Source organism: Canis lupus, chromosome 30 (genome assembly GCF_048164855.1).
Source record: "Canis lupus baileyi chromosome 30, mCanLup2.hap1, whole genome shotgun sequence".
Classification (NCBI taxonomy): domain Eukaryota; kingdom Metazoa; phylum Chordata; class Mammalia; order Carnivora; family Canidae; genus Canis; species Canis lupus.
In genome coordinates this window covers 37,712,211-37,784,299 of record NC_132867.1, presented here as the reverse complement: position 1 = coordinate 37,784,299, position 72,089 = coordinate 37,712,211, and the positions used below count along the sequence as shown (strand labels likewise).

The 72,089-nt window shown below is 45.3% G+C and overlaps 1 protein-coding gene across 9 annotated transcripts; it reads right to left on the bottom strand.

Annotated features, from left to right (window-relative positions):
* Positions 1-15,575: 15,575 nt before the first annotated feature.
* On the bottom strand, positions 15,576-54,593 carry B3GALT5 (beta-1,3-galactosyltransferase 5). Of its 9 annotated transcripts, none has more exons than XM_072807007.1 (6): positions 54,487-54,593; positions 38,043-38,156; positions 35,996-36,082; positions 21,410-21,569; positions 21,051-21,213; positions 15,576-20,317 (listed from the first exon to the last, which is right to left on the bottom strand). In XM_072807007.1, the coding sequence occupies exons 5-6, from the start codon at positions 21,084-21,086 to the stop codon at positions 19,382-19,384; spliced, it is 972 nt and encodes a 323-aa protein (XP_072663108.1). In that variant the 5' UTR covers positions 21,087-21,213; positions 21,410-21,569; positions 35,996-36,082; positions 38,043-38,156; positions 54,487-54,593; the 3' UTR covers positions 15,576-19,381. The 9 variants fall into 9 exon arrangements, with proteins under 9 accessions (XP_072663108.1, XP_072663113.1, XP_072663111.1 ...); XM_072807012.1 differs by having other exon boundaries at positions 21,480-21,569; XM_072807010.1 differs by lacking the exon at positions 54,487-54,593 and adding an exon at positions 50,259-50,387.
* Positions 54,594-72,089: the final 17,496 nt, after the last annotated feature.

Here is a 72,089-nt window from a genome sequence, read left to right as displayed (position 1 = left end):
GTGCTCTCCAGATCCTGCAGTATAATGCTGGAAAAAAAAAAAAAAAACAGTAAAAGCAAGCCTCCTTGTCCTATTTCTTACTTAATTTTTTTTTATTTCTTACTTTAAAGCAGGGTTTCTCAATCTCAAAACTATTGACAGTATATAGGAGGGTTAGCAGAATCCTTGGCCTCTACTCTCTAAAAGCTAGATGCCATCGCATAGCACCTGCCCCTGCAGGTTGTGACAATGAAAACTACCCCCAGGCATTGCCAAATGTCCCTGGAAAAGCGATATTCCCTCTGGTTCAGAAACATGCCCTAAAAGGTAGTACTGCTAACATTTCATCATTAAGTTTGATTTTTGCTGTAAGCTTTCTATAGGTATCAATTGGGGTTTATGGTTACAAATAACAGAAATTGACTCAAGCTAAACTTATCACAGAAGCAACAACAACAAAGAGATATCAGGTTCCTAATATAATCAATGAGAAGTCTCAACAACCAGACATGGAGAATGGATGCAAACCAAGGGAAATTATGTGGAATCCCAGGGCTCAGGGAATGTTCCAAGAACAGCCTAGTGAGGGGACTGGCCAGATGCTTCTGCACCTGCCACCATAGAGAGTCCCACACCAGTCCCGCTTCTTTGTGAAACCCATTTGCAATCAGGGTCACTGGCAGTGCATCCAATCAGCTGGGCTTAAGACTGAATGGCAGGGCTGGGGTGAGGGTGGGAAATATCAGCAGAATCTGGCCTTTGGAGCTTCTAGAGTAGGATATGGTACTAGATTCTCACTGAGGCTCACAGAAAGGAGATTCCCTAAATGTAGAAAGGGGATGCAGATGCTAGATAGCCTAAAAGTGTGTACAAATACTGAGTAAAAGATACCAATATGCACACAATTACCTTTATCAGGTTGAGGAAATACTGTTCAAATCCTGATTTGCTTTTTTTTTTGGTCTGTTTCACATGAGGGTTATAAGGGTTGATATGTCAGCCTAACTAGGCCAGAGTTCTCAATTATCCAATCAAACACTAACTGGGGGCACCTAAGCATCTCAGTTGGTTAAGTGTCTGCCTTCAGCTCAGGTTGCGATCCTGGGGAACCAGGATTGAGCCCCACATTGGGCTCCCTGCTCAGCAGTCAGTCTGCCTCTCCCTCTCCCTCTCCCTCTGCCCCTGCCCCAGCTCATTCTCTCTGTCTCTCCAAAATAAATAAATAAAATATTTGTTAAGGGCACTGAGATATTACTGTGGAGGTATTTTTCAGATGTAGTTAACACGTACAATCAGTTGACTTTAAGTAGGTTACTCTCAATGATTGTGGGTTGGCCTCACCCAATCAGTTGAAGACCTTAAGAGCAAACACCAAGGTGTCCGGTGAAGAAGAAATTCTCCCTCATGACTGCAACATCAGCTCCTGCCTGAGTTTCCATCCTGGCAACCTGCCCTGCAGATTTCAGACTTGCCAGCCTGCACAATCATGTAAACCAATTGCTTGAAATAAGCCTGTGTATGTGTGTGCATGTGTGTATTCTATCAATATACAGATTTGAGTAGAAATATACCCTGGAGAGAATGCTGTTCCTTTAGAGAATGGTGACTGATACAAAGGTATTTAATTTTATTGAATACTTTATCTGCATTTAATGAGAGAATCTTTCTTTTTTCCTTTGAGGCAGAGGAAGCTAGTTTTTCCCTACTATCTGTTCTTTTTCTTCGATAGCAATAAAATCACAGGAGACACATTGCCACTCATGACTTTCTCAAAATCCCTTGCAGCGAGATGTGGCCATGTGACTACATTCTGGCTAATGAGCTGTGATTTGAAGAAGTGTGTGTGATTTTCATGTCTTGCCCTTCAAGGGATGGGGACGGAGGATGGGAGCATGCTCTTTGCTTGACTGCTCTTCCCTTCCTGCTAGCTGGAATATATCTTGAAGGGAGCAGCTGGAGCAGCCATCTGGATGACAAGATGGAAGCCATGTGTTGAAGGGGGTAAGGCAACAAGTGAGCTTGTGTGACTATTAATCATGAGCCACCATACCAGCTTTGGACCATCTGCCTAGAGTTCCATGTGAGACATAAAATTCTATCTTGTTAAAGTTGCTATTATTTTAGATCTTCCTGTTCCAAGAGTCAAAGTTACATCCCGTCAACGCAAATTACACCAACATACTTTTTTTTTTACCAACATACTTTATAACATTAAATACTCTCATATTTTTAACATACTTCAAATTCATTTCAGTAATGTTTTTTTTTATTATTTTTACACCTATTTTTATAGGTGAAATTGGTCTATAATGTTCCTTTCTTTTACTGGGCCTGTCAAGCTTTAGTATCATGGTTGTACTAGCTTCTTAATGCTCATTGGAAAATGGGGTCCCCCTTTTTCTATTTTCTGGAATAATTTATACCATAAAAGTTGTTCAGTCTTGGAAGATAAACTATTTCCCATAAGTGCTTGATGAGGTTGCCCTATGATTTTTATAATTTTTATAATTGAGTCAGATGTTTACATATGGACATAATTCCATTTCTCCCCAGGTCAATTTTTGTAATTATTTTCCTAGAAAATTGGCTCATTTCTTAAATGTTTTCAAACATTTTGGCTCACCCTTTCTCTTTCAATATTACATTTTCTACTTAATCTATAGTTGGATTTCCTCTTTAAGATTTCATTTATTTTTTTAAAGATTTTATTTATTTATTCATGACAGACACACAGAGAGAGAGGCAGAGACACAGGCAGAGGGAGAAGCAGGCTACCTGTGGGGACCCTGATGTAGGACTCATTCCTGGGTCTCCAGGATCACACCCCAGGCCAAAGGCAGCGCTAAACCACTGGGCCACCAGGGCTGCCCCTTTTTAAGGTTTCTAATATGTCTGCTGCTTTGTTCTCTTTTTATTAATCATTATACCAAAAAGATATACCTCTTTATAAAAGCACTTTCAAAATGTCAAAATGTCTGAGTGTTTTGTACTTACCTGTATCATTTTAATTTTGTTGCTTTCTGCTCTAATACTTATTTTATTATTACTACTTTTCTGTAATTATTCTATTGTTATTTTTGTACCAAATGTTTAGATCATTTTCAGTCCCTCTTTTTAAATATATGCTTCTGGGGTTACAATTTTCCTTCTTAGTCCTGTTTCAACCTCATCCAGGCCTCTACTAGCCCCTTTGTGAGAACTTTCAAAAGTTGCTTTCTTTGGGTGGACTCAACTTTCTGGATGCAGAGCCTGGCTACTGGTGCTTTGGTTTGGAAGAGGAAGAGTTGTCCTTCATCTGGGCAGATGCCATTCAGCACTGTGGGGCACACTTGATGATAAAGCTTTAGTGTCCCAAGCTCCTGCCCAGGTCCCCTTGTACATAGCTGCAAACTGTTAGCCCTAGTCACATCCAGAAGTTTTAATAGATTAAATAAATTTGTATTCAGTCTCATTATTCAATGTGATATCCATTTTGGCCTCTTCGACACACAAATTCTTTAGGGGCATGTTTTTCAATTTCCAAATACATGATAGGAAGGAAGAGTGGTTTTTTGAGGCAGTAGGGTTTTTTTTACATTCATTTCTTTTTATATTGCACTATGATCAGAAAATGTAGTCCATATAATGATCATTCTTTTGGTGTTTGTTAACATTTATTCCATGGCCTAAACTAGGTCAGTATTTATTAATGTTCCTTCTCCGTGAAAGAGAAAGAGAGCAAGAGACTTATTCCTCCCTTTGTCCACATGGGGCTTCATGAACATCCATTACCATGAGTTATTAATTGTATTTACTTTTCTCGGTTTATTTTTTTTCTGCTGATGAAGCAGCAGACTTATTACAAATTTCAAAGAGGAAACTCAACTATAGATTAAGTAATATTGAAAGAGAAAGTATGAGGCAAAATATTTGAAAACCTCTAAGAACTGAGACAGTCTTATTCTTGGTCCTCCCCCTTTGGACTCTGCTTCTGGTGCCAGATAAGTGCCCAGCTCACAATGTTCCTGCTCACATTCAGCATTTCCTGGGTTTTTCTCCCTGGACCCTCCTGCTCCTCCCAAGTGGCTGCATCTTAATAGGCTTCAGGTTAGATTTCACCTTCTGGAAAGCTTTATTGGTACCTCTAGATACACTCAGTGCCCTCTCTGTGTGCACCCGCTGAATCTAGCATGGAATTGATCACAGCCTTACCACACTGTACTGTGAAAGCCTGTCTACCAACTGTTTTCTTTAATAGAAAATAAGTTCCATGAGGGCAGGAACTCTGGCACACAATAAATATTCAACAAAAATTTGATACATGAATGTGTAGTAATCGTCACTCAGTAAAGTATTGGAAAACTCCTTGAAAATGCATACCTTTAACTCTGATTGAATTCTAGGTTTTAGGCAGTGAGGTTGGAGTTAGGACTCCAGGATTAGTTTCTAACTGTATGACTTTGGTGTGGACTGAATGTTTATGTCCATCCTTACCCATCACCCTACCACCTTCCCACTCTGCTCCAAATTATTATGCTGAAGCCCTAATCTCCACTTTGATAGTATCAGGAAGTAGGCCTTTTGAGGGGGTGTAATTAAGTTTATACGAGGTCATGAAAGAGGAGCCCTCATGAGAGGATCAGTGTTCTTATAAGAAGAGACACCAGAGAAGTGAGCGTGCTCTCTCTCTCTCTCTCTCTCTCTCTCTCTCTCTCCCATACAAAAACATAACCAGAAAGCATGCCTCACCAGGAACCAAATCTGCTGGCACTTTGATCTTGGACTTCCAGCCTCCAGCACTGTGAGAAATGAATTTCTATTGTTAAGCCCCCCAGTCTGATATTTTTGTTATGGCAGCCCTAGCCGACCAGTACACCAGGAAACAGGTGATTTGACTTAGAACAAGTGTCAATGGAGACGATGGAAAGAGATCTGAGGTCTTGGCCCTGAAGTGCTCCAAATGCTGGTTGACTAGGTTGAGAAGAGGAGGTTGACCCAGGAAAGGAGACAGGAAAGAGGGACCAGGTTGTGAGCTGAGAGGAAACACTGCAAGCTGTGTGGTCTTGGAAGCCAGAGGAGGGAGCCTGAAGAAGGCTGGGCCCAGCAGTGCAGGTGTAGGCTAGCCAGGAGAGAGGTGGTGCTTCCACCAGAACTCTTGCAGTGCTGCATAGAGTAGAGGGGAAATGGGAGCTGGGGAGGAGTGGTGGTGGGAAGGCTCCACTTTGGAGAGATTTTCCAATTAAGGAAAAATAGACAAAGGCGACAGTACTAGAAAAAGAGGGAGGTCTAGAAGGTTGTCTTTGAGTGGGAAGTGAGAGAATGTTTGTGTGCTGTGGGAATGTTCTAGAAGGGAGGGAGCAACTAAAGTTGCAGACGGGATATGAAGTAGTGAGTGGGGTCTGTAAGGGGAAGCAGAAACAACAAGTGAGGCAGGGCAGACCTGCCCATAGAGGGGACCACAGACACCTCACATTGTCACTGGTAGGAAGGCAGCCTGGCTGAAAGACCGGGAAGAGCAAGTCATGCATCCTTTGAAGACATTCCCTTCTCTGCCCACCACCAGGCACCCCAGGCTCCCGGACAGCCTTGCACCCCTTCCCTGGCCCCTCCAACTTCTGCTTTGTATCTGAGACAGGCTGCAAGAAGCAGGGGTAGATAGTGATTTCAGGTGTGCAGTACCACAAGAATTGTAGCAAATGTATGCTGAAGTCAAAGAAAAACTCATCTATTGTATTTTATTTCCATTAAATGACACTTTGAAAGATCAAGGATCCAATCTATACCTATATCTCAGAGATACGTTACCATGAAGATTCTAAAGCTCTTAATTCGCAAGGCCTGATTTCTTAAACTTGAACGATAGCTTTAAAAAAATATAAATGTACTGGAGAGGAAGAAAATTTAGAAGGATTCCCACCTCCTCATGTCTTGGGCATATGGTTCCCCCAGGATAGCTCACCCCTCACCACCCACCCAGACACTGGCCCCCTAAAAACTCTCCAAGAGTCAGACTCCTGTTTCTTTACTTCCAAAATACAGGAAAACAAGAAATCCACAACTCTTACGAAGAGAAGTATGTCAACATTGTCCAAAGTATTTTTCTAAAATCCAAGTCAAATTTTAAAACTATTTTCCCAAGCACAAAATATAGAAAAAAACAATGCAAAAAAGAGTTTATCACATCAATCTACAACCAACCAAGTATAATATGTCATTTTAATCTTAATTTTTATTAAAGGTAAATATTAATGAATCATAAATAAATACATATGCCCACTCCTGAAAAATGACATGAGTCTAATCCCCCTAAAATACAAAGAGACATTTTCAAATATCATTCAGTAACATATAAATTCACTTTTATTTCTTGTCTTTTAGGAAAAGCAAAATTTGACCACCGAGTCTCCTTGGTTAACATCAATAACTTCCAGTCATGGTGCATCTTCCTTGACGATTCATATGACCAGATGTAAAATAAGTAAATTCTCTCCCGACCTGATATTTTCCATAGCAGAATTTAATGAAGGGCCTCACTGCTTCTTTGCTTTATCTCTTTGGGGCCTAAAAGACAGATCCCTTGAGACAATGGACTTGGCATTGACCACCCAGGAGCAGGTGCGTGACAGGAGCTCTGGGCTAGGCTGTGGACATGCCACACTGACCATCCACATTCTGCATGTGTCAGGCACTCATCATCTCTTAAACCAGAGAATGGAGATAGTAGAATAAATGACAATGCAAAACAATGGGATTCCAAAAACCACATTTGGCTATAAAAGTGACTTGTCTACTTAAATCTTAAGTTGATAAGTCTGACACAGAAGGAATTTTTTTAAATTAAAATCTGATTTTTTGTTTGTCAGTATTGCAATTGGCAGATGCTAGGACATATTCCTGCTTCCTCCTCTCAAGTGCTCACAAGCCCTTCATGGCTCTTGGCCCCACACTGGGGGTGCACAGCTTCACTGCTCAGTTTCAGGGCCAATCTGAGAGCAAGGGGTCCTTTCCTGGTACTACTTGAAAAGCAGGAAAATTGAGAGGAGCTCATGCTTTTGAGTTCCCAGAGGCCACAAGCTACAAATCTTTCCAGCTATATTCAAAACAGAGAATACAATCACATTTCATATCCCAGAAACATAACTGAGAGTTTATTTCAAATGCATCTCAGCCTGTGATAAAGTTCCCTAGTGTTCACATACAGATTTTTGAGTCTTGTAGAACCAACAGAAATAAAAATAAATGACAATAACAATCTATAAAAAAAAAAAAGCTTCAAAAATTGGTGTTGGAAGGGACCTGACAATTCACTTAATTCCTCTACTCCAGTGCACCACTCTACCTGAGGATATCCTTTGGGAAATTGCCTTAAAACCCATTAAGTGGGGATCCCTGGGTGGCTCAGCGGTTTAGCACCATCTTCAGCCTGGGGTGTGATCCTGGAGTCCTGGGATCGAGTCCCCCGTTGGGCTCCCGGCATGGAGCCTGCTTCTCCCTCCTCCTGTGTCTCTGCCTCTCTGTCTCTCTATGTCTATCATAAATAAATAAATCTTTAAAAAAAAACCATTAAGTAATTATTAGTATATCCTCTCTACCTCGCACCATGCCAGGGACTTAGAGCAAAGAGTAAGCCTGGAGAAGTTTACAGTCTCTGGGAAATAGCTAAAAACATAAGTCCTGATATGAAAACTACCAAAAAATAGTTCTTTAAAAAAAAATCATGAGTATGTCTGGGTGGTTCAGTCAGTTAAGCATCTGCCTTCAGCTCAGGTCATGATGTCAGGGTCCTGGGATCGAGTGTCTCATGGGGCTCCCTGCTCAGTGGGGAATCAGTTTCTCCTTCTGCCCCTCCCCACTGCTTATGACACCTCTCTCTCTCTCTCTCTCTCTCTCTCAAATAAATAAATAAATAATGTGCTATTTTTTAAAAAATCATGAGAAAACAAATATTTCCAAATGGAAGACATGGAGAAAAGATAAGCATCTTCTCATCTATTTTTAAAACTAGAAGGCACAGCATCTGTTATAGTAAAATGGGCTTGTTAATTATTTACCCTATCACAGAGCCATAGGATCTTAGTGTGGCCAGCCCACGAACCTCACCAAGGCCAGGCTGTCCCTTTCAGCTTGTGTATCAGGGCAGAGGAGTCTGGATGGCACTGCATGCAGTTCTGGCTTATAAGAAACACATCCATAAGTCACTAGGCTGCTCCATCTCTTTCACTGTTATTTCACTCTTTTTAAACATTTTGCTGAAAGTCGAGTCCAGGACAACCTCTAAACAATGTGACTGTGGATTGTCCCACAGTCTTTGTTTCCAAGACACCAGCACACACATGGCACATAGTATGTAACAGGCATGTGACCGATTGTACAGTGTTGACAAGTGACCTCTCAAGCTCCATGCTGCTGCCCCAAGGCTGAGGACACCAGGGGCACACCTGCTGTTGTACATCCCAACTAAGCAAACATCAGGTTGCTCTTTTATTGACCTTTCCAGACTCTTGGGGAGGGCAGATGGCACATGGAAACCAGCTGCCACAGAGCGTGGTGCCTCTACTTAGAGCCTCAGATCACGGCGTGTGCACACACACACACACACACACACACACACATTGGAGAGGCAGCATGTCTGGAATGTTGATAGATGACTTGTTTCACCAGGACTTCAGGTAGTGAGAGAGGTGGAACTGGGGGCTGGACTGGTCTGCAGGGTTCGTGGTCTAGAACCAGACACTTGTTTGGGGGAAGCCTAAGGGACTAGAACAGAATAGGTCAGAGGACTCAGTGACACAGGAGATTCTTGGGAATGCCACAGATGACAAAGGGCCAAGTTCCAGAAGGTCAAATAGGACCAGGAAGGAGCAGATGGAGATGTGCGTCAACACTCAGAAAAGAAGTGGTCCCCAGGCAGAGGGACAAGATGGCAGACCTTTTGGGTGGGTCCAGCCCTGGGTTCCCGTGGAAAACCTAGGATGCCCCATGGGAGGACTCACCAATCATGCCCTGGAGAAGGGTGACACACTGAAAGCCAAGGGATCAGGTTTCAGCCATGTCTGTCTAACATCCAAGGTGTTAATCTTGGCAACAATGGGGACCCCAAAACGTTGTTGTGAGGGTTCACTAGGACAGAACAGCTTCTGTGGAAATGGGTCACAACATCTGTCCACAAAGAAGGTGCTGAACAAATGCTGCTTCTTTAACTTGCCAAGAGAACTGATGCCCCAATCACCTTCTTGACATGTGTATTTACGCTAATTAGTTAAAGCTGTTTGCAAAACCCACCGCCAAGAACCTCAGCTTGACCTTCCTTCCTGACATCCTGGGGTTGGGGGTCACCAGTCTGACCTCTGCAATGGCCTGCAGCTCACGGACAAGAAAGCAGGTACCCAGAAGCAATCACTCAGCTCCCCTGGGTCTCTGAGTTTCCTAATTATGATCTGCTTCTTGAAAAAATTTCTCTAGATGTGAGGTGGAGGATGGGTTGGAAGGCAGCATGATTGGCTCCAGGAGACCAATGGGGAGGATGCAGCATGAGTCCACTTGAACGAAGAGGGTGGCTGGGAATGAGGTTCCAGGGGTGGACATGGAGAGAAGAGGCCAGGTCCACAGGAAGTGGCAACCATCAGACGTGCAGGGTGAAGTGAGCAAGAGGAAAGTTGCAAGGGTGACCCCTGGCCTGAACAGAATGGACATATGGGTAGTGGCAGCCTTTCCTGAGACCAAGAAGTTCCAATCTTGGAGACCAGGCTTGGGAGTCTGGTTGTAGCTGTGCTGCATTGCGTGCACCTTGGCGGTTCTCCAGAGGAGATGTTACTGGGTCTAGTGACTAACGCTCAGGGAAAGGAGGCCTGACAGGTGTTGCTGGTTTGGATTTTTCTTTCCTCTCTTTTTACACAGAGGGCTATGAGGCTCCAATGGTGTGTCTTAAGAAAAGTAGGAAATAAGTACTTTTACTATAAAAAAAGAGAGAGAGAGAGAGAGAAAAGCAGTATGGCACAGTAGGTATGGTGTCAGGCTGAGCATCAGGAGGTCCCTCCAAGTGCTGAGCTGAAGCACCAACAGCAAATCTTGGTTTTCATGCATAAACAGAGGGGAATGGGACCGAGTTCCAAACCCTCTTTATGTCCATAAGCACAGAGATTCTTCTTGCATTTGAAACGGTGTTCTCACCTTTTATTCCAGGTGTCACTGTCTGGAATAAGCGAGGACCTCGACCCACAGGCCATGTGCGCCCTGACAACAGGAAAGAAAACCTAGAGAATCATAGGGCTTCCAGGGTAAGAACCTGAGACACAAGTGACCTTGTCAGAGGAGACGGTCACCCCTGAGCACGCCAGGAAGTGAGAACAGCCCGAGTCTGCATCCTGTATGAGACGGGATGTGTGGACGATGTTGAAAGTGGGTAAAGGTGTCTAAGAAAGAGTTCAATGCTCAACAGGAAGGAGGGACCAGAGGTTCATGAGAGCGAGGACAAAAGTGCCGTCTTTGCAAAGAGTCCGTGGCATCAGGATTCCCACCCAAATGACTGACGTGATTCATCTCAGATTCTCTGAGACAGGAGAGCAGGGGAAACAATTTTCAGCAATTTAATAAAGGGCAGGTATTGCAGTTTGTAAAATTAAGATGGTCTACAATTGCTGTCGCTGTCAAATTAGAATGATGTGTTCTGGGCAGCCCCTGTGGCACAGCGGTTTAGAGCCGCCTGCAGCCTGGGGTGTGATCCTGGAGACCAGGGATCGAGTCCCACGTCGGGCTCCCTGCGTGGAGCCTGCTTCTCTGTCTGCCTGTGTCTCTGCCTCTCTCTCCCTTTCTCTCTTTGTGTCTTTCATGAATAAATAAATAAAATCTTAAAAAAAAAAAAAAGAATGATGTGTTCCCCAGCACAGCACGTATGTAGCTTCTTACTTCAACCAGCATGTACTCAATTAAACTCCAGTCTTCCGTTACTAAACACGGTCCTTGAAATCTGTGCAACAGGTTTGTTGACCAGGGAAACTGCCTCCTGAGCCAGGGCTGGCTTTCAGCAACGAAGTCCCTTCAGTGGAGTCATAACAGACCCATGAGGTGCAGGAGTCCAGTGACACCCTTCCTGAGTAGCCCGTGGCCCGTCCACATTCCTCAGACGTGGGCTGGCCAGGTCCCCGGGCACCAGGCAGGGGGCCCCACAGACGGAATTCACCCACCCAGCTCAAGAGAGCAGACATTGCTTTGTAGCTCTGGTTTTGAAAAATGACCCCCAATCCAGAGCATGGCCTTTATGTCTTGACGATGCCATGTATGCAGTTATTTATATTCAGAAAACAGTAGGCCTGAAAAGTCACGTTAGTGATTCTGTGTTTCCTGCAATTTGGCTTACCATCTTCATTCTCTTGGGACTAAAAGCTGGACACTGTTGGGGTGCCTGCGTGGCTCAGTCGGTTTAGTGTCCAATTCTTGATTTCAGCTCAGGTCAGGATCTCAGGGCCGTGAAATCAAGTCCCACATCAGGTTCCACACTCAGCGAGGAATCTGCTTGAGATTCTCTCTCCCTCTCCCTCTGCCCCTCCCTCCTGTCTCTCTGTCTCTCAAACAAATAAATAAAATCTTTAAAAAATAGAAATAGGGATCCCTGGGTGGCTCAGCGGTTTGGCCCAGGGCACGATCCTGGAGACCCGGGATCAGTCCCGTGTCAGGCTCCCAGAATGGAGCCTGCTTCTCCCTCTGCCTGTGTCTCTGCTTCTCTGTGTGTGTGTGTGTGTCTATCATAACTAAATAAATAAATCTTTAAAAAAATAGAAATAAATAAAAGTTGGATGAAGTTGAGGAAAACAGGCAGATTTCTATAAGCATCAAAAGAGATGGAAGGGAGGTGTCAAGGGGTGTCAAGTGAGACTGGTTGGCATGTAGAAGCTGGAGGGCGGGCACATGGAGGGTATTATATATAGGGTGCCCCCTGCTTCCCAGTGTCTGAGGTCTTCCACTATCAAGAGAGGAGGGAGCGTGAGGTCAAGAAGCACTGCTGTAAAGCACTTCTAGGTTTTCAGGTCACAGTTTGCAGTAAAAGCACACTCTTCATTTACTGATTTGCTGGGAGCCGTGGTGTTAGCTGTGCTTTAGAATCCTCATCTTTTGAAACGAACTGGGGGGGGGGGTGGAAGGGGAGGTGGGCGGGGGGGGGGTGACTGGGTGACGGGCACTGAGGGGGGCACTTGACGGGATGAGCACTGGGTGTTATTCTATATGTTGGCAAATTGAACACCAATAAAAAATAAATTTATAAAAAAAAAGAAGAAGAATCCTCTGCTTTCCAGACTAGGCTCTCCTGTTCACCTCTAAAACCACCTCCCATAAAGGCCATTTCAGTTCCATTCAACAAATATTTGTTGAGGATCTACTATGTGCCAGGACCTGTGCTAAAGATTTGAGGTGCAACTAGGGCGCCTGAATGGCTCAGTCAGTTAAGTGTGCGATTCTTGGTCTCAGCTCAGTTCTTGATCTCAGGGTCATGAGTTCAAGCCCTGTGTTCGGCTCCATGCTGGGTATGAAGCCTACTTGATTAAAAAAAAAAAAGAAAGAGGGATCCCTGGGTGGCGCAGCGGTTTGGCACCTGCCTTTGGCCCAGGGCGCAATCCTGGAGACCCGGGATCGAATCCCACATCGGGCTCCCGGTGCATGGAGCCTGCTTCTCCCTCTGCCTAGGTCTCTGCCTCTCTCTCTCTCTCTCTCTCTCTCTCTGTCTGTGACTATCATAAATAAATAAAAATTTTTTTAAAGTTTTAAAAAAAAAAGAAAGAAAAAAAAGATTTACTGTGTCAATGAAGGAAACAAAAATCCATGCCTGCACAGAGCTCTCATTTAAGTGGGTCAAAATAAAACAATAAATGAAATATATTATAATAAATAGATGTTATATATTTTGTTAGAAATTGCTAAGTGCAATGGGTAAGGTAAGGGGATGTGGGGAGGGGCAAGGTAAGCCTCACCAAGAAGGTGATGTCTGACCCAAAGCTTCAAGGACCCAAAGGAGGGAGCCATGAGACTCTCTGAGGAAAGAGTAGTCCTGGCAGAGGGAACAACCAGTGCAAAGGCCTGCGGTTGGTGAAGCGTGTCTAGGCTGCTCCAGGAAGGCAAGGAAGCCAGTGCAGCTAGAAGGGTGGTGCTGCGCAAGAAGGCAAGGGCGGCAGGAAGGGGAGAGCACGGAGGGACAAGGTTAACAAACAGAAGCAGATAACGATATTAAAGACGTGGCTTTTACTCAGAGATGGGGAGCTCTGAGCAGACAAGTGAGATACTTTGATCCATATTTTTGAAGAGTGCTCTGTTTTGTGAGGAGACCCAAGGGGCACCGTGGTGGGAATGGAGACAGCACCCAAGAGCCGCCACAGGAACAGGAAGGCAGGTGCAAGGTGAGGGGCTTGGGCAGGTGGCAGCGGTGAGGTGGTGGGAAGAGGTCGGCTTCTGGAGACAATCTGAGGGTAGAGCCCCAAGCAAAGGAGAAGGCAAAGGAGCGGCCAGGAGGTGGGAGGGGAACCAAGAGCGCCAAGCATCCTGGAAGCTGGGGATGGAGCTCGGCCTGAAGCCAGAGAGACAAGAACCTGGCAATCCGTCGGGCAAGAACCCAGCCCAGACCAGCAACGCGGGTCCTCAGAGAGCTTGGTAAGAACCGGCTGCTGGAGGGGGCATTCAGAAAGAACGGGGGGAGAAATTTAAGACGACAACACATAGATCTCCCTTGGGGGGGCTGAACTGCAAAGGGAACGGAAACGGAGCAGTAGCTGCAGAGAAAAGGGGGTGTCGAGCAAAGGTTGTTGATGGGTTTTTTTCAGGTGGAAATGACAGCAGGCTTGTGTGCTTCTGGGGTGACCCAGCAGAGTGGGGGCCCGTGCGGGTGGTGGGAAGAGCTGGAATCAGGTGCAAACACAGAGGGGCTGGTGCCACAGAGCCTAGTCCCAGAGCAAGGCCCGGAGCGGGGGCTCAGACCCTGGTGGGTGGGCATGTGGAGTGGCAGCCTGAGCCACCCACGCAATGATGCAATGAGCTCCTGCACCCCACTCAACACAGAGAGAGGCCCGGTGGACGGCCTGGGAGGGGGTCGCACCCTAAATGTACAACCTCTCAGCTGTGCCTGCAACCTCGAGCGAGCGGCTCTGGCCCTCTTGCCACTGGGGTTTCCTCATCTGTAAAGTGGGGCCATCGCTGGCACCCTTCCCCGTAGAGATGCTTCGAGCATTTAAGGATGTAATGCATGTCGTGCACTCATCACAGCACCTGGCAGATGGGGTTCACCATCAGTCATTCGTCCCTGGACACCCAAGAGTGAAGCCACCAGCCTGGCTCCAGTGGGTTCTGGTGCAAAGCTAAGGCTGAGTGTCATTGGAAAAGCATCACTTTGCCTCCCAATTCACACCGTCACAGAGCTTCTTACCCTTACGAGCAGACAAGGTGGCAACAGGAACACAGTCGGAGCTGGAACCCGCATCCCCCAACAGACCAGCTCTGGGGGCTCCGGCACTGATTTTACTCAGATGCCTCCAAAGGCTCGTTATAAATGTCTTCTTGTGTCTAGAGACATTTTTACCGGTTGAGTAGAGGCTTTCTGTCCGAGGATAGAAAAGGCTACAGAGGTGTACATATATCTTTTAAAAGAAATCATCCCAAGATTTGGGGCTGCCCACATCCCAAGAGTGACAGTGGGGCCTCTTTCACTGCCAGGGTAACAGAAGCGAGACTTCACAGGCCTTCCAGGGATGTGGCAATAAAATCCTGCCAGATCCCACCCAGATCCCTCTGTCCTACCAAAGGTTGGGCCCAAGGAACAAGCGGTGCTTACAACGTGGAAAGAGGGATCACAAGAGACCAACTCCAACCCAAAAGGAAAGGAAAGGACCCTACTGGGGAATCCTGGCCATTCCCACCGCCACAGGGCTGGAAGGACTACCCCACTGGGTCGGTCTCACTAGGATTAAGCTTGTCCCCCTGAATTTCTATAGGACCTGCTGGCCAACCACACCTACACCTGTGAACCAGCTGAAGCTTTGAAATACCTGTTCAAAAGACAGGTGGGAAAAAAATAAAATAAAATAAAATAATAAAATAAAATAAAATAATAAAATAAAATAAAAACCAAAGACAGGTGGAGAATGTGGTGATCGTGGTCCCCATCACCTCCCTGTCTTGCATCTGTGTCTCCCATACATTTGCTCCTTCGAGCTGCCCCACTCCCTGGACGACACCTGGTTTGCCCCTGCTGTGTAAAGGGTCCCGTTTAGTCTAAACATTTCCTGGGGTGACTCTGGATCTGTTCTCTTGTCCTTTCACACCTCTTTCGTCCTTGCTAGGTTAAAATTTAATGATAAATAAATAATTAATTTAAAATAAATAAATAAATAACCATGCCCCTTCTAGTCCTGGTGCATATATGTCTTCTCTGATAGTAATATGGTGTAAGCAGAATGTGGGAAATGGGGAGGAAAATCTTTTGTTCCAAATTACAAAAAAACATTGTCTCAGACTGCTGGGCATGTCATAAACAAGTCCATGGAGAGGCACGTAAAGATGTTTGTGGGGCTGCCCTACAGAGTGGTCCACAGTCCAAACCCACCTCATTTACAGAGCCAGTAAATCTCACACAAACCCAGTTCACATCCACCCAACAAAATGTTTTAATCCATCAGCCATCACCCAGTATACCAAGGTAGATCCCAGATTGCCCCCACATGACAGCTCTTGTGATCCTTGCCGGGGCCTGCACCTGTCATCTAACTGCCAAAAGAGCCTGCATACCTAATGCCATCAAAAGGTGTAGTTAAGCCCCCTTCATACCACCCGCAACATGACATAAGATCCAGGAGATATGGCCCTGGTGGCACAGTCACCCAGACCATCACACAGGGCCACAGGTAGATCCCACTCCTGATGATGGAGACCCGGATGATGACAAGCACTCCCTGTAGATGCCCCACAACCACTTACCTCCCCCAGCTCCCACCTCTCCCTCCCCAAGGCCTGTGTCTAGCTAACAAACAGTCTTCTTAGGACTGGCAGATGGGAAGGGGACACAAGTTCAATGTCTTGATACCAATAAGACTAGAGGCAAGTAGGCTGTGGGACATGTTGCACCTCACCTTGAAAATATTCAAAAATTCTCCAATAACCCTTATAACACTCAGCTGTCACCACAAAGGTCCAGGTGAGCTGTAGGACTGCTGAAAGCCAAAATCGTCACCTTGGTCGGATCCTTGATGGGACCAGCCAGGGAAATAACAACAACGCTATCACACAAAATGTCACAGCCACTGTGTCCACAGTGATGGCTGAAACTGGACAGGAGTTTAAGCTTATCTAAAATCATCAGATTCGGGGCACCTGGGTGGCTCAGTCGGTAAGTGCCTGCCTTCGGCTCAGGTCATGATCCCGGGTCTTGGGATCGAGCCCTGCATGGGGCTCCCTGCTCGGGGGGTGGACTCTGCTTCTCCCTCTCCCTCTGTGCTCTCTCTCAAATAAATAAATAAGATCTTTTTAAAAAATAAACAAAATAAAATAAAATCATTAGACTCTGGTTTCCATGGTTTTAGATCACCAATTAGCCTTAGACTATTTATTGGCTGAGCAAGGACAAGTAGGTACCATTGCAAATCCATCTTGTTTCTATGTTCATGTTCCTGGAGAGGTGGGACAATGGGCTAACATCATCCTCCAACAGGCCTCCTGGCTATATAATTTCAAGAACCCCACACCCAAACCATCTGGGATTTCATTAAGGAGTACCTGCCAGTGTCACCTGGTTCTTGCCTTGCGTTGGGCCCCAAGTGGCCATTTTACTGCTGTTTCTATTTGGGCCATGCTTCTTTAATTTACTTGTCGAATTCGTGTCCTCTGGACTACAACAGCCCCACATTCAGCTGATGTTCACACGGAGATTCAACCCATATCCACTGGGAACCGAGTTCCCACATCAGAATTAGATCTGATAGCAAGACGTTGCCATGACCTCCAATGATAGGCAGTGTCTACACCCTTGATGAGCAGATGGCCCAAGTACCATCTATCTATCGTCGTTGGCCCAAGTACCCCTTGATGATGTAGCTATAGGAGAGGAGACCTCCATCCATGTTCCCCCTGAGAAATCAGGAGGATGAAATCTCTCAGGGGGGACAAGAGATGATCTGGGACCACAGGAACAAGCCCCAGATGAACATCATCATGCACCACCGGGAGCACTTCCTGAACTGCTTTTCTTACAGAGCAGAACAAGGGTCTGACCCCACACGAGCCAGACTTAAAAACAGCCGTGGCCATTTCCTGTTGAGGTGGGAACACACAGAGGCTCCACAAACCTGAAAAACCTCAGCTGCAAAAACACGAGCGACTGGGTGGCCTGCCAATATCAGCCAATCAGGACGAGGCACTTTTATGTCCCTTAGGAGCATAAGGGCCAGGAGCGGGAACAGTGGTGGAAATGTTCCCAAACACCCCCTCTGCCCAGGGAAGCGAGGCTAATGGCTCTCTGTGGGTGCTGGGTCTCTTTCAGCTCAAGCTGTCACCCCAAAAAAGCCCTGCTGGTGCCATTGACTTTTGAGTCCCACCTCATTTCTATCGTCGTTGGCCCAAGTACCCAACTGGGGTCACAGAGCCATGCCTATGTTCATGGTCCCCTATGACTGAGCTACAGTCTGAAGAGAAGGCCAGATCCTGAGTCCACCACACCGAGCCCACCAAGCCCAGTGCACACAGGGACACACACACCAGACAGGATGCACACCCAGTGGACCCAGCCCCACTGCCAGTCCCACGAGCTCCCTCATCCTCAACACCCACCCACCATTGTCTTCCAAATCAGGGGTAGCCTTTCCACAGGACCAAGGGTCCCACAAAATCTAGATTTCAGAAAGTGAGCACAGTCCCTGATTCTGCCCCCTGGGAAGGAGGGTTTTCTGAACATGGCCCAGCATGCTCAGAGCAGCCAGGATAAGGAAACACATCTGCAGAGAAGCAGCAGATGATGAGGGATGTTGTTTAAGCTAATGTTGCCATGGCCATTTTGTGGCAAATACGTCCTCCTGGGCTCAGGTAGGAGCCTAGTCCAACACTGGTGGGTTACCCAGCCATGCGAGGCCTTCACTCTGAGCGCTGGTAAAGTCAAGTCAGGTAAAGTAAAAGGTAAGAACCAACCATTCCTGCAACCAGGAGCAGGGCAACTTTGCATGAAATCCCACAGCGGCCGAATGGGTAAAGGCTCCTGCCAAGCAGGACCTCGCTTCCACAGCCTACAGAACAGGCTTCTACAAGCCTCCAGGCAGAAGGAAATAGAAAGTGAGTCTCCACTCCACAAACTCACTTGTTCCTTGGCTGCCTGAGAAATTCAAAGATGAGTTTGGGTCAGGCATGGGCAGCATGCACAGGAAGACAGCCCCCCTTGGCCAGAGCTCATTTCAGCGCTCAGTGTCCGAGGGGTTCCTTGAAGGCATCTTGTCTTAAACACACCTGAGTTCCCAGAAAAGCTCCCAGAATCTTTCACAGGCCGAGCCTTGTGCCCAGCTGCCCTCCAGTGTGACCCTGGACCCCTGAATTGCAGAGCCGGGGTATTTGAGTAAACAGATGGTTCAGAGGAGATGGCATGCCCTCAGGGAGGTCAGCAGTGTGGCCAAGAAGTCTGCTCAATAGGTCAGGCTTTGTAGCCATTTCTAAGCTGAATCTATAAAAACAGAGTTTCTGTCTAGAGATGGCCATTTCTTAGGGGCTATGGCCAGGGCTGTGCTTGCTCTGCCATGAGCTGAGTGCCGAGCTGCTCACAGGGACTCAGTATCCCTGCTGGATCCATGCAGTGAGTGAAGGAGCTGGGGGCATGTTGCTTCACCCCAGTGACACCACTAAAAGTACAAGGACTGGGAGCTCAGGTGGAAGGGACTCTTGGAAAGGGATTGAAGGATGCCACCGTCCGGCTTCCCTCTGAACCCTCCTGGACTCTATTCCCCGCCAAGGGAGGTGCGATGGAGGGGCAGGCCGAGTCAGGGGCTGCGCCTGGGTTCTGACAGCACTGGATTTTCATCCCTGCCTCATCGTTTGTTGGCTGGGGGGCCTGGGGACAAGGCCCTGCATTTCTGTAAGCTGCTGAGGCCTGGTGTGTAGGATGGGGATGGCGTCACCCGCCACTGCCTGTGGACACTGATCCTGGAAATGGGAAAAGGGAGGCGTGCATCAAACGCTTAGCACAGTAGTGTAGGAACTCAAGAGATGGCATCTGTTATTGCTTGGGCACCACGTGGTTTCATTCAGGCCTACATGGTCGGTCAGACGTGCAGCGCTACAGGGCATCACCCTTACTGACTCTCCCTCCTCCCGCCTCGCTCTCTCCCTGCACCCCCCACGATCCTCAGCCGAAGATCTTCCAAAACTGTCACTGTGGGTTGTCTCCAGCGTGTCCACATGTGCCGCGGGGCTCTCCTCAGACAGCTGGACACGCCTCTCCCAGAGAATTCTCCAGAGCCTGCCAGTAGCTCAGCATGTTGCGAGGCTTGACGAAATGGCAGGCCACAATCTTCTTAAAACGACACGTGGAAAAGGGTAACCCGTTTGGGAAAAAGGTCTGCTCGGAGTGAAGTTCCTCCAGCCTGATTTTCAGCTTGGCCAGGCAGAGTCCCACAAAGACGTCTTCGAGCTTAATGAACGGGACGCTGTCAGAGACGTTGTACACCTGACTTGCAACATCACTGGAAAACACATAGCCGGTGCCCGAGCAAAAGGGCGGGTACTTATCCCATGGGTATTCGTATTTACTGACAAACCACTTGTTGGCCTTGTCCCTAATGGGAAACTCGTTCAGTTTTAAGAAGCCGGTGAAAAACCGAGTGGTTCTGTTTTTCTTGAGAAGCAGCTCGGTCAGGTAGTAGACGTTGACAAACATGTCCGAGTCCGTCTTCATCACAAACGTCGCCTGAGGACAGAAGCGGTGGATCCACTCTATACCCATCATGGTCTTCAGGGTCAAATTGAAGTAAGCGTCCACAAAGTCCTTCTGGATAATGTCGCGATGCCGCTGGCTTTCCTGCGCCACCACTTTCGACAGGTCCTTACTGGCTGTGGCTCCCAGAAGGAAGAAGGTTTTTATTGGCCTCCCATGCACATTCTTTTCTTTGCCCCATGTGTTTCGGATGACCGTGCGAACAAACACCTGTTCGTGGGATGAGGTCACCAGCAGGACAAGGAAGGGGGGATCCTGCCTGCAGTTGATATCTGGAAGCTGGAGGAAGCTGCCTCTTTCTTTCTTGAAAACAAATGGCTGGCCTTTAAAGGGAATCAGACCGTACATGCTAAAATACAAACAGAGGGCTCCCAGGACCACCAGGGAGACGTACATCAATCGCATCTTCAGGTAAGCCATCTGAAAGGAACAAAGTGGAGTGGTCAGACCTCGAAAGAGGGAGAGCATGTTTAGCTTTGCCCTGGGAGGCCTAGATGGGGGGACACACCTGCGTCTCATGGCCCATGTTCTAGAGACTCTGCAGTCTCACTGCATACAGGGGTGGAGGGCTGTGATTCAACAGTGAGCATGATGCCCGACAGCGTCATTCACTCCACAGTATGAGATCGGAGCACAGGGCTCCAGGCCAGTCTGCCCTTCACCCTTGGGAGTCTCAGATTACTCCTCTGAAATATGGGGCCAGATCTCCCACTAGGTCGCTCCAGCTCTGCCCAAACCTGACTCCATAAGCTAGAGATACTGCAAGACTGGAAGCCCTGTGTTCATCTGCATTCTTCTCTGATCAAACCAAGCACCGTTTTATCACACCCAGGAAGAAGCAAGACCAATGTTCTGATCTTTACACTCATCCCCCTTATTTGTAGGAATCACTTACAAGATCCCCAGCAGATGCCTGAAGTCAAGCATATACCTTATATATACTGTTTTCTCCCATACACACATTCCTATGAGAATTTTTAGTTTTTAAGTTGGGCCCGGTAAGAGATTCACGACAATAACTAATAATAAAATAGAACAATTAAAAAATAAAAAATAAATAAAATAGAACAATTAAATTATAACAATAAACTGTAATAAAAGTCACACAAATGTGGTCTCTCTCTCTCAAAATTCCTTATTGTACTATACTCACCCTTGTTGTGAGGACGTGAGATGATAAAATGCCCATGTGATGAGATGAAGTGAGGTGGGTGACGCAGGCGTGAGACGTCGCGTCAGGCTACTCCTGACCTGACAATAGGTCAGAATGGGGACCATCTGCTTCTGGACCGTGGTTAACCACAGGTGACTGAAACCTTAGAACACAAAGCTTCAGATAAGGTGGGAATTCCATACCGTGGAACACTGTCCCTGCTGGCGGTGCTTATTTTATTTGAAGGGTTGCTTCTTTAAATCTCCTGATTCTTCCATTATGCGCCCACACATCTCTGTCATTCTCAGCAAATCCAGGACCATGGTAATGTTATAAAATTAAGAAAGCAAATAACTCACTTTCTCCTGGCTCTGATGAACCTCTCGTTTGGAAGCTAAACCACAAGGTAGATTCCAAGAGGAAACTTGCCAAAGAGCTGTCAGCAGATGCCGCTGGACACTGTCCAGTTCTGGATTCACTTCATTTACCCAAAATGATGATTCCCTTTCTCAAGAGTCACTATAAGGAAAAAAAAAAAAACAAAAAGAATAGAGCCATTCAGATCAGCCATGCCTCACCAGCAGCACCTCACCGTTGGCTGTGCCAGCATGTTGCAGACCTATGTCACCACCTACCCAGGTGACCTTGAGGAGCATTTGGGTCCCACTCTAGTCCCACTTTTCTCTTCTGCAAAGTGGGTGCAATCAAGACAATTCCACCACATGGTGCACCTGTTAACAACAATAACAGCATGCAAATATTCAAGAAGTCTGTCAGGCCTGATGTGCTAGGACAGCACCCAGGGCTCTGGAAGGGGAACCAATGGAATCATAGGTCAGCCTCAGTCTAATGTCTTGTGCCAATAATTGACCTTCCTACATAACGGTCTGTGGCTAACGTTTACAGAATTTAACACAGGGAAGAGATCCACCAGTTCTCAACTTAGCATCCCGGTCTTCAAAATGTCATCCTGGGAGGAGCTCAGAGGGGCCATCAGGAGAAAAAAAACAACTAAGTGGAAGAAAGAAATCTGAAGGCAAAATAGGAACTTGAAATTTCATTCAGTTAGAATTCTGTTCCAAATACATTCACCACAAAAGTTGTGGAACAGTGATGGAAACTTCCAGGACCAGCTAACTCTCTGGAGGCCAACTTAGTCTGGCTCTGTTCTTCATGACCCCAAGAAGGTCTTGTCCAGCTGGAGCCCCACCTATTTCAGAGAAGTCGCTGTGGGAGGCAACTGGATGGCAAGAATGCGTCTGAGCCATGACTTGCAGGTTGCTGAGAATTCTATTTCCTTCCTTCTTATTTGTGGGAATATTTGCAGGGCCAGGATGTGTGGTTTATTCTGGCTGAGGAAGGGGTAAGGGGAATCAAACTGCATTTACCACCACAACAGATTTTTAAAAGAAACATAAAAATCAAGTCAAGAGAAATATAATGATATTTCTCTATTTTGCTTCCTTTCTCAGATAAGTTTGCTCTTCTTCAGTAGATCGCCTCACCAGTAAACCTTAAAATCTCATTCCCGTAGGACACCTTTTCTCAGGATCCTTCACATGGATCTCAATCCCCAGGGATGGATGCTCAGCTCACTGACTATTGGTCTCTCACTAGACACCAAACAGCACCTATGAGACAGAGCAAGTGGCATGGCCCAACCGGCCAAAGCTCCCTGGGGTCATTTATTTTCATGTGCAGTTGGAACACACTTCCTACCTGAGTGATGTGACCAAGAAGTTATACCTCATATCCCCATTTACACCTTTGATTGAGGCTCTATGTTGTGCTACAAGGCCCCCCTGAAGGGGCTTTGGGGAGGGCACCTAGCATCAATAAGGAACGGAGTGTAGAACAGTACATTTCTAGAAAAGGAAATATTGGGGATCCCTGGGTGGCTCAGCAGTTTAGCGCCTGCCTTTGGCCCAGGGTGTGATCCTGGAGTCCCAGGATCAAGCCCCACATCAGGCTCCCCACATGGGATCTGCTTCTCCCTCTGCCTGTGTCTCTCTCTGTATCTCTCTATCTCTCTCTCTTTCTCTCTCTCTGTCTCTCATGAATATATAAATAAGATCTTTAAAAAAAAAAAGAAAGAAAGAAAAGGAAGTATTTATCCCCAGGTTCTGTCCCTCAAAGTTTGGCTAAGAGGCAGGAACCCTTAGCATAAAGCAGCTCTATGGACATAGCCATGAATAGGCAACTATCTCTGCTATGGAAGCCCCACCTTCACAACACACCTGGCCAGCCTGTGTAGCGTACCCACCCAATCAGGAATGGAACAACAGTTTATTTAGCAGATTCTGGATACCAGGCTTTGCTCTTCCAATCTACAGGCAATAGACACAGACACAGAGCCTCGGAACCGGAGTAGATAAGTATTGTGCATGAATTATAGATCAAGGCAAGCCAGAAGGTGGCAGGCCCCTTCTTATCTCTCCTCTGCTTCCCCGCCCTCCCCAGGAACCTGTGCAGGTGTTACTTCAGTTCTAGGCTGGGGTCACTGTGTGCTCCTTCTGGGCCAGAGTGCCCAGGGGGCCAGAAGCATGCCATCCTAATACTCGAGGCTGTGCATAGATTAGACACTGGACACTTCAGAATTACAGTGGAATAGCACAAAGCTAGAGGCTGTCTGTGAGGAGCCTGGAAGTCAGTGTCTTAACTCCATCAAACAGGCGGTCCCTTCCCAGGCCAGGTGGGTAGGACTCCTGACCTAAGGCTACAGGGCCTGAAGTCAAAGGGATTAGAAGTCCACCTCCCCAAGGGCTAGAAAGCCAAAGTCAGTCTGCAAAGTTAAGTTTAATGAGGCTGGGGGGAGGGGGTGGGGCGGTGGCAGGGACAGGAGAGAACATCCTGGATCTGAAAAAAGGATGATGAATGTAACCTCATAAAATACCATCAAGAGACTTCAAAAGCAAGCCACAGAAAGGGAGAACATATGTGCCATACATATATCTGAAAAAGGACTATCAGTCAGAATATATTGAGAACTTCTATAGATCAATGAGGAAAGCACAAAAACAAAACAAAACACAAAAAAAAAAAACCCACAATCTTAAAAACTGAGTTGTAATTCTCCAAAGAAGACATACAAATGGCCAATAGACACATAAAAAATGCTCAACATCACTTGGCATCAGGGACATACAAATCAAAACCACAATGAGATACCACTTCAGACAGTCAGAACAGCTAAAATTAACAAGTTAGGAAATGACAGATGTTGGGAAGGTTGCAAAGAAAGATGAAGCCTCTTACACTGTTGATGGGAATGCAAGCTGGTGCAGCCACTCTGGAAAACAGCATAGAAGTTCCTCAAACCTAAAAATAGAGCTACCTTATGACCCAGCAATTGCACTACTAGGTATTTACCCAAAAGATACAAACATAGTGATCCAAAGGGAGACCTGCAACCCAATCTTTATAGCATCAATGTCCACAGTAACCAAAGTATGGAAAGAGTCCAGATGCCCATCAACAGATGAATGGATAAAGAAGATGTGGTATTACACACACACACACACACACACAATGGACTACTACTCAGCCATCAAAAAATGAAATCTTACCATTTTCAATGATGTGGATGGAACTAGAGGTTGTTATGCTAAGCTAAATAAGTCAGTCAGAAAAAGACAATTATATGATTTCACTCATATTTGGAATTTAAGAAACAAAGCAGAAGATTAAAGAAAAATAAAAAATGTTTATTTTTTTATTAAAAAAAATAAAATTTTATTTTTGTAAATAAAAAGAAAGGGAGGGAAAAATAAAATCAGAGAAAATCAGAGAGGGAAACAAACCATAAGAGACTCTTTAACTCTAGGAAACAAACTGAGGGTCATTGTAGAGAAGGTGGGTGGGGAATGGGGTAACTGAGTGACAGGCATGAAGGAGGGCACGTGATGAGATGAGCACTGGGTGTTATATACAACTGATGAATCACTAAACTCTACCCCTGAAACTAATAATACACTATATGTTCAAAGTAATTGAATTTAAATTAAAAATAAAATGAATTGTGAACAGATATTTCACAAAAGAAGATATTTAAATGGCCAAAACCCAAGAAAAGACATCACTAATCATCAGGGAAATGCAAATAAAACCACAATAAAGAACCACTACCATCCATGAAGATGACTAAAAGGAAGTGAGATGTTGGAAAGCCCTATTTATTTGGCAGCATCTACTATGCGGAAAGCTATATGATCTGACTCAGCAAACCACACCTGAGCTCACACCCAACAGAAATGATGTGTGGCCAAGAACGTGCAGAGCACATTGCTGCCCATAAAAACCAAAACCTGTGCTCTCTGTCTGGGTCCAACCAAGAGGGAGAAAGCACACAGTAATTCAAAGGGACCACTATAAAGTTCCTCTACAGAGAAAGGGGAACCCTCTTACACTGTTGGTGGGAACTCAAGCTGGCACAGCCACTCTGGAAAACAGTGTGGAGGTTCCTCAGAAAAGTTGAAAATAGAGCTACTCTACCACCCAGAAATTACACTACTGGGTATTTACCCCAAAGGTACAAATGGATCACCCCTTTGGTGATCCAAAGGGGCACCTGCACCCCAATGTTTATAGCAGAAATGCCCACAATAGCCAAATTGTGGAAAGAGCTCACCAACACATAAATGGATAAAGATGTGGTCTATATATACAATGGACTACTACTCAGCCATCAAAAAAATGAAATTTTGCCATTTGCAATGATGTGGATGGAACTAGAGGATATTATGCTAAGTGAAATAAGTCAACCAGAGAAAGATAATTATCATATGATCTCACTCACATGTGGAATTTAAGAAACAAAACAGAATCATAGGGAAAGAGAGAGAAAAATGATACAAGATGAAACCAAAGAGGGAGACAAATCATAAGAGACTCTTTATCATAGGAAACAAATTGAGGGTTGCTGGAGGGGAGGGAGAGGGGATTGGAGTAACTGAGTGATGGGCATGAAGGAGGGCACCAGATGGGATGAGCACTGGGTGTTATATAAGACTAATGAATCACTGAACTCTACCTCTGAAACCATTAATACATTGTATGTTATTTAGTTGAATTTATATAAAATTTTAAAAAAAGAATCATTCCTCTAACAAGGGATCTGAGTGATGACCAATTATCAATAAACAAAGAGATCTCTAAGAACAGAGGAACAGCAGATATAAGGAGCAGCACTGCCTCTGGTGCTTAAGATGAAAACTCAAGGAAAGTCCCCAAATCCAGGCCAGAAATGCAGACCTCTGTGACGAGGACACAGTCTGGTCCACTGACAGGAAAGAAGTCACTATGGGCCCAGAGCCATTTTCAAGATTAGTCAAAAAAGAGCGACTTTAGAGCCAAGAGGTAATACATTAATAAATGACATGAAAGTAAACAAGAAATTTCCATCAATAGTAGAGTGGGTCAATGAAATGTTACATAGCCGTTAAAAAATACAAACTTTTGATATACCCACTATGTATTAATCTGACAGATGTTATGTTGAATGAAAGGAGCCAGACATGAAAGAGTATGTCCTTCATGATTCCATTGATAAGAAGTTCAAAACCTGGCAAAATGTATCAATGATAATAGAAGTCAGAATAGAAATTAGCTTTGGTGGAGGGATTATTAACCAGGAAAGGGCACAACTACCCTTCTGGAGAGTTGGCCATATTTTATTTTTGATCTGGATGGTGGTTACATATGTAAAAATTCATTGAGCCATACTACCAAGACTTGTGAACTTTGCTGTATGTTATTCACATTAATAGTTTCTTTTTTAAATATTTTATTTATTTATTTATTCATGAGACACAGAAAGAGAGAGAGAGAGAGAGACGCAGAGATACAGGCAGAGGGAGAAGCAGGTTCCATGCCAGGAGCCCGATGTGGGACTAGATCCTGGGACTCCAGGACCACGCCCTGGGCTGAAGGCAGGCACTAAACCACTGAGCCACCCAGGGATCGCCCACATTAATAGTTTTGAATAATTTCCAATAAAAATAAATCTCTGAAAAGGTGATATCTTCTGTAAAATAGGCTGAATTGATTTACCACAAAGTCTGATTTTTTTCACAGTGCATTTCATGGGCCAGTGCATCACATCACAAAAACATTTTGTGTCTGGGTCTTAATTTAGAATGATGACTGAATAACAACCCAAACAAGTCAATGTTATTGAAAGAAAAACATCAGTGTTGGGGCACCTGGGTGCTCAGTGGCTGAGCGTCTGTCTTCGGCTCGGGTCATGATCCCAAGATCCTGGGATCGAGTCCTGCATAGGGCTCCCAACGGGGACGACAGGGATCCTACCTCTCTCTCTGCCCGTGTCTCTGCCTCTCTCTATGTATCTCTCATGAATAAATAAATTAAATTAAAAAAAAAAAAGAAAGAAAACATCAATGTTACTTATAGTTCTCTTAGAAACAAGAGACCTGGCTTGTCATTCTGGGCCATAGGAGGGTCACAGGTTTTGGTCAGGAAACAGAAACAAGAGCAACAGACAGGTCCAGGTCATGGCTTTTATTGAGTATTTTTATGGAAAAGGTGACACATGGCAGGTGAACAGATGAGGACAGGCTAGTTTGAGTAATTCTGGCAACTGGCTGTCATGTGGCCCCTAGGCACCTGGTACCTGGCCCTGGGACCATTAAGGCAGAGGAATCACGTCTCCTGAGGAAATAGGGCCAGAGGAAGTGTGGCTCTGGATGGGTTCTTTTGCATATTAAACACCAGGTCCTCGCTGGGCCCTTTCTTATTTCTAAGAATGGGCTCACCCTGGGAGGGGCAGTCCCTCCCCAGACAGAAATAAGGTGTCGAAACATAATATATAGAAAATTAAGAACAGGATTAATATGACTCCGGGAAACAAAGTCGGACTAGCTTTTTCTGAAAACTCTAAAATGTTGACGTCTACTTTACCATTATCAGTTGGCCAGATAAGGAAGACAGTCTCCCCCACCCCCGATCTAAGTGTGAGTTTTCTACGATGATTCTGCAATATTGCATTCATGGTCAAATCAGTACCTACCCCACTTTCTGTTGTAAGTCAGCTCAAGAAGCTACAGAGCAGATTTTAGAAGACCCTTTTTGTTAACTTCAGGTAGCCTGCTGGGATGGAAAGATGGGGGAATTTGAAAAAAGATCTTGTTCACATTTGGCTCCGTCAACACAGTGGTATAAATTGGCACCAGGGTACTTCTGCGCAGCAGACCTGTGTCTTTGTCTCCAATTGAGATCATAATGTCTGCCTCACAGTGTGGCCGGAAAGCACTATATGCAGGGCAATAATTATTTCTGTCCTGGTTCTAATCAAAGTGTGCCTTTTGGTAGTATCGATTCATAATTCGACTCTTCTCTTCAAGCTCCACCTTGCTAGAGGTATTTGGCCCAGTTCCTGGTCACAGACAAGTGGGTCATAGACACCCCCCGTGCTGTCCACAGGGTGACCCAAACCCAAAGAAGAGTGGACAGAGTGGTCTAGAAGGTTCCTGAAGAGCCTTACTCTTGGCGGGCTGCTCCCAAACATATAGGATTACCAAGGACATCAACGATGTTGAAATACATTTATCAAAAATCATTTTTAAAGTGTGCCAGAGTAATATATGCCCCTCCTTATGACTGCATCTCACAACAACTTCTGGCTCCGGGTCTGACAACTATCTTAGTTTTGAAGACAGCAAGAGCTGTGCCCCTGTTTGGAAATGTCTACAATTCCTATCATGTGATGTAAAAATATCGGTGATTTCTTTCAGAGACAAAGTCACAGGTTCTACTGTGTGTGGATCAGTGTCTGTTATGGGCTGATTTGTGTCCCCCTCAAATTGGTGTCCTGGAGACCTAACCCCTAGTCTCTCAGAATATGACCCCATTTGGAGATAGGGTCTTTACCAAGTTACAATAAGGTCATTAGGGTGGGCCATAATCCAGTTATGACTGGTGTCCTTATAAAAAAGTGGTATTGGGCAGCCCTGGTGGCTCAGCAGTTTAGCGCCTGCCTTCAGCCCAGGGCCTGATCCTGGAGACCCGGGATCGAGTCCCATGTCAGGCTCCCTGCATGGAGCCTGCTTCTCCCTCTGCCTGGGTCTCTGCCTCTCTCTCTCTCTCTCTCTCTCTCTCTCTCTCTGTATCTCTCATTAATAAATAAATTTTTAAAAAAATTCTTTAAAAAAAGGGGGGTATTTAGACACAAACACACAGGGAGAATGTCATGGGAAGATGTAGGCAGAGATTGGGTGATGCTTCTACAAGCCTAGGAAAGTCAAGACGGCCGGCACACACCAGAAGCCAGGAGAGGGGCCTGGAGCAGGTTCTCCCTCACAGCCTCAGAAGGAACCAACCCTGCCCACACCTTGATCTCAGACTTCCAGCCTCCAGCGCTGTGAGACAATACATTTCCATTGTTTTAAGCCACCCACCTGGGGTACACTGTTACGGCAGCCCCAGGAAACCAATATGGTGCCCACATTCATGATGGAAGAAAGTGCTACATTTCAGTTGGAGGTTTGTGAAAATAAGAACATAGGGTTTTTTCCCATCGTAGGTGTTGGATCCCAAGTAATTAGTTCTTCTCTGGTCCTCAGGGTCCCACGCAGCCCGTGGCAGACAGGCTCACACCCCCGAGTGACGAGGGTCACACTCAGAACTACAGCAGTGTGGCACCTGGAGGGAAGCCAGGACAGTGGAAGTGGGAAGCACTGGGGGAGATGGGTGGCCCCCACATTACCAGTCACTCTGAGAAGGTTCTCATGCCCATGGTTGTTTCTCTCTGGTCTTGCTATCTGGCACGGCCACAGCTGTCCCAGGGCCAGGAGGTCAGGCTGAGGTCGAGCAGTGTGGAACATCTGCGAGCTGCACCCTTTCACCACTTTTTTGGATAAAGTGTACTTTTTAACTATATTTTCTAAATGGTGATAGTGGCTCACAATGTTAAAATTGTTTCCTATTTAATAAAATGAACCATAATTCTATTTCAGCCCTGCTCCCATTTACAAGCTGTTTTACCACCTTCCTGGCTCCTGCAGTGGCTCAGCAGAGGCCCACCAAGAGGAGGCAGTGGCCATGGACTCTCCCACCAGCCGCCCACCCGCCGTGGGGCATCTGCGAGCCAGTGGCCCAGGCCCGCACACGCAGGTGTTCAGAGAGGGCTCCTCTCTGGTGAGAAGGGCACTCAAGTGTCCCACCCCAGTGCAGAACGGTATCTCTCTGCCTTTCACATCATCTCATGAGCCCAACCAGAAGCTGTGAACAGAAACCCCATTTATCATCCGCCTCTCACTGGGCAGTGGCTGCGGGCCAGCATGGCCTCAGGGGGCACCCTGTGCCTGTCTTTCCAGGCTGGTCAATGAAGACAGGACCCTATCCTGTTGGAAGCACTCTCGGCATAGCCCATGGCTGTCACAAGGGAGTGAGCACTGTGTCCTCACCCCAGGCCCTTTTGCTGCCTCAGCCTCCCGAGAGGCTCCCCTGTGGCAAGTAGGGGTCCAGGCTCCATGAAGAAGACAGACCTGGAAGGCCTTAGGGCCCACAGCACGAGCAGAACAACAGCTAGCAGAGTGTGAGAGGAACCCCCTCCTGACCAGGCGCCCGTCAGGGTCCTCCAATTCCTTTCCCAATGAGATCTCAACCTTCAGACATCCGCCCAATTTTAGCTAGAACCCTGCTAGGTTGGTTTGGCCAGAACCTGACCCCTGATGTTTCCTCCTAGGAATCTCTCAAGGGCTTCCCCCACCCCAGCACCACCACCCCCATCTCTCTGCTCCTCAGCTGTACTTCCTACTTGTCTGTGCCCTATTGGGAGTTGAAGCCAGCTCTATCCCAGGGTCTCTCCTCCACTGCAATAATTCCAGACTGAAACCTGGTTTGCTGCTTTATCTGTTGTACAGCTCTGGTTTTTCTTTGACAGGGCAGAGGAGAGAACAGAGGTATGCTGGACAGAGGCAGGGAATCTGGAAAGGCCTGGTGGGTTCCAGAAACAGGATGATGTACACTGGGAGGGCAGCTGGAGACCAGGTAGGGCGGGCCCCAGGTCTGGCCTTTTCTGAGGACACCAGGGAGTTCATAGTCCTTCGCTAGGCCTTATTCACTGAGGAGTCTGGGGTCTGATGGGGCCTCCCTCTCCTACCCATAGTACGACAGAGAAGCTTCCCACTAACTTCGATTATAGCTGCTCCAGTCTGAGGAGCTAGAGCACACGGTTCATACCAATGATCACTGGTCCCAGAGTTGATGAATTTAGAGTCTTAGGGAGGCATTTTCAGGATTGACATTTTAGGCAACCAAATACCACAGACCGGGTGGCTTGAACAACAGACATTTCTCACTCAGAGCTCTGGAGGCGGAAGTCGGAGATCAGGCTGCCAGCATGGTTGGGTTCTGGTGAGAGCCACCCTCTTGGCTCACAAAAGCCAATTTCTCACTGTGTCCCCACATGGCAGAGGGAGGAGAGAGGATGAAAAGAGGGAGGGAAGGAGAGAGGGAATGTGCACAAGGGCTCTCTTGTGTTTTGGGTCTCCTCTTTACAAACACACTAATCCCACCACACAGGCCCCACACTCATGACCTCATCTAAATTTAATTATCTCCCCAAAGCCTCACCTCCAAATGCCACCACATACATCTGAATCTGGAGGGAGGTATAATTCAGTCCATAGCAAGGATAATCTCCAAACATTTACTGAGCACCTACACTATGTGAAAGGCAGGGCGCTGGTCACTGTGAGTAGTCCTGGGGTCTCCTCCGACTCCCTGGGTCATCTTCAGTTACATGAACATACTACCCAGAGGCAAGGGTTAGCCTCCCAGGCTTTCTGCTGTGCTTCCCAGTGGGAAGCACCATTTCTAGACCCTCCTGACTCATTCTCTTCTAACACAGACATGATAACTGCACCTGGCCTGGTGACTTGGACTCTGAAACAGAGAGGTAGAGACATAAATGTGCTTTGGGGGAAGGGGAGGCGTTCAGAGGCACTCCTGCAATCCCCTTGCTCTGCAATCTACCCCCTGCTGAAGCTTTCTCTATTAAGAAAAAAAATGCTTAACTTGCAGCTCTCAAACCTTCAAAAACTGAAAGCACAACTCAAGGTTTTTAAAATCCAGATTTCTTTAAACCTCCACAGCATTCTTTTCTCAATGGCCCAAATAACACTCAACAATCATACAGGACAGTTTTATCCACAGTGTCAGAAGGAACAACAACAACAAAATGATGACCATAGATTTAGGAAGGCCAATCTACAGTGGGCTTTTTTTTTTTTTTTTTAATTTATGATAGTTACACAGAGAGAGAGAGAGAGAGAGAGAGAGAGAGGCAGAGACACAGGCAGAGGGAGAAGCAGGCTCCATGCACCAGGAGCCCGATGTGGGATTCGATCCGGGGTCTCCAGGATCACGCCCTGGGCCAAAGGTAGGCTCCAAACCGCTGCGCCACCCAGGGATCCCTACAGTGGGCTTTTTAAATAAATAAGCAAGCTTTGGATTATTTCAGTAAGCTAAGACCTGGGACTTTTCTTCTAAACAAAAATTAAAACAAATTAATAACATAGCAGAAAGGATACAGCAGAATGTTATTAATGGGGTTGCTGATTATTCTGTGCAATCAACTATGTCAAAAAATCCAGAAAATTTGGAAAAGCTCTTTGATTGCCCGGGTCTGATGAAATATAAGAGGGATAGCATCTTTAACAGCATATAAAACACTCTGAAAACAAATACAAGAGATTTCTCTCAAGGAGCAGCTTCTCCCCAATTATTCCTCATGCCTGTGGCCCAAATGGTAGAGCCATAGACTCTAGGCTGCTTGAGGGCCCTTCCTCCAGAATTCTAGAGGGACAGGAATTCGGCACGCAAACCATAGAACAGGAAAAGGAAGAAAAATAATTCAAACCAGTGAGTGTGACCATTCTGGAAATATGGCCTGCCCGGATTTCAGTTTACATGAAGTGCCCCAAACAAGAAGCAGTGGAAGCAACAGGCAGCGTTTGGGCTGGACTTGAGCTGCACGCAATGTGTCTTCATGGCTTAAAATTTCATTTCTCGACCAACATGTTTAGCTGATCTTTCAGATGAGGACTCAAAGAGCTACTTATCAATCAGCCCATGCCCTGCACAATCTGTTCCAATCGACCTCCATGCCTCTACCCTCAGGCCACACCTGTTCCCTTCAGCCCCATGAACAGACCTGTTTCTTCCCTTCTGTGCAAATGGCTCTCCCGCTGTGCTTTCTGGCTTTCTCCACCTGTGACCCCCGACTTCCACCCCTGCCATGCCATTTCTGCTCAGCTAACTCTAGCTCACCCCTGACCCTGACCAATTCCTCAGCAAAGCCATTCCTTCATTTACTACTCATGGCACCCCCATATGGTATTTAATCAATTTCATTAATGGGTCATACTTTATTATTTCTTTGTGCAAACTTTGGCTAGCATTCCCACTGCTTGATAACCCCAGCACAGAGTAAGAACCATCTTCCACATTTTTGACCATTGTAGCACCTGCCAACACACAATATTTGCCACATACGACCCCAAAGGAAAGTTCTGAATGAATCAGTGAGAAGATGCCCATGTCTCTGAAAGCCAAATCATGCTTTTTGCAACATGGAGACATTTTCTTACCTGAAAACAAACCTTCACTTTATAGGACATCTCCTTGGGATGAATTTTTTTTCACCAAATATTTCAGTGCCTTAGGTATTTTTGTTTTATGTACATTTCATAAGACTTCAATTATTTCCCAGAAGAAATAGAACCTGGCTTACTTCAACAGAAGAAGAAATACTGAGAGTTTCACCCCCTACTGCTCACACTGGGGAGGCTGAGGGGGTCACCAGCAGCAGCGTGTGGAGCGTCGTTAGGGGGTTCAGACATAACTTCACATGCTTTCTCATGGAAGGAAACAAAAGCTGTGCTGAGAAGAAAGACGGGAACTAATAGCACATTAGTCACATTAATTTGCCTACTGGTCCTGGGAGGTAGTCAGATGCGGAGGAGGATGCAAGATAATTTTCATTGAGAAAACAGTGCATATACACAATAATAAACCATGGCTCTCCAGACGCAAAAGTCAAGAGCATTACACAATTTGCCAACATGGCAATAAGGACTCTCCAGTGCAACTGACCCTCCACCGAACACCCTCCTGACCCAAACACCTTCAATCTCCAAGGCACACGAAGGTCGCCCTCAACCTGCTACTTCCTCTGATTATGGGAAAACTTTCTTTCCATGGATTTTGTCACTCATGGCTACCTCTCAACCCTGACAGATGACAGGGAAGAAGAAGACAACAAAAATCTATCAACGAGCAAAAAGCTGAATCCAAGCATCAGCAGTTGGGTCAGGACAGGCAGGCCCACCCTTGAGGCTTCTACTATTGTTAATGCCACTGTGACCATTTGTCTTCTGCTAGGATGCCCTTTGGACCAGGGTCCTTTGATTTCACTGCAGGAGGTGGAGCCGAAGATTCTGGTTTCACAGTGGATGCTCTGTAACAGGTGGGCAATTTCTACCTCAAGGTGATGAACTACGTTCTTAGGCCTGTCGTTTTATTCCTACACAATGATCAGATAACTTCCTCCAGCATATCTTACTTGTTGATTATCTTCTGGAAGGATTCCACTGATAACCCACAATGAGGAAATGAACTTTGTTTTTCTAATAGAAATACGATAAAACTTCCTGACTTTGCTTGCTGGGCTCAAGATTACTTGGCCTGGCCTGAAGCAGATGCCTCTGCCCAGGCTCTGGCAAAATTTTGAGGCCATGGCACTTGGAAAAGAATCTCATAGATGAAGGAAGATGAAGTCCCCCTTTTCACGATTCAAGCACTGACACCTACACAGTCGCCAAGAGACTTCACTCAACCTTCCAGGACTGTTCAACCCAGACTTTCATTTACAAATATGAGCCATGAAGGGTAAACCAGTCGCTATTTGAGAGAAATTAGCACATGGAAGGGAGATTGGGCAAATATCTTAGTAGTCTTCTTAAGAAAGCAAAATTTTTCCTTGACATGCTAGAAACAAATTTCACAATTACCATTTGTATATAAATATCCTCTGGTTACAAATACTCTTACCAATTCAAGACATCTCCATAGCAGAGAAAGTGAATGTCAGTATACAAAATAACTATTTCACTAGTTGAAAACTGACCTTTTCTCAAAATAGTGAACTTGAGAAAACCTTACTGCAGTGGTGACAAGTAACGCTGAGTCACACCTACTTTTTAGGATTCCCTATTACCAAGGGACCAAGGTGCAAGACAGCTGGTCAAGGCAAAGTCTCACGCCCCTCATGTGATGCAGAGACATTTGTCTACATCTGCTTCCTGCTCAAGACGAATCATGGCAACCACTGCCCTGCTCTCTGACTTAAATCACTCAGCCTTCTAATAAAAGAGCTCAATAGTCACATCCTACTGGGAATCTTTGGAACAGGAATGATGGAATATGGAGTTGCTCTGCTACACCCCCCAGAGCTCCAGGTACCTCAAGGCCTAACGCAGTGGTTAAGAAATAGTAGGAGGCATACAAATATTTGGTGAATAAATGATCTGAAGTGACTACCTGGGCAGTGTCTATGACCATAAAACAAAAAGACTCCTCTTTCACTAGATCAATAAGCTCCAATGCTCAGCTCATTTCTATCTCTCCAAGTGTATCCACACTTAGACCTCCATCCCCATCTGTGTTCTGGGATTCGGGCTTCAGGTCTGGGGGAACTATGAATTTTGTCCTCATCACTTCTAATGACAATAAATAATAAAAAGCAATGCAAATGGTGGTGGTTTTTCTCTTAAGATGACAATCTGCTCTAAGTATGACTGTAAAACAAAAATTCACTCCAAAAAAATGTTTAAAGAACCTTATTTCAATCACCAGACATCTTCTGTCAGCCTCTTGTTTTCTTTCCCTTCCAAATCAAGCTTCAGCAATAAACAGTTTATACTCACCCCTTGTACTGCTTCACCCACCACTTAATTAATTATCTTCAATCCACTGCAAACTGCTTCCACTCCCACTGCTTATCTGAATGCACTCTGCAAAGATGACCAACAGTCTGGTTTGAGTCAGGAAAGACTTAGATTGGGGATACTTATAATCTATTTCTCTACCCTGATCTACCAAGAATATTGTCTTTACCAGCCTGTTCCTTACACAGAGTTTGGGCAGAAGATGAGGGAAGAATTGAGAAATGCTCGAAACGGTAGAGAGTGACTAGAGGAACAGAAAAGAATCAACATGGAAAAAATAAAAATTAAAAATAAAAAAAAAAAGAATCAACATGGAGGATAAGAAGTGCTAGTGTAAAAGAAGGAGCGGCAGGGGCTAGATCAGAGAAACATTTCAAAAATTTAGAGGAAGGGAACAAGGGATCTCAGAAAGTGACAGATACAGAGTGGGAGTAACAAGAATTGAAAATTTTGCCAGGCATTGTGAATGCAGTCATCTTTGGTGTGTCCTTTCAAAGATCTCAGTAAAGGTTCAAATTGCCTTTTGGATATCAAACTGGTGATACATACATATCAGAAAAGACTTTGAAAGTATAATGTCAAGACTGAGCCACAGGGCACAGTGGCTTTTTTGGCTTTATCTTCCATGACCTACTGTGATGTCAGGTGCTTCTGTCCAAGCTTTTCTTCTTGTAACTTCCATACTCTTCGGCTTCTATGGGGTACCCATCATCTCTACTCCAACCTCCCTGATTTTTCTCTGTGGCTCTCCTTTGTTGACTCCTTTTCTTCATCCTGCCCCTAAAATTCAGGTGTGCCCCTGACCCTCTCTTCTGTTTGATACAACCCCGCTCATCCACTCCCATGGCTATACACAAAATAATCCCCAAAGCCATACTGTCCTTCACACTTTTTGCCTAACTCCAAAACCAACTACAACTGGACATCTCACAGACATCTCAAGTTTCACTCTTCTGAAACTGAAGGGCCTTGGAATCCACTCAGTGACACAAGCACCAGACCCATGGCCATTTACAGTTTTATCTCACAGACTCTAGACTTAACCACCTGCACTCTAGCCTCCATGCTATCAATCAGAAGAACATTCCCCAAACCAAAAGTCCAATAGCATTGCTTTTCAGTGGCAGTCCATCACAGCGCACCCTACACCTCTACCACAAAATGGCTTGAAGTTCCGTGAATGTACCATTTTGTCTCACACAGCCTATCTAATAAAGTCCTTTGAATCCCTTCACGTCCAGCTCAAACTTTTCCCCTACAGAGAAGGAAGCTTGATCACTTCCCAGTGAAGAGGCTTGACCAATTCCCTTCTCAGCACCACAGTTCCTTGTACCTACCTTTACTACAACTCTGCCAACCACAGCTATTTTTTTAAATAGCTCTCTCCAACTTTAAGCGATTTGAGACAAGAAAAAAAAAATTTTCATGTTTATTTAAATCTCAATATCTTATAACACACCTTTGACATAATAGATGCTCAGTAAATATTCACTGAACATGTAAATATTTACTCTTATGAGTTTGACTGTGTTTCTCTCTGCCAAATTCATATGCTGAAGTCCTAATCCCCAGGACCTCAGAATATGACCTTGTTTAGAAGTAGGGTCATTGCAAATGTAATAAGATGCAGCCATGCCAGGGTAGGATAGGCCCTTAATCTAGTATGACTGGTGCCCCTCTGAAAAGAAATATGGACACACACACACACACACACACACACACACACACAGAGAACACCATGTAAGATGAAGGCAGAGATCAGGGTGATGCTTCCCAAGCCAAGGAACATCAAGGACTGATATCAAACCACCAGAAACTGGTGGAGAGGCCTGGAGCAGATTTTCTCTTGTGGCCCTCAGACCCCACCCTCCACAACTTGACCTCAGACTTCTGGTCTCCAGAGTGTGAGGCAATAAACCTCTCTTGTTTAAGCCCTGTAGCCTGCGGTACCTTGTTAAGGCAGCCCTAGGACACTTATACATTTACTAAAGAATAAATGGATAAAATGACTCAAAGCCATTATTACCTGAATATCTGCAGTGTGCTTTTAGCGTGCTTTGCCAAGCAGCAAACACAATAGCAGTGTTAGACAGAGTTCCGCCCACGAGCAAGGAGTCCTGTCAGGGTGTTCCTCCTCTCTCTGTGAAGACATTGAAAGGGAAAACGGTTTTTTCCACATAATTTTTCCCCACTAGATTTTGTTTCTGTTTGGAGAAAACTCAACAGGGAGGAATAGTTATCAAAGACAAATGGTTACATTAAAAAAGACTTAAAAAAATAAAAATAAAAAAATAAAAAAGACTCAAGAACAGCTCGGTGGAGGCTCTCTGTCCATTCAGCTGTGTCCTGCCCTTCCTTTGGTATTTGTGCCTCATCCTGCCTCCTGGGCCCCCCCTTTCCTCCTTGGGCCCCCTCTAGGCAATCACAGCTCTTCAGTGCATCTATGAAAACCATGTTCCCAGAGACAGAAAAAGAAAATGTTAACATGCAAACATCATCTCTAGTCAAATGCCACTCACCCCCTCGTGTCTTTTGGTTCTTCTCCTTGAAAACCCAGCATGGATGCCATGGATCAATAGGAGAGGCCAGAAATGTGTGAGAGAGAAATTTCACTGACCTAAATAACCCATGCTCAAATGCTGACTGAGTCACTGTCATGTGTGTGTGTCGGGGAGTGTGGCTAAGATTGTCACAGGGAATATTAACAGAACCAGGACCCAGATGCTCAGGAAATCCCCCCTGTGACACCTGAGTTTCTTGTGGGATCTGCTTCCAGTTCACTCACATTCCCTGTGCTCCAAATCTGGCTGAAAGTACATAGCTTTCCCTAAAGATAATTCTGGCAGGAAAACCACAGATTTTAATGTGAAATGATTCACAGTGAAAATATGACACTTTTTTAAAGTTCATTAAAATTGTTAAACATTGGTGGGTTTGTTAGAGAGTCGTCCTGTTCCACTTAACAACACCTCCTCATTTTTTCACTGGTATCTGGCTCTGGGTGCTGGTTGTTACACAACGAGTAGGGACTACTTTTCTATAAAAAAAACAAAACTGCCCCCAAGAGTTTTATTGAGAATATATATTCTATTTTAATAATAAAGAGAAACAAAACACATCAGTTAGAGAAACAGGAACTCAAATTTTGAATAAAATAAGTGAATTACAAGATTTTCAAATCCTACTCATTTTCATTTTAAACCAGTATTTCCATTATTACAACTACATGTACTTCTGAATAGCAATGCAACTGTATACAGACTTAAGAGGAAAACAGTAGGCTATCATCCTAACCATAAAGCAATAAAGGAATTAACATTAAGTTTAATCAAGATTATACTTAGAAATAAAGAAAATTGACTAAGAGGTCAAAGGAGAAATTAAATGTGTAATAACAAAGTACTATAAAATGAAACAAACGAGACCACCACATATCATTCCTTAGGATGTGTTCAAAGTTGCTTTCAGAGGCAAACGCATAGCCTTAAGCATTTTCATTATTAAAGAAAAGAAAATTTTTAAAAACTAAGCTCTCGGGCAGCCCCAGTGGCCCAGCGGTTTAGCGCCGCCTTCAGTCCGGGGTGTGATCCTGGAGACCCAGGATCGAGTCCCACATGTCAGGCTTCCTGCATGGAACCTGCTTCTCCCTTTGCCTGTGTCTCTGCCTCTCTCTCTCTCTCTCTCTCTCTCTCTCTCTCTCTCTGTCATGAATAAATAAATAAAATCTTAAAAAAAAAACTAAGCTCTCAAAGAATTTAGAAAATAAAAATTACAGAAAAGAGCAGGGATGATAAAACCAAAACCAGTACTGAATTAATTCAAATATTAAAACAAAATATTACTAAGAAATATGCACATATCCTCTCTTTAAAATGGACTAAGCCCTTGTATATCCAATAAAGGGAAAGGTGGCAGAAAAAAATACAATGAAAAATGAGAAAATAAGATGTTGAGAGTCCTATGTTTGGAACCCAGGGAACTGGTCAAATCTTAAGTCAATCACTTGCTAGTTATGAGACTCTGAGGATATTTACCTTACTAAGGCTCCATTTTCTCTATATATGAGAAATGCAAAACTTGTAAAATTGGAAAGTAGTGCTAACTACTTCCTAAAGTTTTTGTGAAAAGCAAGTAAATACTTCACAGTTCCCAAGAACTAGTAAGCACTCAGGCAACACTCTAGATCATTCCTAAGGCTTATATGATGCTAGTTTGTTTGATTCATAAATCCCTACAATCTCATCTTAACTTTTCCTAGGATATAATCATTTGATGTAGTCCACTGTACATGATGACATTTGCAATTCCATCTTCAAAATAATGCAATTCATAGAAATTGGTAAAAATACAAATTCTTACATTTGAAGTGGAATCACATGGTTGTTAATGAGCTGGCGAGGGGGCAGCTGATGTGCAATGATCTGACAAGAGTCAAATGTCCTCCAAAACATACGTCCCTACAGCACAGTTGTGTGCTGCAAGAAGCCTCCTACTAAAATGTAGAGAACTGACCTGTTTAGATCTGACTGCAGAAAGCAAAGATTAAAATGGCAAGAGTGAGACAATGTCTGGGAACAGAATAATGAAGAGCAAAGAAGAGAATTTAGAAAACATGAGTCAGGAGGGGGGAAATGGAGGTAGAAAGGGTTCAACTGGATACATAGGAGAAAAACCACATTAATGTCCCAACACTAGCTAACAAGAACAACTCCTGCATGCCAGCAACTGTTCTGAGTGCTTTTCATATGATTACTCACAAGTTGTCCCCACACATTTACAAGACGGGCTCCAATGTTCCTTTTGAAAGGAAACCGGTAGAAGTCACCAGCCTGGGTTGTGGAGTGAGTTAATGGTCAAAGTCAGCATCTACAGCCAAGCTAAGGTGCCCCAGGACCCACAGTCCTCAGTCCTACATCTGCTTCTCACTCCCCTTCTCAGAGCCACAGAGAGTGCCCCAGGGACCAAAGATATCTAAAGAAGGAAGGGCCATCATCAGTGTCAATCCTATAGAAGACTGTGGGGTCAGAAGCTTCCAAACTTCCACAATGCAGCTTCAGTGGAGTAACTGTGGCTAAAATCAGGCAGCAAATGCCAATCCTTCAGGAAGAAAAGGAAGGCAATGGGGGAAGGGAGCTTAAACAAAACTACCCATACCAGAAGCCAACAGCTAAAGAGATGAGGGTCCAAAACATGGATGGGAAGGAATGGAGCCAGTTGGTCCAACCAGAAAACAGGACAAACAAGATGGTGATAAATGATGGTTGATGGAGAAATACAAGGAGGAGAGCACGGCAGAAAAGAAATTAATGCTGCCAACATCTTTCCCAGAAGTAAGGTTTAGGACAGTAAGAGAGTCTTATCTGTTAACATCATCAAAACTACAAAACTTATCAAAACTTAGCATCAACAACAACAAAAACTGATCAAAAATCAGGCAATGGACTTGAATAGGCAGTCCCCCACAAAAGATATTCAGATGGACAACAGATGCATGAAAAGATGCTCAGACATCACTCATTATCAGGGAAATGCAAATCAAAACCACAATGAGATACCACTTCATACCTGCTAGGATGGCTATCACAAAAATAAATTTTAAAGAATTAACAAGTCCTGGCAAGCTTGTGGAGAAACTGGAGCCCACTCTTGTGCTGGTGGGAATGTAAAAATGATGCAGGACTCTGGGAATGTAAAAATGGTGGGAATGTAAAAATGATGCAGGACTCTGGGAAACAGTATGGCAATTCGTCAAAGAATGAAACATGGAATTACTATAAGGTACAGTAACCCCACTTCTGGGTACCATCTAAAAAGGAAACAGGGAAAAAAATTAAAAAAAAAAAAGAAAAAAGAAAGCAGGGACTTAAAAAGTTATTTGTACACCCATGATCATGAACAGCAGCATTCACAACAGTCTGAAGGTGAAAATAACCCAAAAGTCCATTAAGAGATGAATGGATAAAGAAAATGTGGTCTATCCAGACAGTGGAATGGTTTTCAGCCTTAAAAGGAAGTACTTTCTGATACTTGCTACAAACATGGATGAACCTTGAAGACACATCGCTAAATGAAATAAGCCCATCATAAAAGGACAGACACTGTATGATTCCATTTATAAGAGGTCCCTAGCATAGTCAGATGTATAGAATCAGAAAGTAGAATGGTGGTCGCCAGGGCCAGGGGGACTGTGGGTTTCCTTTTGGCATGATAAAGGTGTTCTGCATTTAGACATTAGGGATGATAGGAAAATATTGTAAATGTACTAAATGTCATGGAATTGTAACTAATGTGGCCAACATAATTTATGTATATTTTACCACCATAGTAAAAAGAAAACAAGGGGTTCATTGAATTGCAAGTTTTGTGAGTAAAATTTATATTGGTATTGAACTCTGGTAAAAATTGTTCAAAAAATAAAAATAAAAACTGTTCATAAAATCTCAAAAAAGGAAAAAAAGAATCAAGGTTGAAGGGAAACCGAGATCAGAGCTAGAAGGGATATGGAGGCCTTTCTATCACTGTAGGGCAAGTTTTCCCAAACCGTGCCCACCAGACACCAAGAGGACCTGTGTGTGTTTGGGGGCAATGCTTAGGGGTGGGAGAGAAGTTGATTGCAAGTTGGGGGACCACTGGATTAAACAAAATTAGACAGGCTTCTTCACTGCAAGACTTTTTGGAAACTTTACGAAGTTAACGTTCAGAGTAAATTTCAAAAAGAAGTTTCATAGGCAGGTAGCCCAAATTTCTTTGATCTCAGAACAGTTTGTGAGGAACACATCCCACAGACTAATGAAGAAACCAAACAGATAAAGAAAAGATTGACCAAGTGGGGTTATAGCTGGGTCAACAGCAGGAGAGGTGGGTCAGCAGGTGAGAGCCACAGACTCTATGAATCTGAGTAAGTAGGAACCAGCCACATGAAAAATGCCTTTCCGGGATGCCTGGGTGGCTCAGGGGTTGGGTGCCTGCCTTCAGCTCAGGTCGTGGTCCTGGGATCCAGAATCAAGTCCCACATCAGGCTCCCTGTGAGGAGCTTGCTTCTCCCTCTGCCTGTGTCTCTGCCTCTCTCTCTCTCTCTCTCTCTCTCTCTCTCTCGGTGTCTCTCATGAATAAATAAATAAAATATTTTTTAAAAAATGCCATTCCAACCTCATAATTCAGCTTCTCTAACCATTTAAACCTCCCCTATTATGCTTGGCATTATCAGTTTTCATTAGCCTGAAAAAGCTCCTCCACATCTTACCTGATGGAATCACGTGCGCAAACCACCTTGCTTTGGCATGCCACACTGTGCTGCAGATGACCCAAAAAAGAGATTCAATGAGACAAGTGTTAATAGCATGTGTTAGAAGTCAGGAAAAAGTGCCCATCAGTCAATGGACATTATAGACATAAGTGCTACAATGTAAATCTAAAACAGGAAGCAGAAGTCTGTCAAAGAATAATGGAGACGATTACTCACTTTGCATATAGTTTAGTTATTTTTCATATAAATTATTTTCTCCCTTGGGAGAGTCAGCTGGAAAAGTGACTCTTAGAAACAAAACCATGATTCACAAGAGAGTCAGGATGGAAAGAAAAAACTACAGTCCTAGATGATAAATCTTACTTGCTCATTTTGGCGGGTCACCTGATTAGTTAATAACTAGCAAAGAGGGAAATTCAGCATTGTGTCCTTGAGAAAGCCAAATAAGTATCAAAAAATTTCAATTTCAGTTATTTATGGGTTCTCCAGGAAACTCTGAGAGTGCACTAAGGAGCACTGGTGACAGGCTGTACCTATGACATGTTGACCACCACCCTTCCATCCACTTTAGTAAGGCTAGCCCTCTACCACTTATTTGCTTCTTTCAAATTTCTCAGTTCCTTAATCCATGTCTAACTATAATAGGCACATGTTTCTCTACAAAGCTATCAAACACCTGGGCACTATGCCAGGCTTCATACAAAACTGGGGCACTGGGTGGCTCTGTCAGTTAAGCATCTGCCTTCAGCTCAGGTCATGATCCCAGGGTCCTGGAACTGAGCCCCTTATCCGGCTCCCTGTTCAGTAGGGAGCCTGCTTCTGTCTCACCATCTGCAAGCCCCCCTGCTTGTACTCTCTTGCTCATTCTCTCTCTCTCAAATAAATAAAATCTTTGAAAAGAATAAGAACTAGGATACTGAACGCCTACTCTGACCTACTGCTCATTGCTTGAATAATATTATCAACTAATATTGCTTAAATGTGTAATAGGCTATCAAGACATTTGTTTCTCTATTTTGTCCACACTAACATAAAACAGTTCAAACTGGCCACAAATAGATAAGCAACATTCAAATGAAAAGCACAACTCTTGGTATATTCCTTGAAAGTGGTAGCCAGGGGGAAAAACACTAATTCTGTAAAAAAAAAAAAAAAACAGATTTTGCATGTACATTTAACTGGGGTGGTAAAATTAGTGGAAAGGTAAGGAACTGAAATTCATAAACATCTTATTTTTATTCAGCTCCCTTCCCAAGCCAGAGAAAAGCGAACAGAGGTATAAATAGGAAACCTCAAGGAAATGAGGGAAATGGCCCTCTAGAGTAAAATAAGGTCAAATCTCTACAGCTGCCTTTCCAACTTCCAAAGGGTGAAGAAAGGCCCAACAGAAAGGAGAATTATTACCACCCCCAAAGATAATTGCCTCCAATAGAGCCAGAACTTATCAAAAGTCAAAGGAGATATAGCAGACAGGTTAAGAGGGTCAACTTAATACTGTAAGAGTTCCTGAAGAAAAGAATAATGGGAATAGCTGAGAAGAAATATCAGCTGAGAATCTTTCAGAATGCAAGATGGGAGTCCTCAAATCAAAACTGCAGCCTGAATATCCATCATCATAGATGAAGGTCAGTCTACACCTCAACACAACCTAGTGAAACTGCAGAACATCAAAGGCAAGTAGAAAGTCTCAAAGGCTACCAGAGAAAGACAAACTATCCACAAAAGCCTGACAATCAGATACACAGAAATCTCCCATGACTGATAATATAAGTCAGAAGATAATGCAGTGTTACCTTCAAAACACCAGAGGGAAATAATTGCCCATCTCAAATTTTATACCTAGTTAAAATAACATGAAAGAGTGAAGTCATAATTAAAACATTTTCAAACACACAAATAGGAATTTTATCGCCATATAGCCTCACTAAAAGAATTATTAATGGATGCACTTCAGCAAGCTATACAAACCCAGGCCTATATCAAGGAATACAGGACACAACAATGAGAAATTGACCAAATATGTGGTTAAATTTAATTTATGTCTGTAACAATAAAATTTTTCATTTTTAAAAAGTTAAAGCCAAACACTAGGCAACATTTATAAAGGAGAGAGACCATTTGACAATTAAAGTTTACTAAGATCCTTGTCAAGACAGGGAGATTGATAGAAATACTGAAAATCTTTAAATTATTTATGGTTAAAACACATGACTCAAAATTAAGGATAATCACTAAAAGAGTGGAAATACAGTCTGTAGCTTGAAAACCAACACAGGGTTGGGACTGGGAACCCAACAAAGTTTACTTATTCAACAGGAAACAAATAATAAAGATAACTAAAGAATAAACTTAGTAAAGAGAAAACACAGGAGATAATAAAATTAAGTACAAGTACTTCAGAAATCATAAATAGATTAAATTCACTTATTCAAAAACAGAATTTATCAGATTGCCACAAAAAAAAAATCTGTCCATGAGCAGATTCAAATGACATACCCTAAGTAAAGATACAAAGCCAAGCAGGAAAGACACCTGCAAGAATCAAGGTCAGAGGAAGCCCTAGTGCAGCCACGTGAAGCAGAAGAGAATTCAGGCCAAAAGCATCCATACAACACAGCAGCTCACCGTGTGATTTTATGATATAGATCCTTGAAAAACATGTAAACTTGTTGCAGCATAGTCTCAAAACATATAACAGGAAACCTGACAGTATTATAAAGATAAATTGTATTTTCATACATCTTCTCAGAAAATAACACAAGCAAACCAAAAACAAATGATAATAATGATCTGATGAAGAAACTGATAAACTCTATTCAATAAGTAGGGAAATAGGGAATAAATAAATCAGCAGATTCTCTATAATGTTTCATGTAGATAACTGTATTTGACATTTTGGTTATTTGTGTCTCCCCAGCATATGAGAGGGTTTCACTTCCTAAACTTTCGAAGTTAGACTCAGCCATCTGACTTTTTCAGGCCAGTGCAATAGGAGCTGAAGTGCTAAAGGCTGAGAGACTTCACTGCAGATGCTTGATTCTCTAGCTCTCTTTGCACTGCTTGGGCGAGTAAACGTTGATACAAACATGCCATACGATCCAAGCAGCGTTAAATGATAAATCAGTATATAAAGGACAGCTGCCTCTAAAAGTAGCTTGAATTGGCAATAGACTTTGCCTATGTGAAAACAGACTTACAGCATTAAGATCTGAGATTTGCAGGTTGTTTCTATGGCATAATCTAGGCTATTTGATCTGACACAATATTGTCTGCAAATAATAACAACTTCGTTTCTTTTCTGGTCTTATTGCACAGGCTAGAAGCTCAAGTACCATGTTGAATATAAAGCACTGATAATGACACCCTTGTTTCGCTCTTGACTTTAATAAGAATTCTTTTAAGGCTTACCATTAATATGATGGTAGGCATTTCAATAAATGTCTCGGACAAATTAAGAAAGCTCCCTGCTTTGTCAGGAACTAGTGCTGAAATTTATTGATTCTTTTATTTTGGGCTGCATCGTTTGAGGTAATCATGTATTTTTCCCTCCTTTAACTTACTGATGTCATATATTAATAAAAACCTGATGTGTTATTTAGGAACTTTCCATTTGTGTTTAGAAGCAACACTATTTTTTTAAGATTTTATTTATTTATTCATGAGAAAGAGAGAGAGAGAGAGAGAGAGGGAGAGGCAGAGACCCAGGCAGAGAGAGAAGCAGGCTCCATGCAGAGAGCCTGATGGGACTCAATCCCGGGTCTCCAGGATCACACCTGGGGCCAAAGGCGGTGCTAAACCACTGGGCCACCCGGGCTGCCCTAGAAGCAACACTATTAATTATTTTATTTTCTTTTAGTGCGGCCATCTGAAGTTGAGAATTTTTCTGTTTCTTATAATAGCTTGCACAATGAAAGGGTTGCTTTTTGTTGTTCCCTTAAAATTTAGTGAAGTTCATCTCTAAATCTTTCTAGGGTTATTGTCTTTTAGGATGGGATCAGGTATAATTCTGATTATAAATTCAGTGTGTTTCAGACGCCTGGGTGGCTCAGCGGTTTGGTGCCTGCCTTTGGCCCAGGGCGTGGCCCTGGAGTCTCGGGATGGAGCCCACGTCCGGCTCCCTGCATGGAGCCTGCTTCTCCCACTGCCTGTGTTTCTGCCTCTCTCTCTCTCTCTCTGTCTCTCATGAATAAAAAAATAAAATTTTTAAAATAATAAATAAATAAATAAATAAATAAATAAATAAATAAATAAATTCAGTGTGTTTCATTGTTATTTTTTATTCAGGACCTAGTTCTTCTTCAGTGAACTTTGTTATTTTTACAAAATGATCTATGTTTTGAAAGGTAACAGCACAAAATTGTTTTTAATATTCTATTACGATTTAAAATTGTCATTTCTCAGGGCACCTGGCTGGCTCAGTCATTTGACCATCGACTCTTGATTTCGACTCAGGTCATGATCTCAGGGTCATGTCAGGCTTCATGCTCAGTAGGGGGTCTGTCTGAGATCCTCTGTCCCTCTCCCTTTGCCCCTTCTTCCTTTGCTCATGCTTGCTCTCTCTCTCTCAAAAAAAAAAAAAAAATTAAAAATAAAAGTGTTGTCTCTCCATGGTTGTGCACCTTATTTATTTTTAATACAATTTATTTATGCTCTTTTCTCTTTTTCGTTAAATCTTGCTGGGCTTTATGTCCCTGGTTTTTCTAACAAATAGTTTTTGAGTCTGCAAACACTGCTGTCTGCTTTATTCTCTATTTCACTCATTGCTACTCGTATCCTCATTTTTCCTTTCCTAGCCTTTTAAAGGTTAACTTTGTCTTTTGTCTAACTTCTTGAATTACACACCTAATATATTTTAAATCCTAACTCAGTTGTATGTTTGAAATACTTCATAATTTGAAAAAAAATTTAATGCTTTCAAGCTACATTCTGAATTTGGAGGCAATCTAAAACCCAAGCGTACCCTGAAAGCAACTCTTCATACAATTACAGGATGCACAAAGAGAATCTAAACCCAGCAATCACAATTAGCCACAATTCCAGCTCCGCCTCCTTTGTATCCTCAGGCAACAGCAAAGCAGATAAAACATGATATCCAGAACACAAATTAAATCTCCAAGCAGAAAAGAAATAATTCTCACATAAGGAGAAAAGCAACCAAGGATAATTCATTCACATTATATCTGAAGGTAGAGCAGAACCTGCCCTTCTTAAATATAATTGATGTAAAGAGAAACAGCAAACAGGCATAACACCACAGAAAAGAAAGGACAGCAAAGGGAAGGAAATGTGGGAAAGACAAATGAAGAAGCCAGTCTAGAGAAAAATATATTCCCAGCAGTGAGTTACAAGTTCTCACATGGGTCCCGGTGATACTCAGTGAACGCCGGGGAAATATCCCTGGATGGGTTGATATGTCTCCATCCCTGGCTCCATCTCCAGATGGAACATGTTTGGCCTTGAGGTTGATTTGGAATATTTCATTAGAAACTGGATTGAAAAAAAAAAAAAGAAAGAAACTGGATTGATTAGTACTATCAACAATGATTTTAAAAGTTAAAAAAATAAAAATAAAAATAAATAAAAAAATAAAAGTTGTCAGCACATGGGCTGCCTGGGTGGCTCAGTTGGTTGGGCATCTGCCTTCGGCTCAGGTCATGATCACAGGGTCCTGGGATCAAGTCCCACATCAGGCTCCCTGCTCAGTGGGGAGTCTGCTTCTCCCCATCCCTATGCTTCTCCCCATCCCTATGCTTCTCCCCACCGCTTGCTTGTGTTCTTTCTCTCTCCCTCTGTCTCAAACTAATTTAAAAATCTTGGACAGCCCGGGTGGCTCAGCGGTTTAGCGCTGCCTTCAGCCCAGGTCGCGATCCTGGAGACCCAGGATGGAGTCCTGTGTCGGGCTCCCTGCATTGAACCTGCTTCTCCCTCTGCAAATGCTGCCTCTCTCTCTCTCTCATGAATAAATAAATAAAATATTTTTAAAAATAAAAAAAAATCTTTTTTTAAAAACCTGTCAGTGTAATACCATGCACTTTAAGCTTTAAAAACGTTGACCACAGTCCAAGCTACCAAAAAGGAAAAAAAAAAAAAAGCTTTTTACAATTTTACAATAAATGATCTGCGGCTATAAGACATTAAGAACATGAAATCAGCAAAACAAGAACAAAAGCATGAGACGACAATGGGAAAAAAGAGTAAAAAAGGAACCTGCAGAGCTCAGGAACCATATGGAGAGCCAAAGCTCCACAACAAAACAAACAAATAAGGGACAAATAGTAAGAAACAGGGCAGACAGCTGTCAACTTCAATAGGAATGCCCAGGAATGGCTTCAGATAATTGCAGAGAGTCAGAAGTTCAATAAAAGGGTCAGGGACCAAAATTTAGACAACAAATGAAATACCGTGCCCCTGTCATTGGTCACTGTATTCCAGCAATTTTGCTGTTTCACAAAGCTGCTCGGGCACTTTTTTTGGCAATTCTCTTTAAAACCAAGGTTTATTTTTTTTTTAATTCAATAAAAGAAAACTAATTTTGTTGCTTTATTTTCATGCCTCATTCTTGACCCAAAACAATCTTATTCATCATGGTAAAGTGCTCAGCACAAAATGAGCAAATAACAATAACAGTAAAATATAATGGCTGCTTGTGTAGCTCTTAATTACATCCTGGCACTGTTCTAAAGCTTTATCCATATAGAGCCATTTAATCCTCCTACCTCTCCCAACTATGAAATAAGCACTATTAGCTCGGATTTCAATGGAGGAAACTGAGGCACAGAGAAATTAAGGAACATGCCCAGGGTCACACAACAAGTGGTTGGCAGAGCTGGGACCGTGAACCTGGGCATCAGGCTTCGGAGCCCAAGCTCTTCATCTCTACATGAGTATTTACTGAATAAGTAAATGGATGATCAGCTACTTTATTTTCTGAATTCGGTCCCAAATAACTTCTGGTGAAAATTCTGGTTGATTTGTTTTCAAAATGAGTCTCATTACCTGACACCCAAATCTCCTGATCCTGGATTTCCACTGAAGGCCATGTGGGTTGCCAAGATCTCCATAAGTCATCTCGGCCATCCTCTCCTCTGGCATCTTCAGACACAGACTCAGACATCTCTCGCTGCCTTCAGGCAGAGAAAAGTCATCAGAAGAGGACCACTGGAGACCAGTCACAGAGCTTGAAGGAACCCTGTCCTCAGGCCAGCAGCAAAGGAGAAGAGCCTGGAATTAAGGGTGCTGGGAAGAGCCCTCACCCTTTTGAGGGGCTTTCCTAGGGACAGAAAGAGGAGAAGCAGAAGCGGGGGTGGGGGGAGGAGGTAAGGTGGGGAGAATATTACAGGAGGTCACAAGCCTGGGGTCCCTCAAGGGCATCAGTAAGAGAGAGAAGCAGAAACAAGGCTCCTGGAAGCTCCTGACTGTGGACAGTTATCCCTGTGGACAGGGATGTGGTAGTTCAAGGTGTGTTGGGTTCACATCCCCATCAGCATCCTGGTCATCTGCAGAGAGGCTGACAAGGACCAAGCAGGGTTTCACAGCCACTGGAACCAGGATTCAGGATCAGGATCTAATCCCGGTAGAAAACCAAGTAGAAACTTGATCCAAAGCCCTGTTAAATGGACAGGCATCCTGGAGATGCAAAAGGTTCCCCTGAGGCCCCAGAGCCCCAAGGCCAACTCCGAGCTCAGGAAGGCAGCGATGGAGCCCCTGAAACCCTTCCAGGATTGGTCTGGCCTAATCTGCAGCTGCTAGTGCCAGTCTGGCAAGCCCAAGGAAGGAGAGCTGCCCACTGATGTCCTCTGATGAAAGGATGAAGATTATCATCTGCTCGAGGAAGCTTGGTCAGGTGTGGAGACTCTCATAAAATCAGATATCAATAGTAGTCCTTGTTTCTTCAAAGTACCTACTTGGAAATAATACAAAAGAAATGGTACCCATGTTCTGGAAGGAACTTTGTGAAGACAACACTGTCCTTGTCAATGTTTTGAGATGACAACTTAGTGAAATACCGTTATGATCTGAGTTGCATTTGCAGAAGCTTAATGTCAGTAGGCCACAAAAGTTTGCTTTTTTAATTAACCTAACAAAGGAACTATAAAAGATGAGTTGACTTGAAAAGGGGAAAAATAAGGGGTGCCTGGGTGGCTCAGTGGTTGAGCATCTGCCTTTGGTTCAGGTTGTGATCCCGGGGTCCTGGGATCAAGTCCCACATTAGGCTCCCCACAAAGAGTCTGCTTCTCCCTCTGCCTATGTCTCTGTCTCTGTCTCTCTCTGTCATTCATGAATAAATAAATAAAGCCATTTTAAAAAGAAAGAAAAGGGAAAAATGCAAGACAGAAAACAGGTCTTAAAACATATGCAGCCATTCCTTAAAAGAAGAGATAGATACCAATTTTTTTTTTTACCTACTGCACATTACACCTGCAGGACTTATTTATCCCATAACCAGAAGTTTGTACCTTTTGATGCCCTGTACCCATTTTCCCCACCTGCTCTCACCCTGCCTCTGGCAACCACCAGAACATTCTCTTCCCTCTATGAGTTCAGTTTAGGGGTGGTTTTTTTTTTAGATTCCACATATAAGTGAGAGCACTTGTCTTTCTCTTTCTGATTCATTCCACTAAGAGGAAGATATTAAATACTTTCTCTGAAATAATTTGCATATTACATGCACCTGTTTAAGAAGAAACATCATAAAAGATGTGCACATACAAGACTATATAACTTCACTAAAATATTTTATCACATGCAAAGATGAGCAGAATCAGTACACATTTACCCATAAATGTGACTCTAGGAATTTCCACCTATAAAATAGTCTACAGCCATCCCCACCCCCAGCACTCACAGGAATATGACACCTCCCCAGATGCCTATCTTCATTAATTCACCTCCTGCACCTCATGAAATAAGGGCAGAAACAGCAAATGAGGGAGATGCGGTTGCAGTGATGTTAATATTTACAACAGGCAAATACATAACAGGGACTTTTGTAAGTTTGTCATGCTAACATAGAGGAAGGGTGAAAAATAACTTCACGACATCCGATTACTGCAGACTTAGAAAGGGGTTTCTATTGGAGGCTGTATTAATCCCCAAGTCAGACACCTAAACAGAAAAAAAAAAAAGTAAAACCAATAGGATTAAAAAGAAAAGTCAGATGCAATATTTACTGCACACATTTGGCCTGCATGACACACACACATGCATGCACATGACTGACACAGATATTATGAGAAAGACTCATTATAAAATCTTAAAGCATCTCTCTCCACTTAGAAATGACCTAAAGAGATATCCTTCTAGTCCTTTCCACAAGGCCAAAACCGCTACTACGGCTTCTTCATGAAGAGACAGACACCCTTTGCAACCTCCCACCTATCAGCGCTCCATAAACCCCACTGCAGGGAAATGCCTGCGCAGACTGCTAGGGGTTGGGCTTTGTTCCTCCGAAGGAGTTATTGATTTTAAGGGGAAGATCTTTCTTTTTTTTTCTTAAGATTTTTATTTTATTTATTCATGAGAGACAGAGAGAGAGAGAGAGGCAGAGACACAGGCAGAGGGAGAAGCAGGCTCCATGCATGAAGCCTGACATGGGACTCGATCCCCGGTCTCCAGGATCAGGCCCTGGGCTGAAGGCAGCACTAAACTGCTGAACCACCCAGGCTGCCCAGGGTAAGATGTTTCTATCCTGTTAACTCTCCCATCCTATGTTTGCACCATGCCCACCCCGTAACACCACTTCCTCAAGTGTGTGTGGTATGAGTAGAGATGATACTTTGTAAATGAATATACTATCAATAGCAAAGATAATAATAATGACCCAATTAAAAACTGGGCAAAGGACCTGAATGGACATTTTTCCAAGGACATCCACATGGCCAACAGGTACATGAAATGATGCTCAACATCATTCATCATCAGGGAAATGTAAGTCAAAACCACAGTAACAATAACCTCACACCTGTTAGGATGTCTATTATCAAAAAGACAAGAGAGAACAAGTGTTGGCCAGGAAGTGGGGAGGAGAAGGAGACCCTGGTGCAAACTAGCACAGCTACTATGGAAAACAGTAAGGAGGAAAGTAAACCTGAAAGATATGATCCAGCAATCCTAGTATATAATCCAAAGGAAACAAAAACATTATCTCAGAGCCATCTGTAGTCCCTTGTTCACGGCGGCAATAGTCACAATATCCAAGGTACAGAAACAACCTAAGTGTCTGCAGACAGATAAACAAATACAGAAAACAACTGACTGCTACTGAATCTTTAAAAAAAAAGAAGAAGAAGAAGAAGGAACTCCTGCCAATTGTAACTACATGAATCAATTTGGAGGGCAACATGCTAAGTGAATAAAAAGAGCCAAAGACGATAATGCACGATATCATTTATATGCAAAATTTCAAAAAAAAAAAAAAAGTGGAACTCACAGAGTAGGAAAGTGGTTGCCAGGGGCTAGGGGATGGAGGCAACAGGGAGAGGTTCTGAGGATGTATGTATAATACCATGAGCATAATTGATAGCACTGTGTCATGCAGTTAAATGTGCTGGGATCCAATTTAAATGCTCTCAACAAAACAAAACAAAACCCAGCAAGGTAAATTAAAAAAACAAAAACAAACAAACAAAAAACACTGTTAGACCAAGTTTGATGAAATCTGGTCTGTAACCATCTTCTTTTCCTTCATTTAAAAAGGAACAGGACAAGCCCAGAGAACCCGCGCTCCTCCTCCGTGCAGGGCGGCAAAAGCGCCCCAGCGGCCCGGAGCCACAAGACCTGGCCCCGCGCCCCCGCCTGCCCCGCAGGGCCCGCTCCCCCCGCACACGCTGGGTCCTCATCTGGAGCCCCCTCGCTTGCCCACTTCTCGGACCCCGCGTGACCCCGCACCTGTCGGTCCCCCACCTCCGGGACCCCCGCGTGGCCCCGCGTCCTCACCTGTCGGTCCCCCATCTCCCACCTCTGGGACCCCCGCGTGCCCCCGCGCCCTCACCTGTCGGTCCCCCATCTCCCACCTCCGGGACCCCCGCGTGCCCCCGCACCCGCACCTGTCGGTCCCCCATCTCCGGGACCCCCGCGTCCTCACCTGTCGGTCCCCCATCTCCGGGACCCCCGCGTCCTCACCTGTCGGTCCCCCATCTCCGGGACCCCCGCGCCCTCACCTGTCGGTCCCCCACCTCCCACCTCCCACCTCCGGGACCCCCGCGGCCGCCCCTCCCGGGCTCACCGTGCGCCCCGCGCTGCCCGCGCTCCCCGCGCCCCCCCGGCCCGGCGGGCTGCAGCCGCAGTGAGCTCACAGCCGCATCGCGGCGACACGGGGAGGCGCGCGGCCGGTCGTCGCCGGCGCCGGGTCCAGGCCGAGGGCGGCTGCCCCTCCGCTCGGCATTGAGGAGGCGGGAGGAGGGGCGCGGCGAGGCGCACGGGAAATCTGATAGGTGAGGCGGCGGGCGGCGGGCGGCGGGCGGCGGGGCGCGGAGGCGGGGGGGCGGGGGGCGCCCGGATCCCCTCCCCCTGCAGCCGGGCGCGGGTCTCGGCGCGCGGAGCTGTCTGCGGGGGTCCGCCTCGGCAGCCCCGGGGGAAGAGCATCCTTCGCGAGGCACCAGACATTCCAGATGGTGGAATTTGCTCCTATCCCCTTAGGCCCCTGCCTTGAGTTTACCCTCCTGGCCTCGCAGGGGACGGTCCCAAAGTTAACTTCGAGAACACTCTGTGCAGGGAAGGCAGTGCTGGCCCTGTGCTTCTCAAACCCCAAAATGCCTCTAGAAAGAATACCTTCCCCCCTTTCAGAAGAGAGAGGCTATTTCCGTCTCCAGTAGTTTGATTAGCAGCAATGAGCCAAGGTCAGCTAAGGGAACGGGGAGTTTGGGGGGCTGTTTAATCCTTAGGACGCCAAATGAAGTAGGTACTGCTCGCATTCCCATTTCACGGATAAGGCCCAGAGAAACTAAGGACTGGGGAAAGGTGAGCGGATGACAGAGAGATAGATGTGGTGCTGGCGTTGAGACCCCCGTGTTCCCTGGCAGGAAAAATAAAGAAAAAAATATATATATATATTTATGTACAGAAATATACATGTATTTTTTAAGAGTCAGGGACATACCATTTTTAAAAATATTTACAGCATTCTTTTTATTGAAACAAGAGCAATGAAAGTCCCTGAAAAATGGATGACACTCTGGTCCGTGAAGCCCAGAGTTTGTTTGGCCCAGGACATTCGAGAAGTGTTGGAAACTGGCATGCCGTGTGGTGCAGCGGGCCACAGGGATGACGGGACTCTAGCAAAGAGGCTCAGACAGCCTACCTCTAACACCGGATCCAGAATCATCTTCACACGGAAAGGAGGTAACGTGCAGGTCAGGGAGACATAGCACGCGTCACCTCATTCAGCGGTTGTCAGCCCCAGCTGCACAGTGACATCCCAGCCCCTGCCCAGACCAAAGAAATCCGACTTCTTTTCCTTTAATCTCATGTCTGCAATAGATTCAGGGCAATGCCACATCGCCAACCCCCACCCCCAGCGTGACCCTCCTTGCACAAAGATAAAGCAAGCTGACATTGGGGAGAGGGGTGAAGGAGACCCCAGAAATATTCAGTGAGGTGGAGTGCCAGAGCTTCAAAGGTCAGTATCCTTTTGGAATTTCTGAGACAAAAGGCCCCCCAGGAAGGAGCCAGGAGCGGCTGAGCTGTGGGTTGGAGGGAGGGCCCCCTGTGAAGAGGCTGATGAGTAAGAACATAGTAGCAGTGTAGCACCAGCACCAGCCTGGGTGACTAAACTCCCCCGCGCTTCTGCGCTGCTCCCGGCTTTTGTACAGCAGTTTCCTGGGGTAACCAAATGGACCGGGTGCACCCAGAGCTGAGCGCTGCTCACCAGCGCAACCCGGCAGGGTGCACCTCGGGAGCCCTTAGGGGCCCTGGGCACCAGCCCAGAGAGAGAACGAGGTGAAACCTGTCTTCACACATACCCCTGCCCCTTCCCTGAATCCCTTCCCCATCTCCCCCCCTCTCCTGTCACCAGGCCTCTGCGTGGCAGCTGTCAGTAAGAGCCACAGACACCTTAGCTCAGCAGGCTCATCGGACTCCCTTCTGGCTTCCTGGGGGCCTGTGACACAGGGCAGGTGTTTTTGAATCCGGATGAAGGGAGCAAGGGAGATGCGCCACCCAGAGAAAGAAGCCAGGGGAGGACGGCGGATGGGGACACTGTTCCAGGTGAGACCAGAATGGTGAAAAGAACGCACCTTCCAGGCAGAGGGAGGGCCCTGAGACAGGAATACGCCTGCCCAGGGCTCCGTATTACTGTGTGGAAGTGGGCTAATAGCACAGGGCAGACCGGGTAGGTCAGTGCACACAAATCGTATCGCCTTGGACGCACCTGTCAGGGAGAAGCACCATCTCATGGGCCGGAGCTCACAGGTGAGGCTCCGACACTGGCCTTTGCTAAGCTACGAGACCTTAGCAAAGGCCTTGCTCTGTCCCCTTCGCCCTGGGGTGGGCCTCACCTGTGAACCATGCAGAGGGCTCCCCTGGAGGCACGATTTAGATTTAGCTGCTCCCCACACCCACCCACACCCTCCCCAGAGTGGGGTGGGGGTGGGGGAACCTGTGACTGCCAGCCCAACGTCCAGTCATCCAGCTTGCTGAGACCCACATCAGGGATTCACACCCTCAGCATAGACATTGGGGGTCAGCCGGTTCTTTCTTTTCTTTTTAAGATTTTATTTATTTATTCATGAGAGAGAGAGAGAGAGTGAGGCAGAGACACAGGCAGAGGGAGAGGCAGGCTCCACAAGGAGAGCCTGACGTGGGTCTCGATCCCAGGTCTCCAGGATCACACCCTGGGCTGAAGGCGGCGCTAAACCGCTGAGCCACCCGGGCTGCCCCTAGCAGCTTCGTTCTTGTGGGGACTGTTCTGTGTGTTGTAAAATGTTCAGCAGGATCCCTGGTCTCTACCCGCTAGATGCTAGGAGTGCACACACACACCTATGCATATGCACACGTGTGCACACACACACACAGAGTTGTCCTCACATGTCCTGAAGGGAGCAAAATTGCAAGCAGTTGAGAACAGCCACTCTCACAGGAACGCATGGGACCCGGTGCCCCACGAACAGCTTCAGAACACACATTTCTTAGCGGCGTCCCATGCAAAAGGGCCAATTCGCAGCCTGCACATTGCGCTACACAGTGCGGCCCCCGGCAGCCCCCCGCAGGAGTCCACTTCCCCCGGTCACTCCAGCCTGCTCATGCTCCTGCAACAGGCTGCGCGCGTCCCCCAGGCAGGATCTGTAGCCTCCTCTTCCTTCTGTCTGGAACGCCCCTCTCCCAGATGCTCATGGGACCCTCGCTGGCTTCCCCCCCCCACCCCCAGCTCTCTGCTCCACTGCCCTCTCTGAGCACTGAGGCACAGCCCCTCCCGCCCTCATCACTCCGCAGCCGTCACCCTCCCTGGTCCTGCTTCGCTCCCTGGCGTTGCAGAGTCTTGTCTCTCTGTGTGTGCCCTGTCTCCCGTCCCAGAATGGGACTTCACTGCCTCCCCAGCAGAGGGCCCAGCACAGAGAGGATGCTTGAGAACTTGTTGGATAAGTAAGTGGGGGGCTGGACAGACACGTGTGCAGTGGCTGTGGAGAACGGGAAAGCAGAGAGGTCCTATGTCCTCGGGTTGGGCCTCTGGAATTGTGAGAGCAGAGAAGGATCCTTCCCCTCTTGTGGGCCAGTCAGTGGTGACAGGTGGAGGGGGTGTTGGCCTACCTCTCACTCATCTCAGAGAAGTTAGAGCCGCTGCCAGCACTTCTGATTAAAGAGCCGGGGTGGAACCAGCATGCATGCCTGCATGGTGGCTGAGACGGTCCCAAGGACCCTCATGCGAATTAACACACCCATCAGAGGTTCCTCGAGCCTGGCAAATGGCATTCCCAGGGAAGCCACTGTACTAATTAGAATTACATTTTTCAGGTCCAAAGGAGCTTAATGAAACATTAAACAAGTCTCCCAGAGCAGGGGAAAGGGCTGTAGGAACTGAGATCCAGGGCTCGGGAGGAAGTGGCTGCTGCTTGGAGTCTGGGGTCCCCGCTGGCTCTGTGGCTGCCCCAGCAGGGGACACCCAACCCACATGGCCTGCCAAAGCCAACCCACCTGGGCTGACCGCACTCCCCCCCAAGAGCCTGACTGTTCCCTCTCCACCAGGTGGGGGCTGCAGGGTGTAATCGTAATCCCCACCCCTCAGAGGGGGGCTAGGGGCTACTGGCCCACAAGGCTTGGCCCACAAGGCTGTGGCCTGTCACATCTTCAGGTTGGGACGCACATGGCCCCTCAATCACACCTTCCCAGCCAGTGAAGGGATCCACATTCAGAGTGCCGCTACAAAGGGCAGTTGACATTGGTAAAAAACAAGCAAACAAACAAAAACTTATCAGGTTAGGGGGTTAGGGAGGAAGGCTGAGTTCGCATGGCCCTGGCCACCTCTGGAAAAATAGAGCCCTCCGGCCATCAGGCGACAGCCAAAGTGTAGTGAACAGTATACAAACCTGCTTCGGTAAGCTTTGTGTTACTTACTTTATGATAGGTATTTTATCTTATTTCAGGATTATTCCAGAATAATGCAATCTCATGGCACATTAAAAAACCCGAGGATTCTTAGAGAATGACCACTGATATTCAGCTGTTCATACTCCGTCCTCGGCACAATGCACCATTATCCACAGGGCCTTATGCTGCCCCTGCCTCCCCGGGGAGTGCTGGAGCCTAGACCCCTAACCGGATTCCGAAATCTAACAACAGATGCTCATCTTGAATCTTTAAGGACGGAAGTTCCAGGCCAGGGAGGAGGTGGAGAGGTAAGAACACAAAAAGCCTGGTCGCCTGGTGGTGCCAACCTCCTCTCTGTAAGTGGCGCCATTGGTTGGTGGCGGTGACGACACGGTTGTCATAAGGGTTAAGTAAGATAGTGCAGCCACCGACTGGGCACCCAAGCTCTCGTTTTTAGAACACTCGATCCTAAAAAAAAAAAAAAAAATAGAACACTCAATTCTAAGATAGTTTTTGTTTGTTTATTTGTTTAATTCCATGTCCTGTCACCAGAGTGTGAAGCCACACCCTTACCTGAGCCTTGCCTTCGGAATATTTGCCAGCCCCCCCAGGAAACTCGTTCTTTTAAAGAGAGAGAGAGACATGATATGATTTATGTTTTTATTTATTTTTATTTTTTTAAGATTTTATTTATTTGAGAGAGGCAGAGAGAGCACAAGCCAGGGGCAGGTGGCAGAGGGAGAGGGAGAAGCAGACTCCCTGCTCAGCAGGGAGCACCATGCAGGACTCGATCCCAGGACAAGGGGCTCCGTCCCAGGACCTCGAGATCATGACCCGAGCTGAAGGCAGACGCTTAACTGACTGGGCCATCCAGGCGCCCCAGGAAACCCATTCTTTAGAGGTAGCTATCACCCTTGTCAGAGAAGCTGTCTGTGGGCTGCTAAACGATTTTTTGACAGACTGTAGATCAACTTCGTGCTCAACGGATTTTCTATGATGGAGGAGATCTTCACGTACCCTGAGCTCAGCAGACAGCTCCCGGAGAAAACCCTTGGAAGAGAGAGGGTTGAGTCCCCATGGCCATTTTTGCAAAACAGGACATTCATCCCAAATCTAAACACTCTGGAGCAACACTGATTGTCCCTTGAGGAGGGTGCAAAACAAAAAAGCACTGTCTTTCTCCTTCAGGCACAGCCAGTGGCAGAAGAAGACCAACTTTTCAGTAAGTGACCATGTTAGGAGTTAGACCTGGACAGGAGTGTTAGCGGAAGTCTAACAAAATGTGGTGGGAGCAGTTGATGCTTCTAACCAGGGGTTGAACTTAGTCTGTTGTGTTCCATCTTTTTCTAACATTAGAAACTCTTTTTTTTTCAAATGCAATGTGTGTGGCCCTCCAATGCCCGGGCGCAGAAGTGAGCTAGATCAGGGCTGCTCTGTTGGGTGATGGGGCCCCACCACCTAGGGACTCCCCCTTCCTTCCATCGCCCCAGGTATACCATGTTATGCCCAGGACTGTGCCCCATGATGCCTCCACATGTCTACACAGGAGGATGAGTGTGTCCTTCCAGTGCTAACACCATGGTTAATGGAACCACAGTAGCAAACAGAGGAAGCCAAGGCAGGTCAGGTACTGGCAGCTTCTAATGATTTGCTCCAGGCCCTTCTGCTTCTCTTCAGGCTCCTACCTTCTAGGTAACTACCTCCCTTTTGCCCACCGGTGGCTGTGCCAGGGTGGGGCGAGGAAACGGAACACTAATCTCAGGGTGCTTTTGGTGGGCCTTCTTCCATAGAGTGGAAGCACACTAGAACCAAAAATCACTCTCCCCAGACACTCCAGCTCCCGGAGCACTCTTGATGCAAGCAGTCTCACTCAAGCTTCTAATAACCCCACCAGGCAAGCCCAGTGGGGACTTGCAGCGTGGGCTTCAAAGCCACTTACCAGCCCGGTCACCCCAGGGTCCCACATCCACGATGGAGGTGTCAGGAAGGCGCTTTGAATTGTGTCTGGCATGCAGTGGGCCCTCCATACGTGCCAGCTCTGATGGTTGGGTAAATGACCCAGGAGCACATCTCTAAAAATGGGGAGGAGGCAGATGTCCAGGACCCAAGCCTCAGATTCCACCCTTGGACACCCCCTCCCCCCCCCCCCGCCCGCCACCAGCCCTGCTATTCCAGGATCCTTTGTGCGGTTGCTCCAGTGCCCACAGAGGCACATTCGATCTCCAAAAATAAGAAGTGCCAGCAGTGCTTGGTGAATGAGCAAATAATACTGTGGTGTCAAGGCTCTGTTTTGCAGAATTCCTCATAATTAGTTTTACTGTGTAAAGCCTGGGAGGAAGAATTGATCATAGTCCATTTAGGGAAACTCACTTAGCCATCTCTTGTAGAAGTAGAATTATTGTGAGTTATTAGGAAAGCTGTATGCCAATCATTATTCTAAATGTTTTTTTTAATTTTTTTTATTTATTTATGATAGTCACACAGAGAGAGAGAAAGAGACAGAGACATAGGCAGAAGGAGAAGCAGGCTCCATGCACCAGGAGCCCGACGTGGGATTCGATCCCGGGTCTCCAGGATCGCACCCTGGGCCAAAGGCAGGCGCCAAACCGCTGCGCCACCCAGGGATCCCTATTCTAGATGTTTGTCATGTGTTAGCTCATTTATTTCTCACGACAGCTTTGTGAGGTAGGTGCTAGTAGATCCCCACTTTACGATGAGAATATTGAACCACAGAGAGGCCAAATAATTGGCCCATGTGAAACAACCTCTTACCAACAAGAAATAACCTAAAATTATAATGTGTGTCCATTAGTTTCATTAGCCTACCCCATTCCTCCCTCTGCTTTTTATCACAAATGTTATGGATTTAGAGTTAGGAGGAAAAATTAAGGAGGCAGTGCTTCTCACTCTAGTCTACATGAATGGCTGAGGTTAGCACAGATTTGTTTCGAGGGAAACCTATTAATCCATCATTAGCCCCTGGGTTGGAAGTTAGATGAGATACCTTTTAAAAAAGAGATAAGGAAACAATTATCCTGTTTTTGCCTGAGGCAAAACATCCAGGAATAGGGTAGAGAGCAATAAAAATAATAAATAAATAAATAAATAAATAAATAAATAAACAAACAAACAAACAAAAAAGGAAAAGAGAATTCCTACAAAAGTGGGTAAGATCCTCTCAAGATCCCAGAACAGTCCTGTCGTCCATCACCCGTGGTTCTAGAACTCGGTTCTTCCTTTCTCATGACTCAAGAACATGACTCTTAAGGTTCTCATGGTTTATGTCAGGGCAGCATTTACAAAAGTCTGCCTCCTGGACATTAAAAATGTATTTAAAAAACAAAAAAATAGGTTCCAGGGTGTCATTACCCTGGAAAGGTATGATAGGATAGGACACATAGGATAATTGTTTCCTTATCTCTTTTTAAAAGGTATCTCATCTAACTTCCAACCCAGGGGCTAAAATGATGGATTAATGGGTTTCCTTTGAAACAAGTCTGTGCTAACCTCTGCCATTCATTTAGACTAGAGTGAGAAGCACTGCCTCCTTAATTTTTCCCCCTAACTCTAAATCCATAACATTTGTGATAAAAATCGGAGGGAGGAATGGAGTAGCCTAATGAAAGTAATGGACATACATTAGAATTTTAGGTTATTTCTCACTGGTAAGAGGTTGTCTCACATGGGCCAACTAACTCTGGAAGACCCTGTCTATACAGTTCCTCTCCCCAGTTTTATTGAGATATAATTGTCACATAACTTTGATAGGTGCAAGGTGCCTGGGTGGCTCCATGGTTGAGCATCTGCCTTTGGCTCAGGCCATGATCCTGGGGTCCTGGGATCGAGTCCCATGTCAGGCTCCCTGCTCAGCAGAGAGCCTACCTCTTCCTCTCACTCTGCCCCACCCCCCAGCTTGTATGCATTCTTGCTCTCTCTCCATCTCTCAAATAAAGTAATAAAATCTTTTTTAAAAAACCATTGTATAGGTGTAAGGTGTACAATGATCTGATACGCCCATATATTATGAAACCTGCTTACCACAATCAATTGAGTAAACATTCATCACCTCACATAATTACCGTTTTATTGGCTTGTGATGAGAACTTTTAGGATCTACTCTTTTAGCGACTTTCAATATACAAAACAGTGTTGGTAATTATGCTCCTCATGTGTATGTTATTACACAGTTTTTTTAGCCAGGACTTCTCAGAGCCTTTATCACGGATTGCAGATTTTCAAGAGGGACATAAGGAATGCAACCTTTTCCAAACTTAACCAAATAACACAACCCATTTTCCAAAGAGGCTGATGTTTCAACTTTGGTCCCCACGTTGGGTAAAAAATGGTCTGAACGGTCTAAAGCAAAATAAATCAATGGAAAATAAATAATGATGTGATGGCACCTGTTATTTCTGCTATGATCTGACCACGTGACAATGAAGTTCATGAACACGGAGAGGAAGCTTGTTGGGGAGGAGGGAACTGGAGTCTCTGACATTTGTGGGGCTGGACCAACTCTCCTCAAAGCCCACCAGGCAGAGATTAACTACTACACTTGGAAACAAAATTGAGTGTTTTAAAAGCCAAGTGTTTGTGTCATTTGTTTGTTTTCAGGGACTGCATCTCTCTCTCCCCAGAACCAGGAGTACATCCTTTTTGCAGCACTCCCCGACCTCTCTTGCCCTGATGCAGCCAGGGAAGGATGGCCTTCTCACATGCCTCCTCCGAGAAAAAGTGAGTAGAGGAAGCCCTAGATCTATGCATGTGGATGAGACCCAGCCCCTGGTCAATGGCCTGACTCCTGTTTCTAGAATGCCCAGGCATGAGAATGCCAACACAAGCCAAAATTCCTTCCACGAACAGAGATGTGTAGACGGGCTTCCCCCTCCCGGCCACACTGCACCTCACCTGGCGGCATCTCCTGGGAGCCCAGGGGTGCTGGGGTGGCTTGGACCACGGCTCTGCCTCTCTCTAAATTTCCCTCACCTCTTTGTTCTCCAACAACTGCCAAGGCTCATGAGACCGGGAAGCAGGTGGGGTGAGGGGTGGGAAGCAGAGAAAGCAGACACATGCATCTGAGGTCTTTCCATCCGTGAGGGAAGGGACCGATGAGGCAGGCCATCATTGCTGAGCCAGTAGGCTTCCCCCCCACAGCCATCCGGATCCCCCCATGACCGTGTCTCTGGGTCTACAGTGTTACCCTCCAGCCTGACACCCAGGTCAAAAGTCTGAGCCCTCTTGTCTCTCCCTCACAAAACCCAATCCATTCTCCCTGAGCTCGCCCTGTGAGCCCCGCTCCTCCTCCTACCCCAATCCAGGCCCCACCATCTAGTGGTTTTACAGTCACTCGGTGACCATCCTCTCCCCTGAGCTCCACTATTAGAAGAATGTGACCTCACCAAATCAGGCCCTTGCTTGAAAACTGTGGTTGCCGGACGCCTGGGTGGCTCAGTGTTTGAGCATCTGCCATCGGCTCAGGTCATGATCCTGGGGTCCCAGGATCGAGTCCCATGTTGGACTCCCCACAAGAGAGTGTCTCTGCCTCTATTGTCTCTCATGAATAAATAAATAAAATGTTTAAAAACAAAAAAAGAAAAGAGGGGATCTCTGGGTGGCTCAGCGGTTTAGTGCCTGCCTTTGGCCCAGGGCGCAATCCTGGAGTCCCAGGATCGAATCCCGCGTCGGTCTCCTGGCATGGAGCCTGCTTCTCCCTCTGCCTATGTCTCTGCCTCTCTCTCTCTCTGTCTATCATGAATAAATAAATAAAATCTTTTAAAAAAGAAAAGAAAAAGAAAAAAAAGAAAAGAAAAGAAAAGAAAAGAAAAGAAAAGAAAAGAAAATTATGGTTGCTCCTGGACAGATGCGCCCCACACTGAAAGACCATTTATAACTTGGCCCCCACTCTTTACCCAGCCTCAATACCAGCCACGAAAAAAAAAAAAAAAAAAAAAAAAAAAAAAATACCAGCCACGAGGTGCACGGCCCCTCTCACCAGCCATGCCGATGGTCTGTCATTTGTGACACAGCACTCTGGCATGATTCATCACCCTCCTGCCCACTCTTCCCTCCCCCGGGTCCCTAGAAGACTCTTACTTAGCCATCAAAACCCACGTCTAATGCACCTTCTCTCCCCAGCTCAAAGTCATTGGTTTTATGTCCCTGAACCTCGAGTGTGGTGAGCGGGTAAGTGTCAAATCGTGCCCAAGTAGACACGGAGGAAATCCTGTCTGCCTTGCTGTGACCCCTCCCCCAGAAGCCCGCCCTTTGCATCACACAGATGCAGGAGGAGGAAAAGGCGGCAGCTCTTTTTACTCCTGGACACAGCCAGTGGTCAGCCATTCGGGCGAAAATATGGAAGAGCTGCATTGAAAACTAGAGCATTATTTGCAGAAGCAGCGGCATAGAAGGCCGTGTGCTGGGACACCAGACAGGTGCATTCCCATAAGAGGCCATGCCCAGCAGTGCCAAGGACAGCAGTGATGTCCCTGGAGAGTCAGGGGCAGCTGGACTGGGGACACGAGGAGGGGAGAGGATCCTGGGATGGGGGCCCAGGATGGACCCCCTTTGTCCCCTGTGTCTCCCTTTGTCATTTTGACTCTGGTCACACTCCATGATTGGGGGAGGGTGGGATTTTTTTTCATTCTTCCACTTACTTCAAGCCCTGGTCATAGTGAAAGGACTTCGGGAAATTCCGTGATCCCGTACACTATTAGTTCTTACTTATTTGCTCTAAAGCGATAGCATCATACAATTAATATTTTGACGATGCATCCTGGCGGGAGCTGCAAACAAACAAACTGAGGCCCCCTTACGTAATCCGAGCTCCGCTTCCAGAAGTATAAACAGGACGTTTTCATGGAAATGAAAATTGGACATTTTCAATTTGAAATGAAAATGTACAATTTTCATTTCATCTTGATAGAATTATCGTCAGCCACAAACGGGCTCCCTCGTATGAGAAAGCGCAGTGTCATGCTGCTAGTGAATAAAATTCTGGAAGAAATTGAACCACTGGTGTTAAATCAACAAATTTGGAAACTGAAGAAACAGTTTTATGTGTTTAAATGAAGGGAGGGCAAAACTCTGCGGGAGCCACAGGCGTCTGTCACGGACAGAGGTTCAAGTAATTCACCCCGGGTCTCAACAGGCAGACGGTAGCTCGTATTTTCCACCTCAAAAGTTTTAATCTCAGAAAAGAGCTCATAAAAAAGACACATCGCTAATCTTATTTTATAGTGTTAGAAAATTGTTTAAGCATTCGGTGCCTAAGTGAAACCCTATAAATTTCACTACGCCTATATTTTTAGTGATCATGATAACTGTTTTAAATTGGTGAAATCGGTAAAAGAAATTGTTGCTTACTAATTCACACAGCCCAACTCTTCCCTGTAGGTTCTCCAGAACCAGCAAGGCCAGGACCCTGGTGTCCAGTCCATATAGGACCTGCCCCAAGAGCTCTTGAAAACACTGGAGACAAGATTGTTTTTTGTTTTTTGTTGTTGTTGTTGTTGTTGTTTGGGGGTTTTTTTTTATTGTTTTGTTTTTGTTTTTGTTTTTGACAAGAATGTTTTTAACTGGGCCTCCTCTGCCATCACCCGGAGCTCACACCTCAGGTTACCTGCCTCTGTTGGATTCAAATTGATCCAAATTAAAATCCCTGCTACAAATTCCTCCTGGCTTTGCCATCTCAGTCAGTCATTGCCCCAAACCTACGGGGCATTATGAATAAACATTGTAAAAATGGAAAGTGGTGGTTGCAAACTAGATTTCTTTATTCATTCCTTTGTTCAACATGGATCTATGGGGCGTTACTGTATGTCAGGCACAGTGCTAGACACTAAAATAGAAACAAATGGTGCATCCTGGTGCATCCTTCAGGAAGAAATGGTCCCAGCCCATGGAGGGTTCACAGTGTAACAAGGGAAAGAAGCGTGTGGGTCACAATTCTCAAGAGCACGATGAGTGTCAGGAAGGAAGTAGCCTGAGGGAACACTCCCAACACCACCAAATCCAGTTTCTAAACCAGGTTGTCTCACCTCCCGGCCAGCAAAGCAAACTGCAGGCAGAGGCAGCCATTTGGGCAGTCGGTCAGGAAATGTCAGCTCCCCTTCTCCAGAGGAGGTTCCAGAACCTTCCATCCCATTTTGTTTGCTGTCCACATGCCCACACTTGCATCCTCCTTTTGAATCTTCTGGACAGCAATGCCTTCCCGCCTCCTCTCGGACTCTTCTGTGCAGCTCCTGGCTCAGCTGTCGCATGTACCCCCATGTCTCCAGTTACCAGCCACTCTTGGCGTCAGGGTGCCCCACGCCCACCAGCTCAGGGCCCAGCTGAGCCAGCCATGTACCCACTGTCTACCAGCCTCCAGGGTTTCAGATGAGAACACCGGAGTCATCCTGATATTTGTTCCCAGATATGCGAAGTTTCCTTTCTCTGTGGATGCTTTCAAGGTTTCTTCTTTTTCTTTGGTTTTTAGCAATTTGTTTTTCCCTGTTTGGATATGCTTTTCTTTAGTTTCATCCTCTTGGGGGTTTGCTGAGTGTCTTGACTCTATATAGTCATATCTTACTAAATTTGAGAAGTCTGGGGTCACTGTTTGTGTCTCTCTTCAAGTTCTCTCACTTTTTCCTGTGTCATCTGTGAGCTCCATTCCACTATGGGGTCTGTCTAGCAATGTTGCCATTATCAGAAAGTTGCATTTTTCACCTCTAAATTTTATGTGTTACCTATCTACTCTGCATTTCTCTGCTGAGAAATTCTAACTTTCCATTTACTTCAAGATTGTTTCACAGAGTCTGGTTGCATGTGATCATTCCAACATTTCAGTAATCTTGGGGTTAGCATCTCTTGACTGTGTATTTTCCGTGAGGATTGGTTGCATTTTTCGGTTCTTTGTATGTTCGGTTAACATGCATTATATTCCGGACAGTTTAAATATTGTGGGATTCTGGGTTATGTTAAAATCTTCCAGGGTTAATGTTATTTCATTATTTTTTAAAGATTCTATTTTTTTTATTTGACAGAGAGAGTGCACAAGCAGGGGCAGTGGCAGGCAGAGGGAGAGGGAGAAGCAGCCTCCCCTTTGATCAGGGACCCCAAAGTGGGGCTCTATCCCAGGACCCTGGGATCATGACCTGAGCCAAAGGCAGACACTTAACTGACTGAGCCACCCAGGTGCCCCTTCATTATTATTATCTTAGCAGTCAACCAACCTGGTTAAGTTTAGACCATGAGTTTTGTTTTACCCTCTATGGCCATGCTTCAATGTCTATTCAGTTTTCAAAGTCAGAATTATCTCTACATTCTCCAGCTCCTGATGACCCCCCTTTCTTGTATTCCCATCCAGGAAAGCACATTTCTGGAAGAGTGTCAGCAGCTTGCACTACTGCCATGCAGCTTTATGCAACGGGGTTCTACTCAGGGAAAGGGGAGAGGAAAAAGTAGCTCTTTGGAACACAGGGACCCCTTATTCCAGGTACTCATGCCTGCTAGAAAGATGGGGTCTACAGTGGAGTCAAACTTGGGGTCTACAGTGGGGTCAAACCTGGGGATGGTTGAGAGGGAAGTGCCTAGAGAAGTTCATCCCACTCTCTCAGGTTTGCAGAGGCCTCTTCTTCAGGCACCCTGGCCAGAAACATGCAGCTTCTCTTCATTTTTGCTGCCCACACATGCTACATAGTTCCACATCCAAGACAACCCACAGGTCAGAGCTGAAAGATTAAAAAGTGAAAAAAAAAAAACACACACACACACAGAAAATTCACCCATATGGGTCACTGCTTTGATCCCTCGCCTTAACCCGTCTGCTATTTTTACTTTTCAGAGTCATTGGATAATTTCTATTTATGTTTTGTCCAGAGTTTTGAGCTGTATCTGTGATAGAGAAAAGCTATAGCAGTAGATTACAGTGTAATCTGTATAGTCCGCGCTAGAGAAAAGCTTAGTCCATATTGGCAGCACCAGAAGCAGGTGTCTTGGGTCATTTTAGATGCAGCAATACAGATCTTTCCTTGGTGAGGATAAATATTCTTAATCTTTTTTTTCTTTTTTAATTTTTATTTATTCATGATAGTCACACAGAGAGAGAGAGAGAGAGAGAGAGGCAGAGACACAGGCAGAGAGAGAAGCAGGCTCCATGCACCGGGAGCCCGACATGGGATTCAATCCCGGGTCTCCAGGATCGCGCCCTGGGCCAAAGGCAGGCGCTAAACCGCTGCGCCACCCAGGGTTCCCGAGGATAAATATTCTTAATTATGGTTATGTTAGCTTTCATCATGTCCATTTTAAATGCTGTAATGAGCATGTCAAGATGACATATTTCTTGTTCTGCAGCCAATCTCTTTTGACAAGTCACTTTACTATTGTTTTCCTAAATTCAGCCCCCAAATTTAGAATCATGAAGCTGTTGAGATGTCTTTTACACCTAAAATATCTTTGTGGCTTCCTGGACAGCCACTAGGTAAACATGAATAGTGACTCCTTCGCCTTATAAAAGGAGGAAAAGCAAAAACAATTGGGTTTGTTTGGCATTCTGTAGATTTTAATGAAGTCAAAACTATCAGGAGAGCTCTTTGGTTTATCAAACCCAGAATACAAAAAAACAAAACAAAACAAAACAAAAACACCTAAAAGAGAAACTTAGTCTTCCTAGTCTTCCTAGCTTAATTTTATAGAAGTGATTTGTTGCTAATACAGCAATGTCTTAGTGATTATATACTTATCAGGTTGAGAAGAAGGATACTCATGGATACTCACGTCCAAGTATAAAAATTGATGTGTTAACTGTCTACCAATTGATTTGTTTTAAGAAAAATTTGTTTCTACATATAAGTACCCTTCGCAAATGAGGATAATCATAATACACTTTATGTTTTAAGATAAAGCCCATCTCAGGACATCTAGCTGGCTCAGTTGGTGGAGCACTTGATCTTCATCTTGGGATAATGAGTTTGAGCCCCTATGTTAGGTGTAGAGATTCCTTTAAAAAATTTTTTGGGGGATCCCTGGGTGGCACAGTGGTTTGGCGCCTGCCTTTGGCTCGGGGCGCGATCCTGGAGACCTGGGATCGAATCCCACATCGGGCTCCAGTGCATGGAGCCTGCTTCTCCTTCTGCCTGTGTCTCTGCCTCTCTCTCTCTCTCTCTCTCTGTGACTACCATAAATAAATAAAAATAAATAAATAAAAAATTAAAAATAAATAATTTTTTTGAATTAAAAAAAAAGATAAGCCCATCCCCACTCGTTGTAATATGTTCCTACCTTAAGGTGATTATTGACAATAATATCCATATAAATATATATAATTTCTTAAAGGAAAATATCTTCTTTCATTCCAATATTATTATTTTAAATTTTTTTTTCTTTTAAATTTATTTATTCATGAAAGACACAGAGAAGCAGAGACATAGGCAGAGGGAGAAGCAAGCTCCCCACAGTGAACCCCATGCAGAACTCGATCCCAGGACCCCAGGGTTACACCCTGAGCCAAAGGCAGACACTCAACCACTGAGCCACCCAGGTGCCCCCTGATATTATTAATTATTATTATGAATGTAAACAGGTATGATTTACACTTAATTTGTTCACCATTATTTAGATGAAATTTCTACTTCTAACTTCTGTGACACATTAAAACCAAGATAGCAATGCAGACTTGAAGTGTGAAGATTTGCCTTCCTTTCTGTGGTCAGCCTGTCATCTTGGGAAGTGGGAGGGCTCCAGAGGGTGGGGAAGGATTCATCTCCACTCACAGCATCCCTTGTCCAGGAATTATCCACAATAACCAGGATGCAACGGGTCTTCTTTTGACCAATTGAATAGGCCCTCATGGGCTCATCCCTTCCCATCTGTTTTGTAATATTTCACAGTATTGTTGGTTTTTTTTAATTTATTCTATTACATGTACATTTTCCCAATTAACTCTCATAACTCTCATAGAAGAGAGAAAATATTATACTCATGGAAACCCAACTTAAAATATCCCACTTCCCCAGGGACCCCCAGAGCTGTAGCCTAGGGGTTCCATTCGTCTGTACACAGGCCTAGGCCTACTGGCTGGCTTACAAAGTGGTCAGCGGGGGCGACAGGTCAAACATCTCTGCCAGCTCCTCCCAAGAGATGGGTCATAGTCCCTAGGCCTACCCTCCCATTTGCATTTATATTTGTCATTGAAAAAAAGGTTGAGGTAGAAAGAGACAGCTTATTGCTAGCCTTCTTTCAAGCTTGACTCCATGTGAGAGAGAGCACAAATGCTCAGTTGGGCAGGACATCGAGACAACAGGCATAACCCAGGATGGTGCTGCCAAAACTAGGACATCCGGAGCCCATTTCCAGGGATCTCATGGCCCCCTGGACAGCCTCCAGGCTCCATCCGGTCATCCAGCCAGCTTGCCTCAGAAATAGGTCTTCAGGCTGCCCAGTGGCCGAGCCTACACTCCTTCCAGATCTGGCACCAGCCCCTGCCCTTGATGGTGTCCCCACAGCTGTGACCTTGCCAGGGCCAGAAACCAGCCTGAACTCTTCTTCCCCCAACCCCCTGCATTGCCTAGGAGCTCCACTTGCCTCCTCCTCCTCTTCCTCCCTGGACTGACTTAATCTCCAACAGGGCGAAGCCAGAAACATAGCAGTTCAGACGGGGTCCAGAGAAAAAGAGTTACAGAAGGGCAGATGACCCCAGGCCTTTGACAAAGTATAGGAAGTATGGAAGAGCCATCAATGTAGATAAATATTTGCCAAGTTAAAAAAGGAGATTAAGAAGAAATACGTACTAAAAGAATGGGACAACCCTATAAAATGAATCTAAAGGCAAGGCCCTTCTGCATACGGGCTCATAACCTTGGGTGAAGCACTGAAATGCTCTCAGACATAAGGGTTGCACGTGGTTTCTGTGGGAACGGGGTCTGGCACACAGTGGCGCTCAACAAGGGCCAGATGAATAAGTAAATGAGTGAACCAACACATGAGTATAGGGTGGGCTGAGGATCCAAGCAGCAGGTGCCAAAACTCAGGTAAAGATCTCCGTAAATCCTTTATTGCTAACTAAAATCTGATTAAGATCAGCATGGCATACAGAATTAAAGCCAGAAGTGGCAGGGGCACCTGGGTGACTCAACCAGTTGAACATCCATCTCTTCATTTCCGCTCAGGTCTTGATCTCAGGGTTGTGAGTTTGAGCCCCACATCCAGCGTGGAACCTCTTTATTAAAAAGTGGATGGAGAGGACTGAGCATCTGGTTTCCCAGAGGAAGGCAGAGGGAGTCTCTGCACCGCTGAGAGCAGGTCCAGTGCCCATGCAGAAGGCACCCCAAC

Bases quoted from the DNA above. Each gene is read 5' to 3' on its own strand.
- B3GALT5 (XM_072807011.1), bottom strand. From the start codon at position 21,086: ATGGGCATTTTATCATCTCACGTCCTCACAACAAGG. The intron at 20,318-21,050 runs GTGAGTATAGTA...TGTTCCTTTCAG, and splicing joins CTCACGTCCTCACAACAAGG to ATGGCTTACCTGAAGATGCG.